Source organism: Hyperolius riggenbachi, chromosome 2 (genome assembly GCF_040937935.1).
Source record: "Hyperolius riggenbachi isolate aHypRig1 chromosome 2, aHypRig1.pri, whole genome shotgun sequence".
Taxonomy (NCBI): domain Eukaryota; kingdom Metazoa; phylum Chordata; class Amphibia; order Anura; family Hyperoliidae; genus Hyperolius; species Hyperolius riggenbachi.
In genome coordinates this window covers 249877697-249949785 of record NC_090647.1, presented here as the reverse complement: position 1 = coordinate 249949785, position 72089 = coordinate 249877697, and the positions used below count along the sequence as shown (strand labels likewise).

Genomic DNA, 72089 nt, shown 5'->3' with positions numbered 1-72089 from the left:
GCACTGTGTGTGGCGGACCTCTGCGGGGCACCACTGTGTGTGGCGGACCTCTGCGGGGCACCACTGTGTGTGGCGGACCTCTGCGGGGCAGCACTGTGTGTGGCGGACCTCTGCGGGGCAGCACTGTGTGTGGCAAACCTCTGCGGGGCAGCACTGTGTGTGGCAAACCTCTGCGGGGCAGCACTGTGTGTGGCAAACCTCTGCGGGGCAGCACTGTGTGTGGCAAACCTCTGCGGGGCAGCACTGTGTGTGGCAAACCTCTGCAGGGCAGCATTGTGTGTGACAGACCTCTGCGGGGCAGCACTGTGTGTGGCACTGGCAGGCTTCTGCAGGACAGCATTGTGTGCCAGTTCAGTAGGACTGTTTCAGATGAGCCTTATGCAGAAATCACCAGCTTTAGCTATGTTTCTCTGCTCCCAAAGTTCAGTACGTGTGAGGTATCCATGCTGGTGATGTCACTGGCTGCCTGACTCCAGACCAGGAGTCAGAGACAGTGGGCAGGCAGATTCATCCTGCACTATCGACACCCCCAACTTTATCCCCCTGCTACTGCTGGCCATAAGCTGTACAGCCACAGGTGAGAAATGGTCTTTATGTGCCCCCTGCACCTTGTGATCTCTAGTCTATGGGAGAGTGAGTGGTGGTGGGAGGGGGATGTGTGCGTCTCAGTTTACCCCCATGTGCACTATGGGGGGGGGGGGGGGGCAGCGTGATCTCTATGTGCCCCTGGCAGCCCTCTGTACTATATAGAGGGTCAGTGTGATCTCAGTGTGTCACTGCAGGAACATCATAGGGTGTAAGTGATGTGTCTCCCACTGTAGAGAAATGATGATGCTGCTGAGCTCTGCAGAGAGGAAATGACTTCTGATTAGTAAATAGAACACTGTATCCATATTGCTTGTGCAACAAGCAGCATTGTGTGTGGCAGACCTCTGCGGGGCAGCACTGTGTGTGGCGGACCTCTGCGGGGCAGCACTGTGTGTGGCGGACCTCTGCGGGGCAGCACTGTGTGGCGGACCTCTGCGGGGCAGCACTGTGTGTGGCGGACCTCTGCGGGGCAGCACTGTGTGTGGCGGACCTCTGCGGGGCAGCACTGTGTGTGGCGGACCTCTGCGGGGCAGCACTGTGTGTGGCGGACCTCTGCGGGGCAGCACTGTGTGTGGCGGACCTCTGAGGGGCAGCATTGTGTGTGGCGGACCTCTGCGGGGCAGCACTGTGTGTGGCGGACCTCTGCGGGGCAGCACTGTGTGTGGCGGACCTCTGCGGGGCAGCACTGTGTGAGGCGGACCTCTGCGGGGCAGCACTGTGTGTGGCGGACCTCTGCGGGGCAGCACTGTGTGTGGCGGACCTCTGCGGGGCAGCACTGTGTGTGGCGGACCTCTGCGGGGCAGCACTGTGTGTGGCGGACCTCTGCGGGGCAGCACTGTGTGTGGCGGACCTCTGCGGGGCAGCACTGTGTGTGGCGGACCTCTGCGGGGCAGCACTGTGTGTGGCGGACCTCTGCGGGGCACCACTGTGTGTGGCGGACCTCTGCGGGGCACCACTGTGTGTGGCGGACCTCTGCGGGGCAGCACTGTGTGTGGCGGACCTCTGCGGGGCAGCACTGTGTGTGGCAAACCTCTGCGGGGCAGCACTGTGTGTGGCAAACCTCTGCGGGGCAGCACTGTGTGTGGCAAACCTCTGCGGGGCAGCACTGTGTGTGGCAAACCTCTGCGGGGCAGCACTGTGTGTGGCAAACCTCTGCGGGGCAGCATTGTGTGTGACAGACCTCTGCGGGGCAGCACTGTGTGTGGCACTGGCAGGCTTCTGCAGGACAGCATTGTGTGCCAGTTCAGTAGGACTGTTTCAGATGAGCCTTATGCAGAAATCACCAGCTTTAGCTATGTTTCTCTGCTCCCAAAATTCACAAGAAGTTTCCTAAAAAGCCCGCTAATGACCCCGCCCCCTGACTCCACCCCCTGTCCGTCCAAACCTAGGGGTGTCCAGATTTTTTTACCATTTTGTCCAGGAAAAATAAGAAATTGGGTTGGCAACCCTGTGCGCAGGCCCAGTATGGTCTGTGTCTGCGCAGTACGCTCCTGGTGACATCAGCCAGATCGAGGACATGGCAACGCAGGCGCAGTGGTTTTCAGACTTTAAAGTCTGAAATTCTAGAAGTGAACTGGAGGCGGGGCCGGAGCATCAGTGAGGGGCTGCGTGGGCACAGGATGTCTGCGGGGGACCATTAGAAGCCCTGGGTAAGTTCAACTCATTTCCCCCCGACCCCCCTACAGTATCCCTTTAAATTAGATTATGAATAAGTCTAAAAGCAAAAACAAAGAGAAAAAAAAAGAAAGAAAAAGAAAACAAACAAACCCTAAAACCAAAACTAAACTGCACCCCAAGTACACCCCTAAATCCCTGGTCGTCCCACTTCCCCTCAATCCTCAGCTCACCTCTCCTAGCTAATTCACCTCAATATCAAATCTCTAATTTGCCTAAATATCCCCCAATTTTGCCTTTCAAGTACCATGTAGTGTTTTCAAAGAAACTCATCAAGCGAGTAATCTGATCTCTGTTGTATGTTTTTTCTATGAAGGATTGCCAAGTTATAAAAAATTTTTCCACCGGTTTAGATTTTTGCCTCTCCAAATTCAAACACTCCAAGGGCTTGATTCACAAAGCCGTGCTAACTGTTTAGCACGGGTGTGCTAAACAGTTAGCACGTGAAGTGCCATCCGCTGACTTTTGCGCGCGCAAAAGTCCGCGATCGCGCAAATCCCGGCTCTTTGCGCACGCAAAAGTCAGCGAACTGCACTTCACGTGCTAACTGTTTAGCACACCCGTTTTGTGAATCAAGCTCCAATTGTAGGAGGAGTTTCAGTAAATCTTTTAGATCGCTAACTGTGGGTGAGGAATTATCTAGCCATCTTTTCATCAATGCTTTATTAGCTGCTAACAGTACCATGTGTTCAAACTTACTTAAATGTAATTTCATTTCCCCCTTTTCCCAAGCTGTGAAATAGGCAATATACCAGATCAATTTGTCTGTTATGACCAGTTATGAAATCAGAGAAAGATAATAACTCTGCCCAAAATTTTTCAAAATCCACAACATATGGTTTAGATTAGGAGTATGATCTTGGCATTTTGGGCATAGATACCACCATATACTGTATTTATCATCTACATGTTTATAAGGTCCTGTGATGGGGATATATGCCCTATGAACAGTTTTCAGATTTTCAGATACATCTCTCTCCAGTCTCTCCAGTCAAATATCGTTTATCTTACCTTTGCCCATCCCTCTTTAATATTATCAATTATTTCCACTTTAGAGACCTTTGCCAGTTCTGTCAATTTCCGATAATGATGGGAAAGCCCCCAGTTGGTTTTCGGGTTTCTCTCAGGAATGAATAAAGCCATGATAGAGATTGCTTTTCCTTGGGATTGCCCAAAAGTTCAGTAAAGCGTGAATTTGATGCCAATTTACCATCCTTCCCTAAAGTCTCTGTGACATAACTTTGTACCTGCTTATAATAGAAAACATGGGAAGGAGGAATATTATATTTTGTCATGGCCATCTCAAAAGAAAACAACCTGCCTTACGAGTCTAGTAGATCACCCAATTGTCCTATGCCCCTCGCCACCCAATTAGAGTAGGCACCATGCACGTCTCCTGGGATGAACCCTAGGTTTCCCACCAATGGCGTCATGTGTGATAAATGACTCAATAGTGCATATTTCTTTCTGACTTCCCTCCACGTTATTAAAGTATCTCTTGATAAAAAAAATGTTTTTAATGTGGTGGGGTAATTTCCTAAATGGGGTATGTAAGATTCCCTTAAACAAAAAGGGGGCAACCAATGTTTTATCAGCAGAAATCATTATATAGTAGCTAGTTAAGCCCACCCAGTCCCTGAGATGACAAAAAATTGCTGCTAGGTTATAAATTCTTATATCTGGGAAGTTAAGGCCTACCTGGGGGATAGCGACTTTTAGTTTGGCAAGTGCTATTCTTGGCCTTTTTGATTTCCACAAAAATCGTATGAAAGCTGACTCTAATAGTTGTATGTCTTTGTGTTTGAGTAAAGCAGGCAAAGTTTGCAGAGGATGAAGTATCCTACCAAAACTAAACATTTTAATTAATTGAATTCTCCCCATTAACGATATTGGGAGAGATTCCCATGATTGCAATTATTTTATATTTTTTTGTACTATGGATGAGAAATTGAGCCCATCTATCTGCTTGCCTAGGGATTTTAATCCCCAGGTACATAAGGTATGAACCTTGTTATCTAAGCTCTAAAGATTCTAGTATGGGATGGGGATCATGCGCTAGCGCGGCTCACAAAAACAACAATTCACTTTTAGGCTAATTTCACACCAGGACGTTGCGTTAGAGGGGGCGTTAAGGTCGCATAACGTCCCCCTAACTCAACGCCTGGTGGTGCTGGATCTGGACGTCAGAGTGAGCCGCGTTGTGCAGCTCACTCTGGCGTCAGTGATGCCGTGATGCGCACTCTTGTGCGCATGTGGCATCACGTGGTCCTGCCGGCCAATCGCCGCACAGAGCGGCTGCTCCAGGAAGTAAACACTGCACGTCATAACGTGCAGTGCATATTAATTAGCCATGTGCCTGGCCGCTCTCCGCTCCTCCCCAACATTATTGAGCATGTGCAAGCAGTCTAACGCGGCTCAGCCGCGTCCAAAGTACCGCATGCAGTACGTTGTCTTGTGACGCAGCGTTACAATGTAACGCAACGTCCGCACTGTGAACAGCCCCATTGATTTTTCATTACTGTGCGGTGGGCTGCGTTACAGGCTGCTCTAACGTGCGCCTGTAACGTCCCACTGTGAAACCAGCCTTAGTCTAATTGATCTTATACCCTGAGGAAACCCTAAAATGATCTATATGGTTCATAAGAGTAGTTATATCCTTGTCAGGATCTGCCATAAAAATTAACACATCACCTGCAAATAATGTTGCAAATATTTTTCTCATATGGTATTATTTTTGATCAGTTAGGTCAGGTCAATGTCTTATGGCTTCTTAAAGCAGTATTGTCACCATAAAAATCAAATTTCAACAGCAACTGGTCTGAGTGTATTAAGTGATAAAGATGCTAATCCTGCATTCAAAAATTGCAAAAAGTTTTCTGCTGTTATGGTTTGGAGTTATCACATGCTTTATGAGCACTAGCCCTAGTGCCAAACAGTGCCAAAGAGTTGAATGCTGGGAGTTCTTTTTATCTATAATATATTCCTCCTCTTCCATTTATTTCCCTGCCTAGCTTTCTTATCTGAAACACCTCTGCTCACTTGTGTTTACAAGCAAGGCTGAGGCGACTCAGCAATTGGAGGATAAGACAGTGTAGTTCCTAGTATACACCTCAGTGGGAGTGTCTGAAGACTCTGGGAGGAGGGCAGCTAATGAATACACAATGAGCAAGAGAAGGGAGGGGGAAAAAAGAGTCAGGGAGGATATGATGTCAGCATTAAGATGCGTACACACGCATGACAGCAGCCAACGACGAGTCCATCGCCACCTCCCACTGGGCGGGTTTTCAGCAGACTGTAGTGCGTGTGTACGCACTGTCGGCGGACTGATAAGGCTGTTCCTGAATCCTGAACGATCCGCCGGGCGAATCGTTCAGGAACAGCCTTATCAGTCTGCCGACAGTGCGTACACACCCACTACAGTCTGCTGAAAACCCACCCAGTGGGAGTTGTCTACAGACCCGTCGTTGGCTGCTGTCGTGCGTGTGTACATCATCTTTAGCTTTGCAAGATGGCCACTGCCTAGAATAGGATTTTCTGCTTTTCCTTTATAAAATTCGCAGAAATCATTACGTGGATAGCACAATACATCTGTTAAGCAAGTAGAAGTAGTATTTATCTACTTATATATGTGTTTTTTATTTCTAGGTTAGCATGGGTGTCGCTTGTTCTTTAAAGGGGAGCATACATCTTGGATTAAGTTTCAATTAATTACTTTAGAACCTTATAATACCCATCCCTAATGCATCCTTTAAATATTATACTTACGTTTTCAATATAAATGTAACAGTGGCTTGATCCAAGCAAATTAAAATGCTACAATTATAGCCATCACAAGACCCTGAAATCTCTTGGCTTGATAACCAAGATTCCTTGCCAGATTTAAGAAACAGGAAGCTTATCATTGGACAAACAGTGATAAAACTAACGCTGATAAACTGTACACTTATAAATTGTAAACAAAATGGTTTCTTTTAACATATTGGGATCACAATTCCCAATAACAAGTTGTGTATGGTGCGTACACACGCACTATTGTAACAAACGACGGGTCTGTCAGGCGCGCTCGTTCTGCCGACAGTAGTACGTGAGTACAGGCTGTTGGCAGACTGATAAGACTGTTTTTGACTGATCCGCCCGGCGGATCAGCAGCTGAAAGTATTACATATAGAGGATCAGCAGGAAGGCCTGGCAATATGCATTGTTTGAAAAGAAATAAATATGGCTGGCAGCTCCATATCCCTCCCACTGCAGGGTTACTTTAGTAAGCTTAGTGTAAGATACACATACTGTATAGTGTTCCGCTTCAGTGCTGTATACTCTGTAATTCTAACATACTGTTGTAATACTGTGTAATACAAAAGATGGAAAAGTCACTAGGTGTTCATAATGCCTCTGAGTACATTACTTGGAAGACAATGGAAGAGGGGTTGTTTATCCTTTTTACCATAACTGTAGTGGCCATTTACTACCATAAATAGACATACGGTACAACAATGCATTTCTCTTATGGGCTAAGGAAGATGAGTTATACCATTACCATCTAACAGGCTATGTATAGAGGCAGCTGGGATTAAACCAATGACTTTAGGCAGGACAGTTCATTAAAATGGGATACATAAAAATGCCCTTCTAGCTACATGGGAAATATGTAGGATTTAGTCTACTCTGCAGGAGGACTGTCGGCAAGTCATCTCTGACCTTGCACTTGTGATATGAAACAGTCCATCATGGAATGGAGCCAAAGCACATGATTGCCTATAAAGGAGTGAATTCACTGAATGTCTCTTCTACGGTCAGCAGGAAAAAAAAAATTATATATATATATATATATATATATATATATATATATATTTCACTGCCCACTTCTCTATGTTATTCTAACTACGTGAAAATATTCCTGTGTTTGCTTTGGGTGTAAAGAATGTGGTTGCTGCCTCAATATGCTGTTGATGAATTGTTCTGGCATTTGGAGAATGCATAACTGGTAAGACAGCACTTTTCCATCATGGTCTCACGACTGCGCAGTAGCAAGGAGCAGCTGGAGTCCCAGCGCTGAAACATCAAGTAGGACGGAGAAGACTCTGGATTATTCAGAGGTTTCCCTCTGCTTAGTTTTATCCATTTTGGGGGTATTTTTTTCCTTTTAGTACACTTTAATGAAATACTGGGAATGCTTTTTTCAAACACTTTTGTAATGAAAATACAATAATACAGTGGAGTTTGCCATGTGAAGAATAAAAACAGATTAAAAATTTTTTTTTTAAAAAAAAAAATACACATTTCAACTGCACAAATAGATTTACCATATATACTCGAGTATAAGTCTAGAAATTTAGGTCTGACTCACTAAATAAAAGTATAGGGGTCGACTTATACATGTGTCATGGGCAACGCTGAGTACACTGATTAACCACTTGCCGACCGCGCACTCATACCGCGCGTCGGCAAAGTGGCAGCTGCAGGACTAGCGACGCAGTTCTGCGTCGCCAGCTGCAGGCTAATTAATCAGGAAACAGCCGCTCGCGCGAGCGGCTGTTTCCTGTCATTTCACGGCGGGGGGCTCCGTGATTAGCCTGCGGGCTGCCGATCACGGCTCGCAGGCTAAATGTAAACACAAGCGGAAATAATCCGCTTTGTTTACATTTTTACAACGCTGCTACAGTAGCAGCGTTGTAGTAGATCAGCGATCCCCGGCCAATCAGCGGCCGGGGATCGCTGTCACATGACAGCGGGGAGCCTGTTATGGCCCATACTCATGGGCTACAATTGTCACCGCAACACGCGGCGCGCGCGTGTTGCGGCGACAGGTCGCCCATGAGTATGGGCCGTCGCACGGGCGCGCACCCCGAGCTGTCGCTGATGTCGCTAGGCAATTGAAAGTTTCAGTCGCCTGGCGAAAGTCGCCGCCGCACCTCCGCCGCAACTGTCGCTAGTCCGCGTGAGTACGTGGACTAGTGACAGCAACCTCCATTGAGGTATGCGGAGCTTCCGGTGGAGGGAGGAGGAACATCGGCGACAGCTTCCGTCGCGCCGCTGGTCCCTCTTCCGCGTGTGTACGCGGAGGGACCTGGCGAGGAGCTGTCGCCGGCCTGTCGCCCACACGCTCACGTGTGCTGGCGTCAGGCCACTTTTGCTGCCCGTGAGTATGGGCCATGAGAGGCTGCACAGGACAGATCCGCTCCTGTGCAGCCTCCGATCTCTCGGGGAAGGGAGGGAGGAGAGGGAGAGGGGGAATCCTGCGGTAGAGGGGGCTTTGAGGTGCCCCCCCCCCCCGCCACCCACAGCATGCAGGAGCGATCAGACCCCCCCAGCACATCATCCCCCTAGTGGGGAAAAAAGGGGGCGGTCTGGTTGCTCTGCCTGTCATTAGATCTGTGCTGGGGGCTGTAGAGCCAACCCAGCACAGATCTGAAAAAGCAGCGCTGGTCCTTAAGGGGGGGGGGGTAAAGGCTAGGTCCTCAAGTGGTTAATGTGTGTACTATTAGTGACATTCCCATTTGCAGAAATTAACCCAGTAGTAAGTGACACATTCTTGATGATGGAAATGCCAAGAAAGCACACGTCTAAAAGTCCTGGCTGTAACAATTAACAAGGAAAGGGGCAGGGGGAAGGAAGGGGATTGGCGGAATTATTGGCTGAACTTAAGGGACAGGAGGGGTTAATGACTGCAATAGTATGTGCAGTGAATAACCCCTCCTGGTCCCCAAGTGCAGCTGTTAATTCTTCCTTGGCCCCAAGTGCATTAACTTTTCTGGGTAGACTTATACTTGAGTCAATAAAAATTTCCAGCTTGAGAGGGTCAAATATTGGAGTTGACTTATGCACGAGGTCGACTTGTATTCGAGTATATACGTTAGTCTGTTTCAAAGGAATACGTCCTCTCTGCTCTAAAAGATACGCAACAGCATAATAACCTTTAAAGAAAAACATTTCTGTGTTACATCTGATACAAATCTTCAAATAAATCTGCACTGTTTATACTTCCTGATTCATGAAAGCAGACATATTGTTAATATCCTGTGCTTTCAAATGAGCTTATCTACCTTACCTGCCATGGCAGTCATGTGACACAGAGGAGAGATCAAATTACAACTTGTGATTCGACACAGATGAGGGGAAATTAGACAGGCTAAACTCTCGAAATACATGCAGGGTGCATTTCACTGAGTGTTTTCCTTCTGTCCTGTGCAAGAGTTCAGGTCCACTTTAATGTCCCTTGTGATTTTCTGTAAATGCGATGTAAGGCTGTTTCTACAAACCAAGGCTGCATGTAAGGTCTTTAGACTGCACTATGTTGTCTCTCACTGTATTCATTTATGAGCCACAAACTAAAGCACTTGAGGTCAACCAAAATATCAGCCAAATACTGAATTTAATTTTTAGGGTTAATTTTTTTTTCTTAGGAAAGTTCACATATTTCACGTGACCTGAATTTCCATTTTAATAAAAGATTTGATGAATGTTCAGTTATACCGCATTCACAAAATGAACAATTTTACTGGTATGTTCTTAAAGGGAACCTAAACTGAGAAGGATGTAGATTTTTCCTTTTAACCATTTACCGCCATCCTAACGTATTAAAACGTCATGCTTACCGCTATTAACAGCAACATGACGTTTTAATACGTCGCGCATTCCCGCCGCTGCTACCGCCGTGTGTCCGCCGCTACCGCCGCCATTACCGTCGGGATCCCGTGCTGGGCGATTGGGGAAGAGGACTGAACAGTCCTCTACCCAATCGCAGTGCCTGGAGTGAATGGACGTGACCGCGAACAGCGGCTACGTCCATTCACATAAACAGGAAATGTAACAGTTTAATAAAGTGTGTAAAAAAAAAAAAAAAAAAGTGAACACGTCCTATGAGTGTTCACCAGCGCCATCTTGTGGCCAAAAAGTATATTACACCTACAAAACACATACATTTTCAAGTATATACACATCATTAATAAAATTACACTTCCAACCCTCCCCCCCAAAAAAAACACTTGTAAAAAAAAAAAATCAGCTTAAAAAAAATAAATAAATAGTTGCCTTAGGGACTCAGCTTTTTTTATTCTATATTTTATGGGGGAAAATTAATTTTAATTTATTACATAGGGGCTTGTAATTATGGCCAGAACAAACAGAAAAATAACCACTTATATTTCAAATTAATATACTGTCGCCATACATTGTGGTAGGGACATAATCTAAACGGTTTAATTATCGGGACCACTGGGCAAATAAAACGTGTTTGTTTTATCCACAGGAGAATGTTTAATTTTAAAACTATAAAGGCTGAACACTGAGAAATAATGATTTTTTTTCTTTTTTTTTCTGTTTTTCTCATTAAAATGCATTTAGAATAAAAAAATTCTTAGCAAAATGTACTATCCACAGAAAGCCTAATTGGTGGCGAAAAAAACGAGGTATAGATCATTTTCTTGTGATAAGTAGTAATAAAGTTATTAGGGAATAAAAGGGAGGAGCGCTGACAACTGAAAATTGCTCTGGTCCGTTAGGATAAAAACCCTTGGGGGTGAACTGGTTAAAATAATACCAGTTGCCTAACTCTCCTGCTGATCCTGTGTCTCTAATACTTTTAGCCACAGCCCCTCAACAAGCATGCAGATCAGGTGCTCTGACTGAAGTCAGACTGGATTAGCTGCATGCTTGTTTCAGGTGTGCGATTCAGCCACTACTGCAGCCAAAGAGATCAGCAGGACTGACAGGCAACTGGTATTGTTTAAAAGGAGGCATCCATATCCCGCTCAGCAAAGGCTCCCTTTAAAGAAAAACTGAAATTGTAATACTGTACATATTTCCAGTAACAACAAAATAAAATAGGTTTATGTAACGTTGGGTACAGGCATTTAATGATATTGGAATTCGCAGGAAATTATCCAGCTATTCCCATAGTCTGAGATGAAAGATGTGCACATAAACAGATTGTAAGTTTGTCTTCTAGACTGTAAGCTCACTAGGGCAGGGTTCTCTCGCCTGCTGTTTCTTGTGACCTTTGTAGGTTTTTTTAGACTGCCGTTTGTACTATATAGCCTAATTGCCTATTCTGTTAAAACGTCCTCATAATAACTTTATACTTTTAAAGTGTACCTGTAGGCAAAAAAAATCCAGAGGCTTTTCCCATCCTTCTCGCCCCCCCCCCCCCCCCCCCTAATCCAGTCCTGGGACCCTTCGAACATATTCGGCGAGAGCTTGTCAAATATATTTGCTCGCCCATGCCCCATCTGTGAATGAGCATGGCGGCATTGTGAAGGTGGAGGGATGAAGAAGAGAGTCCCACAAGCATTGGTTTACTGTGGGAGGATTGGGGAAGTCACTGGACCACCCAGAGGCTTCCTTCTACTAAGGTAAGTATCTAACTCTTGCTTTTTTTATTCTTTACATCAGTTTACTTTAACCTCCTTAGCGGTAATCCTGAGTCAGGCTCGGGATGGGAAGCCACAGAACAGGGTGGTAAACCCGTGCCTGAGTGAGTTTCATACAGGAGCTGCTGCAGATCCCTCTGAGGTATGTTTTTCTACTTGTTTTTAGGGTCTAAAAGTTTATGAAAAAATTGCATGGCTTTTAGACCCTAAATCTGGAAATAATCATAATGCCAGGGAGGTTAACTACTAGCCACTATATCTACGCCGCGCTGGAGTACTGTTCCCGTTCCAGGGGCGTGGATTCTTGTCTATAGCTTTTGATGCGTGCTGCATGCACGCGCACCCTTGCCCGCACTCATGACCGGCAGTTACAGGACAGATTGGAGAATGGGAATATGTTCCCAATTTAAGCGCCGGATTTATGAATAATCTGTGCTGCATTGAAAAACTGTAAAAAAAAACAACAACAAAGCAATAAAAAAGCAACACACTACTTTCACTTTTAAAGCACTACACTATTATTTTCATCCACTCCCCCCCCCCCCCAAAAAAAAACACATATCAATAAGAACCCCATTAACACCTTTCGGTCCCCACAGTTACTATAATAAAAAACCCAAAGTAACAGAATTTAAAAGCCAATTCATAAACTGTTGCGTTAGGGACTTTGTTTTTTAAGTAATGATGCCATGAGGCTATATTATTGTTTTGTTTTGTTTTTTTGCAAATAAGGGATAGTAATAAAAAATACAAAATGGAAAAAAAATACACCTTTATTTCCATATAAAATATTGTCACCATACATTGTACTAGGGACATACAAATAATAACCGGGACAAATGGGCAAATAAAATGTGTGTGGGTGTTAATTACAGTAACACTTATTATTTTAAAACTATATTGGCTGAAAACTGAGAAATAATGATCCCCCTCTTTTCCCCTGGTATAGATCATTTCAGTGTGATAAATAGTGATAACGTTATTGGCGAATGAATGGGAGGAGTGCAGAAATGTGAAACATTTTCTGGTCCATAAGGGGAAAAACCTCTTAGTGGTGAAGTGGTTAACCACTTCGCGTCCCTGGGGTTTTCCCCCTAAAAAACCAGAACCGTTTTCTACATTTCACACTCTTCCCATTTATTAGGCTATAACTTTATCACTACTTATCACACATACATGATCTATACCTTGTTTTTTTCGCCACCAATTAGGCTTTTTTTCGGTGGTACATTTTGCTTAGAAATAATTATTTAATTTTGAACAGATTTTAATGGTAATAATGGGGGAAAAAATGAAAAAAGGAATTATTTCTCAGTTTTCAGCAATTATAATTTGAAAATAATAATTGGTACTGTAGATTAAACCTACAAATTTGATTTGCCTGTTTGTCCTGGTTATTACAGGGTTTAAAGTATGATCCTAGTACAATGTATGGCGACAATATATTATTTGGAAATAAAGGTGCATTTTTTTTCCATTTTTTGCGGCTTTGTATTTTTCTTTAATTGTTGTGGCACTTTTTAATCCTCCCCGCTCCCTAGTTAGCAAGATGTGCTCATTTATACCCCCCACCCCCATACTTGGCCAGATGTGCCCCGCTACCCTTCCCCAGCCCCTGATGTGCCTCTGTAAACTCCCCCCCCCCACTTCAGTAAACCAGATGTGCCTGTTTAATTCCCCCCCCCCCCCCCCCCATAGTGAGCCAGATGTGTTTTTTATTACCCCCCTCCCCCCATTCATAGCCGGGTGCATGCCCTTTATGCCTCCCCCTCCCCCATTTACAGTCAGCTGTGCCCCTTTTAATTTGTTATCCCCCCCCCCCCATGGATAGCCAGGTGTTGGCCCTTTAAGATATTTATTTCCCCAAATGCCAGGTGTCCCCTCCACCCCCTCTGCAGAGCTAGGCGCAGGGAAGCATTAGGAGTAAGACTCTCTCACCTGACCTTGTTCCACCGGCGATCACGATCTCCTCCCTGCAGTACCGCTGGCCGCCTCACTATGCTGACCAGATCGGGTCCCGGCTTGATGACGTCATCAAGCCGGGACCCGGTTCACTCAGCATGGTGAGGCTGACAGCGGGACTACAGGGAGAGGATCGCGATCGGCGCTGGAACAAGGTCAGGTAAAGATTGATACATTGTAATCCTCCATGCTGCCCGATTGCAGCATTGAGGGGGAAGGGGGGTATTACAGAGGATCGGGCGGGGGTTGGGAGGATTGGAGACCCGGGAAGGGATGCCAGTGTAGTGTAGTTAGGGGGAGGGGGGGTTAATGAGCCCAGGAGCGTGCTAGCACGCCCGCTGTGCTCATTAAATGACAGCAACTTATAATCACGTCATGTGGCTTTCAGGAGCCACTTGCAATGACGTGATTATACTGTATGCGGGATGTAAACTGGTTAAAGGAGACCTGAACTCAGAACTTCCTCTCTGTTCTAAAAGATATGCAACAGCATGATATAAGTAAGAGATAAGCAAAAAGAGGAAAAACGTCCTCTTACCCTGTCAGTGTGGTATAGAAAAAGTGCATGGGAGGAATCACGTTTACAACTGGCACGTAGAGCTAGAGGGGTTTTTTTATTCCCTTAGTTGAAGAAGCTCCTTTTTTCCTTATACAAATACCCAAGTTTATCCAGATCACTTAGAACCCTGTTTCACACTGAAAATCACTGCACAATCCCTGCTATTTTGTTGGAACTTTGTTTGCAATTATCATTCAGGGAGCAATGCTCATTACCTCAACAACAATTGCAAACGCAATCATGGCAACATTTTGCCACAATTTTAAGTTTTCACACTTTTATTTTCTGCTATTTTGCTCTCTACTAGGCTGCTATGCCAGTGCTGTGTCTGATCCTGCACTACTGCTATTTCTCTGCTCTCCACTAGGCTACTATGCCGATGCTGTGTCTGGTCCTCCTGTGTCTACAGTATTATGTTATGCTACTGATATTGAAGGCTCTCGTGGTTCCTGAGATAGGGTATACTGACACTATCTTGTAAACCAGTGGGGTTGGGGGGCTGTAATTTGTGTAGAAGACATGAAATGAGTACTGCTTCTCTGCTCTAAAAAATACACAACAGCATAATAACCTTTAAAGAAAAACATGTTTGTTACAGCTGATACAAATTCTTCAATAAATCTGCACTGTTTATACTTTGTGCTTTTATGGAAGCAGACATATTGTTACCATACTGTTATTTCAAATGAGCTTGTCTGTGTTTTCCTTCTGTCCTGTGCAAGAGTTCAGGTCCACTTTAAACTTCAGTGAAATAGCTTAACACCTTTATGACTGGGGGTATTCTTCATTTGACAAGAACAGACTTTTCCATTTCTGCAGTGTTTAGATCACATGTGTCGAACTCCAGGCCTGGAGGGCCAGATCCATGCCAGTGTTTAGGATGGACTGAGAAAGAAAGGAATGTGTTCTACCTCATGGACCACACCTTTCCTGATTCAGACCCATCGATTCATTTGAGCTGTATCAAAAATGTGTGAGGATCTCGGCCCTCGTAGGACCGGTTTGACATACCTGGTTTAGATGAACATTTTAAGTGCTTTGCAAATTATCCCAAGTATTGCTTTGTGGATCATTCAACCTGCAAAATTAGGTTGTAATACTCTAATAGTGTCCAGTCACTCTTGTAATTAATATACCTTTACTACGCTACATTTTTTTTATAGTTAAAGGAAAAACACCATCTTTTACTAAAAAATTAGAGAATAAAATTAAATACACAAAATTACTTTGTAACTGAATATCATTAAAGAATACCGTATATACTCGGATACAAGTCGACCCCGTGTATAAGTCGACCCCCAAATTTAATCCCCAAAAGCTGGTATTTTTCAAAGTCTCAAGTATAAGTCGGCCTAGGAAAGTTGATGGCTGCAAGTGGGGACTAGGAGGGGTAACTGGTTTTGCACTTGGGGTCCAGGAGAAGTAATGTCTGCACTTAGGGAACAGGAGAAGTTAATGGCTGTAGTGCATAAAACTCTGCTGCCATTAACTCCTCCTTGTCCCCAGGTGCTGCTTCAGCTTTTCACATATGCAGAGCGGATAGATGCACATATCCAGGCATCAAGTACTATGGGCAGTTTTCCCTACAAACTCCCCCTCCCAGCAGCTGCGGTGCCTTCCGCTCTCTCCACCGGGGGGCCCCCTCGCCTCCCTCCCCCCCCACCCCCGTGTTCTGTGAAAACAGTGTAGCAGAGCTGTCATACATTACCTATTCCTTTTTAACTGCAAACCTCCCCTCCCAGCCGCTATGGTGCCTTCCGCTCTCTCCCCCGGGTGGCCGCCTCTCTCCCCCGTGTTCAGTGACAACAGTGTAGCAGAGCTAACATACGTTACCTAATCCACCGCTGTGCGCTGTGTCCTTTGATCTCCTCCTCGTTCATGCCGGCGAGCATACTATAGCGTCTCTCCCGCTTCAGTACCATGTGACTCCCGATGTCACATGGTACTGGAAGTGGGAGAGACGCTATAGTATGCTCGCCGGCATGAACGAGGAGGAGATCAAAGGACACAGCGTGCAGCGGTGGATTAGGTAACGTATGTCAGCTCTGCTACACTGTTGTCACTGAACACTGGGGAGAGAGGCGGCCACCAGGGGAGAGAGCGGAAGGCACCATAGCGGCTGGGAGGGGAGGTTTGTAGGTAAAACTGGCAACAGTTATGATTAGGAGGAGACAGGAGGGAGGGAGAGCTAGAGAGGGGGCAGTGCAGTGTAGCCTAATGAGGAGAAAGTGGCACCCCGACCCCGGCTATAAGTTTGGAAATGTAGGTCTGACGCGACTATAAGTCGACCCCCCCACTTTTACATTGTGAGTCAGTCCTAAATTTCTCGACTTGTAGTCGAGTATATACGGTAAACTTTTTTTTTTAGGCTGTGGACAACACTTATTGCTGTTTTGTTTTTCTGTGGTTAATGGAAAATATAGATATGAAAGGAGGAGATATCCTCAGTAAAATAGGGTGTGCCACTTACACACTATACACATTGCGTTAAGATCACAACGCAACAGTAGCGAAAAGTCGCATTGTGCATTAGGAGTGTGTCACAGTGAATCATTTTTACAATGAAAGTATACTTCACTGCCTCCATAGGGCATGAGCATAGTATAATATTGTACTGTGATAAGTGGGAAAAGGTACTTGGAGAGAAACTAGATGAACTTGCATGGGATAAGTGTATTTCATACATCTGGTAAACACTTGGACTCAGTTACTACAATTTAAGATTGTCACCATATGGTACCTCACTCCAGAAAAAAATATATCAGATGAATTTAAAAGATAATAACCATTGTTGGAAATGTAGAGCTGAGGTGGGGAATTTATCACATATGTTATGGTACTGCCTAATAATACAATTTTTCTGGACAGAAATAGAGCTATTCATCAAAAAACACATAGCTCCAGATGGGGATATAAATGCCACGGCAGCGATCTTCAGGCTCAGCCTAAAAGGGTAAAATAAGATTGTGGCACTTTTGATATACATTCTCTCCCTAGCAGCAAAAACTATCATAGTGAGGTATTGGAAATCCACAAACAAGCCCTCTATAAAAGGATGGATGAAACAATCATCACACTTGCTGTTGATGGAATCGGGTGAGGAGGAAGGGGAACCAGAAGGTGTGACAAGTAAAAACTTTCGGATGGCTAGAGAGTTATGGGAAGGAGCAAGGGAAAAACATGACGGTGGAAGAGAGAGATCGGAAAATATGTGATATTAGGTTAGGATGAGTGAGGTGTTGATATGTATGGTTAGATGAATGGCTGGATGATATGGTACAAGAACCAACTTGTTTGGGTGGAGATTGGGAAACAGAATGTGTTGAAAGGAAAGTTGTGATCTTAAACAATGAATGGGTAGTGATTAAAGTATAGGAGTCTGAATGAAAACTGGCGTACATAATGTTACATTTATATTATGGATTCAGAGGCTGCGGTCTTTTGACCTTTTTATTTTTTTTCTAATAATCAAAGAAATCAATTATTAAACAATGATGCAAAATGTACCCAACATAAGAGTGCCTCAATGAAGTACATTTGATATAGTTGGGTACAGTACAAAATGCACACTGAGTTTGAAAAAAAAAGAAAGGGGGGGGGGGGGAGAAGAAAAAAAAGAAAGTAGGGGACTCTCGCAGCTTAGGCGGAACTAGTCGGACGGCGTTGGTAGCGCCCCTGCAGCCAGTCCTGAGACCCTTCCATCCATCATACTAGGTGAGCCCTGCGCTGATGCTCTCTCTTTCTCGTTGCTACTGATTCTCAACTTATTATTCACTGTGTGCACCTTATGGGAATATTCCCTCCTATATACTCAGCTGCTAATTTCTTTACTTGTCTACCTCATCCTCCTACCACTCCTTCCCATATTTCACCCTATATGTTTTTTTATTATTATCCGTTACCTCATTATATATGAAATATTCATGTTTGTATGTATTATATCGCACTTGCACCTTATTTTTATTAGTGGCAACTATTAATTGAGAATATATTTATATATAGTTGTATGTGACCCTCTAGGAATAATTCTCTGCGATACAGTGCCTTTTTCACTACACAATTTATTATGTATTTTTGAATATAAATCTTTTTGTGGCACTGCTTCATATTTCTCTACATATATATATATTACATATATATATATTACTATTATCTAATACGCAGGGTTTGCGTTCTATATTGTTATATTAGGGGCCTAAGGCCCAGGTCTGGCTGCCTTGTTCTTAATTGTTTTTAAACTATGGTTGGCTTATAAATAAAGACTTTTTGTACTTTCCCTACATCTTGTATTTACATTTTTTGCTCATTTGTTTAGTTTTTATTTTCACTATAAGGGGGATCTCTAGTTTCTTCTATATTTGCTATAGTTCATTGGTTTAGGTCGGCGACCTACTTCCCCTAGCCTATTATGGCAACTTTTGTAACATTAGTTACTTAGTGATGCTTGCTCGCTTGTTTTGGTGTGAACTAGTCAGTATCTAAGCATAGCCCATATAGAAAGGGAAGATCTAGTTAAATATAAATCTATCATATACAGTATACTAAAAGGAAAGATGGAAGCAAATTGTTTTTTTTTTCAAATCTACTTGCACAGGGCTTCCTTCAGCCCCTGGCAGCCCTCCTGTGCCCTAGCCGCAGATCTACTATACATCCAGCCGGTGGCCCGAGGTCCCCTCTGTTGCAGATGCTGCCAGGCATCTACTGCGCCTGCGCGAGAGCCGCTCGCAGTAGTGCTGAGTTGATCTGAAGTGTTCTGCGCAGGCACAGAACTACTGTGCCTGCGCTGTACACTTCAGACCATGTCAGTGTGACCATGAGCGGCTTTCAAGCAGGCGCAGTAGATACCTGGCAAGGTCGACATCTGCAACGGAGGGGACCCCGGGCCACCGATTGCAAGTGGAGCTGCGGAGAGGGCACAGGACGGCTCCCAGGGGCTGGAGGAAGCCCTGGATAAGTAGATTTAAAAAAAAAATCCTCAGACCTTCTCTTCAATATATTAAAAAGTATTGCAACTGTTCAGAAATAATAATAACAATATCAACATATAAAGTGAAGAACTTAAAGTGGATCCGAGAGAAACTTTTACCCATTGCATAATTGTTCTTTTCATGTAGTTTGAAGGGCATTCCTCAAGCCCAATACTTTTTTGTTTTGTTTTAATACTCTAATTCCCTATAAATGAAACAAGCCTCGCCCACAGCTTCTCCAGAGTGCCTTGGCACTCTCAGACTCATGTAGCATGGGCTTATGGGAGCTCAGTCTGGGCAGGAGGAGGAGAAGGTTAATAGCCAGATATTTTAGAGGCAGAGGGAAGGAGGGAGGAGGATAGGGGAGTGAAGTGTTTACAGGCTGAGGGCTGGAGATGCAGATCAGCTTGCCTGTGTGTAATGTTTACAAAACAGAACATGGCCGCTCTCATTGTATCACAGAAAGAAATAATATAATAATACAATATACAATAACATTTCTATAGCGCTTTTCTCCCATAGGACTCAAAGCGCTTAGGCTCTCTCAGATTCAGTAATTAGTAGGATGAAGTATTCAATCATATACTGTTGAAGCTGTTTGCAGCTAGATATTCTGTGTAAACTATCTAAACTTTAGATTCAATATATAGACAAGTTACTTTTTATAGTTAGTTTTTTATCTCGGCTCCACGGCAAAAAAAAATCTTGCTCTTAATATCTCAATCAGCCACTAGATGGCAGCGATACTCCAATATGAAATGCTATGACCTCTTTCTATTTTTTTCTGTAGAAGGCTACATCCACCCTACACTGTCAGCTGAAGAAGGTTTACTTCATTCCATTACAAGACAACAAAAAAAACAGCAAAACAACATGAAATCACAAGTTAAAACTGTATTCTCAGGATGTCACACTTGTTGTTTATAGCTTCCTTTACTACATATGTTAGTAACAAAATGATCACTTAACAGCAATTTACATTTAGGAACATATTTAAATAAGGTCAGAGATTATGTTTTGCACTACAGGATAAGTTTACATAGGAGCCGGATGCATAATGGGATCTTGTAGACTCATCATAGATTAGCATTGAGACTGCTTCACCTGGCTTGGTCGGTAATGTCACATTTGTACTACTTACTGGAAATTACAGCAACATATGAGAAAAGTAATTTATGACTCATTTTACCCTGGAAGAAACGTACTTCATTTTTGTATGTGTTTACAAATATTTTAAATTTTAAGAATTCCGTAAGTGTTCCTTAAAAAAAAACCTATCAGAGATAAATACTTGGAATATGGGCAACTGCAGCACAAACCACACCTGCCAAACACTTTTGAGCTTTACCTGCACTTCCTGTGCCCTTACAACCACACACAAGCAGTATCTAAAAACTGCAACCTCAGTTTTCAGTGTAAACTGCATATAAAATTATTTAAAAGGCATTTACAGTGTATCCACAAAAGGGGTGTGACAAACCCCTGCCACATCAGAAATAGTGACTACTATGGGGCCTAAATGGGCCTTAATGTATTTACTTCCACTTTAATTTTTCTGCATTCCTTCACCTTGTTACTGCCAGGCACATACACTTGCAGTGAAGAGATTGAGGAAATCAGTGGATTCTCACATATGCTGGACCTTCCAGGTGGGGGGAGGGTGGTAAGTATTCACATGTGTGTCTATCCACCATAAGCATTGCACTTTGTTAGTGTTCATAGGGTGCCATATCTACACCCTTTCCCCTCCCCCTTCTTTCCATTCTACCACCTTTCCCAATCTTCCTCCCTCTGCCTCTTCCTTTTCCCTCCCCATCCATCTCATGTTCCCTCCCCCCAAAACCTACTTTATCCCCCCCAACCCAACCCACCTCCATCCCCACCCAAATTTCCTGTAATCCCCAACCCACACAATTAACATGAAGCAACCCCCACAATTAACATGAAGCAACCCCCACAATTAACATGAAGCAAGCAACCCCCACAATTAACATGTAGCTGAACTCCATGCACCACTGCTGCTATCTGGAGTTGGGTTCATCTACATAGTAGCTGAACTCCATGTACCGCTGCCTTCTACTGTTGGTATTAGCTGGATGTCAAGGTCCTGTTGATCTCGGTACCGGTTATTGGTGCAGGCTTTCCCAGGGTGTGGAGTCTAAGTGAGCACAGGTCTTCACCAGCACACCCCGGATTACTTTGCTGCACAGTGCCCACCAGGTTACTACCCCCACCAGAGATAAAAAGAACAGGAGGGGTCAACCTTGCCATGGCGGAAGGAGGATGAGAACTGATGAAACAGGACTGAGGTAAAAGGACTGGGGTAACTGGACTGGCGTGGTGAAACTGACTTACATGACTGGCATGATGGAACTGACTTACAGGGCTGGCATGATGGAACTGACTTACAGGGCTGGCATGATGGAACTGACTTACAGGGCTGGCATGGTGAAACTGACTTACATGACTGGCATGATGGAACTGACTTACAGGGCTAGCATGATGGGACTGATTGACAGGATTGACGTGACAGAATTGACTGACAGTATTGATGACTTTATTATTAATTTATAAAACGCCAACATATTCTAAGGCACTGTACAAAGTAAGAAAAACAATCATGGGGTACATAATAATACAGACAATGGTATACATCAAATATGGACACCGGCACAAAATACAGAATTGATTATTACAACCGCAAATGTAACATGATGAATAAAATGTATAACATAGTACAAGCTACAAAATGAATGACAAATTCCAAGACACAAAAAGGTGAGAGAGCCACGCCCCCCACTGAGCCCTATAGGGAACCTCAGGTTGCCCGCTGCTGGAGGTAGCCGCCTATGTTTGTGCCACTTCTGGAAGTCTTCCGGAACGGCGTTCATAGAGGGCAAGGAGCTCTCCGCTGGACCTCGTAAGCGTGACACCAGACTACAGCTATAAAGTACTTTTCAGATTATAAGACGCACCTAGGTTTAGAGATCAAAAACGAGGAATAAAAATATACTAAACTTGGTGCATCCTCAGTGCAGGGGCGTCTTATGGACCTTTTACCCCCCCCCCCCCCCCCCAAATATAATAAACTAAGTTATAAGTTACAAATAATATATCAGACCAAAAATACCCATCAATGTACTAGGCATGTGCTAATAATCAACATAAACAGAGAATACAGCATGAGAAGTATAAAACACTGATTGTAGAAATAAACCATTCATTCATTCAGCCCAGAGGGGTAAAGTGCATGTGTAAATAATACAGGTGCTATTGAAAGATCTGAATAAAGTGCAGAGGTGTTAAACAGTAAAAAAGTGTCCTTTGCTAAGGAAGCAGCAGTATGCAGGACTTAGAGCCTACAGCTGGTGCACTTGCTTGGGGGAACGACGACTCCTGGCCGCACATTCGGACTATGAGACTCACCAACTTTCTACCCCCAATTTTTAGGGGCATCTTATAGTCCAGAAAATACGATAATGACTGAACTTCGGAGCCTCTGATCCCAAATTATACATTGAGCACTGCTATTGCCGCAGCTAATATTGCAGTCCATGCGGTGCCCAAATTAACAGCCACAGGCAACCTATTTCCCTGCTTCATAGCTGAGATAAGACTGATGAACAGTATGCAGCTGCACCACCGGTATGCTGTTATGCAATCTGATTCTCAAGCACTGCTCTTTCTCTCCTCCTTCCCACAGCCCTGACTTTGGGACATCAGGAGCCAGAGCTGCGCTAATGCTTGCAAGCACAGTGAGGAACATGAAAAGATGTGCCACCCGATGCTGGACTGGTGAGTGCCTTGGCTTCTGCTGCAGTGCTCACTCTGCTTTTTACTTACAAATGGGGAGATATAGAGAGTCAGCCCCCTTTGTGTGAAGGGGGAGTCAAAGAACTTTGGCCTTTGTGGTGTTGGGGAGGAATGAAGGGGGCAGGGGGGTACACAAACTTGCCAGGCCAAAAGGAGGGAGCAGGGGGACAGGAAGGATCTGCTGGTGGAGTCGCAGCTATTTGCAAAGTTATTATTTTGTATATCCATAATCATTTTTCCAACCAAACAGAAATGAGCACATAGCAGCCACACTAAAAGGGAGAGCATACTGACGCAGACACTGGCCTCACTAATAGGGAGCAAGGGGGCAGAGTAGTGTGTTAATGGCTATGTGGGGGCCTGCAGGAGTAATTGGCTGTAGTTGGGAGCCTGTAAGGATTAATGGCTAAAATACTTTATGCAGTGCAGTTGTTAACTCCTCCTGGTCCCCAAGTACAGCCATCAGCAATACAGTGTGGTTAGAGTGTCTGACAGTGGTCACTTTGTAGTTAGTCATGTGTGGCTACACCATCAGTGGGCATTGCAAGCTCAGAAGGAAGCTAACACTAGTATGAGGTTCAGAATGGTCAAGTGGTTAAAGGTCAAAGGTTAATTTGGAGTTTCATGTTGGTTTCCTTTCATCTAAGGGCTAAGATCTGGGTTAGCAGCAGCATTTGGTGATATTTTCTTCAATGAGAAGGAGAGGTTCCTTACATCTCATTAACAGGATCTATTTCCAGCTGCTGTTAGTATTTACCAGCTGATACCCCCACCAGGGTGTATAAGTGTATGAGGGCGCATGGTATATGGCATACAGTATCTGCTAAATACACTTTACATACTGTAATAGATTATTGCTGGGTGTATTTGTTTTCCTGTCATGTGCCCACATATGCCCCAACAGCTAGCCCCCCGAAATCTGGAGCCTCCACTGCCATTAATCCCCCCTGGTTCCCAAGTGCAGCAATTAACTTTGCTGGATAGACCTGTACTTGAGTCATTAAAACATTCCAGCTAAAGAGGGTCAAATCTTGGGGTCGACTTGTACACAAGGTCGACTTATACACTTTTACAGTGAATAAATTATTACCTAGCATTCCCTGCTGCTTTGAATCATCTAAACTTTATATCCTGTTTATTTTTTTCTAAAACGCAACATTTGTTATATGTATTTAATTTTATCTAATCCACGTACCCCTTGTACCCATCAGAAATACCCCAGGGGTACCGCATCTTGAGAGCCAAGAGAGTCTAGTCTATAAGACTATTTAAATGTATTGTTTATGGAAACATTGATGAGGGATTGATTTACAAAGTTGGTCCTTAGGATTAATGCTAGAGGAAACAACTGTAGACAAGTGGGCTGTGACATTAAATCATAAAGAATGATGATTCTGGACACGTTCTGATTATTTAATACCAAAATGTTTTATATGATATCAATTTAGATACTCTGTAACCTTTTATTGCACTTTATTAAATAAATATGGATTTAAAAAGCATAACTCCAAGAAGCTGAACACAATTAAGTGATTAGTATAATTAGGACATCAGTGTTGCTCCAAATAACAGTTCATTCAAGTCTATGAGACACAACCCACAATCCTGCACAGTCATTCCAATTTCTCTTCTATGTTTCTGGGTTGGTAGCTTGGAACATTCACATATTTATTAGAGATGGGCCGAACCTCCGATTTTAGGTTCGCGAACCGGGTTCGCGAACTTTCGCGTAACGTTCGGTTCGCGTTAAAGTTCGCGAACCGCAATAGACTTCAATGGGGATGCGAACTTTGAAAAAAAAAATAATTATGCTGGCTAGAGTTGGGCCGAACCTCCGATTTTAGGTTCGCGAACCTGGTTCGCGAACTTCCGCGGAAGGTTCGGTTCGCGTTAAAGTTCGCGAACCGCAATAGACTTCAATGGGGATGCGAACTTTGAAAAAAAAAATAATTATGCTGGCCACAAAAGTGATGGAAAAGATGTTTCAAGGGGTCTAACACCTGGAGGGGGGCATGGCGGAGTGGGATACATGCCAAAAGTCCCGGGGAAAAATCTGGATTTGACGCAAAGCAGCGTTTTAAGGGCAGAAAGCACATTGAATGCTAAATGACAGGCCTAAAGTGCTTTCAAACATCTTGCATGTGTATACATCAATCAGGTAGTGTAATTAAGGTACTGCTTCACACTGACACACCAAACTCACCGTGTAACGCACCGCAAACAGCTGTTTGTGTAGTGACGGCCGTGCTGGACTGGTGCGCACCATGGCGAGAGTGCAGGTTTTGGTGGCTTTACAGCCCATATGGTCGCCTGGCTGATGTAGCTGAATGACAGAACAGTGACTGTCCAGCTGATCAAATTTGGTCTGACCACAATGAGGCAACGACCTTATTATCGTGGGTGTGCCCCCCGAGACACTCATCTAGGCGCAGGTCATTGCTTCATTGTGATACGCAAGCCCCTTCACCACAGCAAGGTAATGATCACGAAGGGGAATGGGCGCATGTACATGCCTTTTCTTTTGTTGTTGCAGCTGCCCACAGTGCAGCCAGAAAAATTAGGCAGTCATGTACACGCACCAGAAAAATTATTACAGCGGCCGCTGCTAGCAGCGGCCTAAAAAATTCAGCAATCCGCCTGGAGTCCCGGACCCTGTTGGTGGTGGCGGAGAAGGTAGTCAAGCGGCCTGCAGGCAGACATGCTGTGTGGAGGGACTGGGAGCGACTTAGTCTTCTTGGGGCAGGCCAGGCAGCCAGTCACACGGCGTGCAGGCAGAGATGCTGTGTGTGCGGGGACTGACTTAGTCTTGGGGCGGGCAGCAGCCCTCCGGGATTCATGCCTCATTCATTTTGATAAAGGTGAGGTACTTAACACTTTTGTGACTTAGGCGACTTCTCTTCTCTGTGACAATGCCTCCAGCTGCGCTGAAGGTCCTTTCTGACAGGACGCTTGCGGCAGGGCAGGAGAGAAGTTGGATGGCAAATTGGGACAGCTCTGGCCACAGGTCAAGCCTGCGCACCCAGTAGTTCAAGGGTTCCTCATCGCTGTTCACAGCAGTGTCTACATCCACACTTAAGGCCAGGTAGTCGGCTACCTGCCGTTCCAGGCATTGGTGGAGGGTGGATCCGGAAGGGCTACGGCGAGGCGTTGGACTAAAGAACGTCCGCATGTCCGACATCACCATGAGATCGCTGGAGCGTCCTGTCTTTGACTGCGTGGACACGGGAGGAGGATTAGTGGCAGTGGTACCTTGCTGGCGTTGTGCTGTCACATCACCCTTAAAGGCATTGTAAAGCATAGTTGACAGCTGGTTCTGCATGTGCTGCATCCTTTCCACCTTCCGGTGAGTTGGTAACAGGTCCGCCACTTTGTGCCTGTACCGAGCGTCTAGTAGTGTGGCCACCCAGTACAGCTCATTCCCCTTGAGGTTTTTTATACGGGGGTCCCTCAACAGGCAGGACAGCATAAAAGACGACATCTGCACAAAGTCGGATCCAGTACCTTCCATCTCCTCTTGCTCTTCCTCAGTGACGTCAGGTAAGTCAACCTCCTCCCCCCAGCCGCGAACAATACCACGGGAAGGTTGAGCAGCACAAGCCCCTTGCGATGCCTGCTGAGGTTGTTCTCCTGCCGCTGTCCCCTCCTCCTCCTCCTCCTCCCCCAAAGAAACACCTTGCTCATCATCCTCTGAGTCTGACTCGTCTTCTGCACACGACTTCTCTTCTTCCTCCTCCTCCCCCCTCTGTGCTGCCGCAGGTGTTGAGGAAACAGCTGGGTCTGATGAAAATTGGTCCCATGCCTGTTCCTGCCGTAACGGTTCCTGGTCACGCTCATTCACAGCTTCATCCGCCACTCTACGCACAGCACGCTCCAAGAAGTAAGCGTAGGGAATTAAGTCGCTGGTGGTGCCCTCACTGCGGCTCACCAGGTTGGTCACCTCCTCAAACGGCCGCATGAGCCTGCATGCATTTTCCATCAGTGTCCAGTTGTCGGGCCAGAACATCCCCATCTTCCCAGACTGTTTCATTCTACTGTAGTTGTAGAGGTAGTGGGTCACGGCTTTCTTCTGTTCTAGCAGGCGGGAGAACATGAGCAGGGTCGAGTTCCAGCGAGTCGGGCTATCGCAAATGAGGCGTCTCACCGGCATGTTGTTTTTGCGCTGAATTTCCGCAAAGCGTGCCATGGCTGTGTAAGACCGCCTCAAATGCCCACAGAACTTCCTGGCCTGCTTCAGGACATTCGCTAAGCCAGGGTACTTTGCCACAAATCTTTGAACCACTAGATTCATGACATATGCCATGCAGGGTATGTGTGTCAGCTTCCCCATATGCAAAGCGGCAAGCAGATTGCTGCCGTTGTCGCACACCACGTTGCCTATCTCCAGGTGGTGCGGGGTCAGCCACTCATCCACCTGTTTCTTAAGAGCAGCCAGGAGAGCTGCTCCAGTGTGACTCTCCGCTTTGAGACAAGACATGTCTAAGATGGCGTGACACCGTCTTACCTGGCATGCAGCATAGGCCCTGCGGAGCTGGGGCTGTGTAGCTGGAGAGGAGAACTGCCACTCAGCCAAGGAGGAGGAGGACAGCGAAGAGCATGTAGCAGGAGGAGAGGAGGTGGCAGGAGGCCTGCCTGCAAGCCGTGGAGGTGTCACAATTTGGTCCGCTGCGCCCTGCTTGCCATCGTTCACCACCAGGTTCACCCAATGGGCTGTGTAGGTAATGTAGCGGCCCTGCCCGTGCTTGGCAGACCAGGCATCCGTGGTCAGGTGTACCCTTGACCCAACGCTCTTCGCAAGAGATGACACCACTTGCCTCTCAACTTCACGGTGCAGTTGGGGTATGGCCTTTCTCGAAAAATAAGTGCGGCCTGGCATCTTCCACTGCGGTGTTCCGATGGCCACAAATTTACGGAAGGCCTCAGAGTCCACCAGCCGGTATGGTAACAGCTGCCGAGCTAACAGTTCCGCCACGCCAGCTGTCAGACGCCGGGCAAGGGGGTGACTGGCTGAAATTGGCTTCTTCCGCTCAAACATTTCCTTCACGGACACCTGACTGCTGCTGTGGGCAGAGGAGCAGGAACCGCTCAAGGGCAGAGGCGGAGTGGAGGAGGGTGCCTGTGAAGGTGGAAGGGAGAAAGCGGCAGAAGCAGATAATGCACCTGATGGAGGAGGAAGAGGAGAAGGAGGGTGGCTTTGCTTTTGTGTGCTGCTGCTGCTTTTGCTCAGGTGGCCATCCCATTGCTGTTTGTGCCTTTTCTCCAGGTGCCTTCGTAAGGCACTTGTCCCTACGTGAGTGTTGGCCTTTCCACGGCTCAATTTTTATTGGCAGAGCGAACAGATGGCTTTGGTCCGATCTGAGGCACACACATTAAAAAATTTCCACACCGCTGAGCCACCCTGGGATGTGGGCACTATGGGGACCGTCACCTCAGCAGCTGATGCTGAAGGGCAAGTTGGCTGGCTGTACATAGGTGGTGATACATGGTGCCGGACTCTGCCACCAGCTGTTTCTGACGAAGAGCTGCCCCAGCTTCTTTCAGCAACTTCTCTCCTCCTACTACTCTCTGACTCCCCCTCTGAACTGTCCCCCTCTTCATCTCCTCTATTGGGAACATACAGAGGATCCCTATCATCGTCATCATCGTAATCATCCTGCCCAGCTTCGCTTGCCTCAGACAAATCCAAACATGCACCATCAGTAGGTCCTTCATCCTCCTTACACGTTACATCCATAGTGTTGCCGGGTAACTCAAATATATGAGCTGGTGAAAATTCATCTGGCTGTAACAACAATGGCTGTGCATCAGTGATTTCAACACTAAATAATTCTTGCGAAGTGTCAAATGCAGCGGAAGTGGTGCTAGTAGTAGCGCTGGCGGCTGAGCAAGATGAAGTGTTCTGTGTCGCTAAATACTCAACCACGTCCTGACAATCTTGGGAGGTGATGGGACGTGCCTTCTTCCGAGCACTGTACTGTGGGCCAGGTCCACACGAAATTACATTTACACGACCTCGCGCAGATCTGCCGGGTGGCCTTCCTCTGGCTCTGGCACTACCTCTTCCTCTACCTGTTTTGTCCATATCGGGTATGCACGGAGTGGTATATCACACTGCGTGCACTCACGTAGGTAGGTGGGTTCACTTAACTGCACAGGTATGCGCACTGATGCGGTGGGTTCACTGAACAGAACAGGTATACAGTGGCGGGTTCACAGAACAGGTATGCAGTGGCAGGTGCACTGAACACAACAGGTATGCAGTGGCGGGTTCACTGAACAGGTATACAGTGGCGGGTCCACTGAACAGAACAGGTATGCAGTGGCGGGTTCACTAAACAGAACAGGTATACAGTGGCGGGTTCACTAAACAGAACAGGTATACAGTGGCGGGTTCACAGAACAAGTATGCAGTGGCAGGTTCACTGAACACAACAGGTATGCAGTGGCGGGTTCACTGAACAGGTATACAGTGGCGGGTCCACTGAACAGAACAGGTATGCAGTGGCGGGTTCACTGAACAGGTATACAGTGGCGGGTCCACTGAACAGAACAGGTATGCAGTGGCGGGTTCACTAAACAGAACAGGTATACAGTGGCGGGTTCACTAAACAGAACAGGTATACAGTGGCGGGTTCACAGAACAGGTATGCAGTGGCAGGTTCACTGAACACAACAGGTATGCAGTGGCGGGTTCACTGAACAGGTATACAGTGGCGGGTCCACTGAACAGAACAGGTATGCAGTGGCGGGTTCACTGAACAGGTATACAGTGGCGGGTCCACTGAACAGAACAGGTATGCAGTGGCGGGTTCACTAAACAGAACAGGTATACAGTGGCGGGTTCACTAAACAGAACAGGTATACAGTGGCGGGTTCACAGAACAGGTATGCAGTGGCAGGTTCACTGAACACAACAGGTATGCAGTGGCGGGTTCACTGAACAGGTATACAGTGGCGGGTCCACTGAACAGAACAGGTATGCAGTGGCGGGTTCACTGAACAGGTATACAGTGGTGGGTCCACTGAACAGAACAGGTATGCAGTGGCGGGTTCACTGAACAGGTATACAGTGGCGGGTCCACTGAACAGAACAGGTATGCAGTGGCGGGTTCACTAAACAGAACAGGTATACAGTGGCGGGTTCACTAAACAGAACAGGTATACAGTGGCGGGTTCACAGAACAGGTATGCAGTGGCAGGTTCACTGAACACAACAGGTATGCAGTGGCGGGTTCACTGAACAGGTATACAGTGGCGGGTCCACTGAACAGAACAGGTATGCAGTGGCGGGTTCACTGAACAGGTATACAGTGGCGGGTCCACTGAACAGAACAGGTATGCAGTGGCGGGTTCACTAAACAGAACAAGTATACAGTGGCGGGTTCACTAAACAGAACAGGTATACAGTGGCGGGTTCACAGAACAGGTATGCAGTGGCAGGTTCACTGAACACAACAGGTATGCAGTGGCGGGTTCACTGAACAGGTATACAGTGGCGGGTCCAATGAACAGAACAGGTATGCAGTGGCGGGTTCACTGAACAGGTATACAGTGGCGGGTCCACTGAACAGAACAGGTATGCAGTGGCGGGTTCACTGAACAGGTATACAGTGGCGGGTCCACTGAACAGAACAGGTATGCAGTGGCGGGTTCACTAAACAGAACAGGTATACAGTGGCGGGTTCACTAAACAGAACAGGTATACAGTGGCGGGTTCACAGAACAGGTATGCAGTGGCAGGTTCACTGAACACAACAGGTATGCAGTGGCAGGTTCACTGAACAGGTATACAGTGGCGGGTCCACTGAACAGAACAGGTATGCAGTGGCGGGTTCACTGAACAGGTATACAGTGGCGTGTCCACTGAACAGAACAGGTATGCAGTGGCGGGTTCACTAAACAGAACAGGCATACAGTGGCGGGTTCACTAAACAGAACAGGTATACAGTGGCGGGTTCACAGAACAGGTATGCAGTGGCAGGTTCACTTAACACAACAGGTATGCAGTGGCGGGTTCACTGAACAGGTATACAGTGGCGGGTCCACTGAACAGAACAGGTATGCAGTGGCGGGTTCACTGAACAGGTATACAGTGGTGGGTCTACTGAACAGAACAGGTATGCAGTGGCGGGTTCACTGAACAGGTATACAGTGGCGGGTCCACTGAACAGAACAGGTATGCAGTGGCGGGTTCACTAAACAGAACAGGTATGCAGTGGCGGGTTCACTGAACAGGTATACAGTGGCGGGTCCACTGAACAGAACAGGTATGCAGTGGTGGGTTCACTGAACAGGTATACAGTGGCGAGTCCACTGAACAGAACAGGTATGCAGTGGCGGGTTCACTAAACAGAACAGGTATACAGTGGCGGGTTCACTAAACAGAACAGGTATACAGTGGCGGGTTCACAGAACAGGTATGCAGTGGTGGGTTCACAGCACAGGTATGCAGTGGTGGGTTCAATGAACAGGTATACAGTGGCGGGTCCACTGAACAGAACAGGTATGCAGTGGTGGGTTCACAGCACAGGTATGCAGTGGTGGGTTCACAGAACAGGTATGCAGTGGTGGGTTCACAGCACAGGTATGTAGTGGTGGGTTCAATGAACAGGTATACAGTGGCGGGTCCACTGAACAGAACAGGTATGCAGTGGCAGGTTCACTGAACAGGTATGCAGTGGTGGGTTCACAGCACAGGTATGCAGTGGTGGGTTCACAGAACAGGTATGCAGTGGTGGGTTCACAGCACAGGTATGCAGTGGTGGGTTCAATGAACAGGTATACAGTGGCGGGTCCACTGAACAGAACAGGTATGCAGTGGCAGGTTCACTGAACAGGTATGCAGTGGTGGGTTCACAGCACAGGTATGCAGTGGTGGGTTCACTGAACAGGTATGCAGTGGTGGGTTCACAGCACAGGTATGCAGTGGTGGGTTCACAGCACAGGTATGCAGTGGTGGGTTCACAGCACAGGTATGCAGTGGTGGGTTCACAGAACAGGTATGCAGCCAGACAGGAACAAGTTAAGCCTAACTAATCTTTCCCTGAGAGACAGTCTGCAGCAGCTCGCCCTACTCTCACTAACGCAGGCAGCACACGAGTGACCGTAATGGCCGCCGCTGCCTGCCTTATATAAGGGGGGGTGGGGCTCCAGGGGCTAGTGTAGCCTAATTGGCTACACTGGGCCTGCTGACTGTGATGTAGAGGGTCAAAGTTGACCCTCCATGTGCATTATGGGGCGAACCGAACTTCCGCAAAGGTTCGCCTGCGGGACGCGAACGCGAACCACTGAAGTTCGCATGGAACCGTTCGCAGGCGAACCGTTCGGCCCAACTCTAATGCTGGCCACAAAACTGATGGAAAAGATGTTTCAAGGGGTCTAACACCTGGAGGGGGGCATGGCGGAGTGGGATACATGCCAAAAGTCCCGGGGAAAAATCTGTATTTGACGCAAAGCAGCGTTTTAAGGGCAGAAATCACATTGAATGCTAAATGACAGGCCTAAAGTGCTTTAAAACATCTTGCATGTGTATACATCAATCAGGTAGTGTAATTAAGGTACTGCTTCACACTGACACACCAAACTCACCGTGTAACGCACCGCAAACAGCTGTTTGTGTAGTGATGGCCGTTCTGGACTGGTGTGCACCATGGCGAGAGTGCAGGTTTTGGTGGCTTTAAAGCCCATATGGTCACCTGGCTGATGTAGCTGAATGACAGAACAGTGACTGTCCAGCTGATCAAATTTGGTCTGACCACAATGAAGCAACGACCTTATTATCTTTTGTGTGCCCCCCGAGACACTCATCTAGGCGCCGGTCATTGCTTCATTGTGATACGCAAGCCCCTTCACCACGGCAAGGTAATGATCACGAAGGGGAATGGGCGCATGTACATGCCTTTTCTTTTGTTGTTGCAGCTGCCCGCAGTGGAGCCAGAAAAATTAGGCAGTCATGTATACGCACCAGAAAAATTATTACAGCGGCCGCTGCTAGCAGCGGCCTAAAAAATTCAGCAATCCGCCTGGAGTCCCGGACCCTGTTGGTGGTGGCGGAGAAGGTAGTCAAGCGGCCTGCAGGCAGACATGCTGTGTGGAGGGACTGGGAGCGACTTAGTCTTCTTGGGGCAGGCCAGGCAGCCAGTCACACGGCGTGCAGGCAGAGATGCTGTGTGTGCGGGGACTGACTTAGTCTTGGAGCGGGCAGCAGCCCTCCGGGATTCATGCCTCATTCATTTTGATAAAGGTGAGGTACTTAACACTTTTGTGATTTAGGCGACTTCTCTTCTCTGTGACAATGCCTCCAGCTGCGCTGAAGGTCCTTTCTGACAGGACGCAGGAGAGAAGTTGGATGGCAAATTGGGACAGCTCTGGCCACAGGTCAAGCCTGCGCACCCAGTAGTTCAAGGGTTCCTCATCGCTGTTCACAGCAGTGTCTACATCCACACTTAAGGCCAGGTAGTCGGCTACCTGCCGTTCCAAGCGTTGGTGGAGGGTGGATCCGGAAGGGCTACGGCGAGGCGTTGGACTAAAGAACGTCCGCATGTCCGACATCACCATGAGATCTCTGGAGCGTCCTGTCTTTGACTGCGTGGACACGGGAGGAGGATTAGTGGCAGTGGTACCTTGCTGGCGTTGTGCTGTCACATCACCCTTAAAGGCATTGTAAAGCATAGTTGACAGCTGGTTCTGCATGTGCTGCATCCTTTCCACCTTCCGGTGAGTTGGTAACAGGTCCGCCACTTTGTGCCTGTACCGAGGGTCTAGTAGTGTGGCCACCCAGTACAGCTCATTCCCCTTGAGGTTTTTTATACGGGGGTCCCTCAACAGGCAGGACAGCATAAAAGACGACATCTGCACAAAGTCGGATCCAGTACCCTCCATCTCCTCTTGCTCTTCCTCAGTGACGTCACGTAAGTCAACCTCCTCCCCCCAGCCGCGAACAATACCACGGGAAGGTTGAGCAGCACAAGCCCCCTGCGACGCCTGCTGCGGGTGTTCTCCTGCCGCCATCCCCTCCTCCTCCTCCTCCTCCTCCCCCAAAGAAACACCTTGCTCATCATCCTCTGAGTCTGACTCGTCTTCTGCACACGACTTCTCTTCTTCCTCCTCCTCCCCCCTCTGTGCTGCCGCAGGTGTTGAGGAAACAGCTGGGTCTGATGAAAATTGGTCCCATGCCTGTTCCTGCTGTAACGGTTCCTGGTCATGCTCATTCACAGCTTAATCCGCCACTCTACGCACAGCACGCTCCAAGAAGTAAGCGTAGGGAATTAAGTCGCTGATGGTGCCCTCACTGCGGCTCACCAGGTTGGTCACCTCCTCAAACGGCCGCATGAGCCTGCATGCATTTTTCATCAGTGTCCAGTTGTCGGGCCAGAACATCCCCATCTTCCCAGACTGTTTCATTCTACTGTAGTTGTAGAGGTAGTGGGTGACGGCTTTCTTCTGTTCTAGCAGGCGGGAGAACATGAGCAGGGTCGAATTCCAGCGAGTCGGGCTATCGCAAATGAGGCGTCTCACCGGCATGTTGTTTTTGCGCTGAATTTCTGCAAATCGTGCCATGGCTGTGTAAGACCGCCTCAAATGCCCACAGAACTTCTTGGCCTGCTTCAGGACATCCGCTAAGCCAGGGTACTTTGCCACAAATCTTTGAACAACTAGATTCATGACATGTGCCATGCAGGGTATGTGTGTCAGCTTCCCCATATGCAAAGCGGCAAGCAGATTGCTGCCGTTGTCGCACACCACGTTGCCTATCTCCAGGTGGTGCGGGGTCAGCCACTCATCCACCTGTTTCTTAAGAGCAGCCAGGAGAGCTGCTCCAGTGTGACTCTCCGCTTTGAGACTAGACATGTCTAAGATGGCGTGACAGCGTCGTACCTGGCATGCAGCATAGGCCCTGCGGAGCTGGGGCTGTGTAGCTGGAGAGGAGAACTGCCACTCAGCCAAGGAGGAGGAGGACAGCGAAGAGCATGTAGCAGGAGGAGAGGAGGTGGCAGGAGGCCTGCCTGCAAGCCGTGGAGGTGTCACAATTTGGTCCGCTGCGCCCTGCTTGCCATCGTTCACCACCAGGTTCACCCAATGGGCTGTGTACGTAATGTAGCGGCCCTGCCCGTGCTTGGCAGACCAAGCATCCGTGGTCAGGTGTACCCTTGACCCAACGCTCTTCGCAAGAGATGACACCACTTGCCTCTCAACTTCACGGTGCAGTTGGGGTATGGCCTTTCTCGAAAAATAAGTGCGGCCTGGCATCTTCCACTGCGGTGTTCCGATGGCCACAAATTTACGGAAGGCCTCAGAGTCCACCAGCTGGCATGGTAACAGCTGCCGAGCTAACAGTTCCGCCACGCCAGCTGTCAGACGCCAGGCAAGGGGGTGACTGGCTGAAATTGGCTTCTTCCGCTCAAACATTTCCTTCACGGACACCTGACTGCTGCTGTGGGCAGAGGAGCAGGAACCGCTCAAGGGCAGAGGCGGAGTGGAGGAGGGTGCCTGTGAAGGTGCAAGGGAGAAAGCGGCAGAAGCAGATGATGCACCTGAAGGAGGAAGAGGAGAAGGAGGGTGACTTTTCTTTTGTGTGCTGCTGCTGCTTTTGCTCAGGTGGCCATCCCATTGCTGTTTGTGCCTTTTCTCCAGGTGCCTTCGTAAGGCACTTGTCCCTACGTGAGTGTTGGCCTTTCCACGGCTCAATTTTTATTGGCAGAGCGAACAGATGGCTTTGGTCCGATCTGAGGCACACACATTAAAAAATTTCCACACCGCTGAGCCACCCTGGGATGTGGGCACTATGGGGACCTCAGCAGCTGATGCTGAAGGGCAAGTTGGCTGGCTGTACATAGGTGGCGATACATGGTGCCGGACACTGCCACCAGCTGTTTCTGATGAAGAGCTGCCCCAGCTTCTTTCAGCAACTTCTCTCCTCCTACTACTCTCTGCCCCCCCCCCCTCTGAACTGTCCCCCTCTTCATCTCCTCTATTGGGAACATACAGAGGATCCCTATCATCGTCATCATCGTAATCATCCTGCCCAGCTTCGCTTGCCTCAGACAAATCCAAACATGCACCATCAGTAGGTCCTTCATCCTCCTTACACGTTACATCCATAGTGTTGCCGGGTAACTCAAATATATGAGCTGGTGAAAATTCATCTGGCTGTAACAACAATGGCTGTGCATCAGTGATTTCAACACTAAATAATTCTTGCGAAGTGTCAAATGCAGCGGAAGTGGTGCTAGTAGTAGCGCTGGCGGCTGAGCAAGATGAGGTGTTCTGTGTCGCTAAATACTCAACCACGTCCTGACAATCTTGGGAGGTGATGGGACGTGCCTTCTTCCGAGCACTGTACTGTGGGCCAGGTCCACACGAAATTACATTTCCACGACCTCGCGCAGACCTGCCGGGTGGCCTTCCTCTGGCTCTGGCACTACCTCTTCCTCTACCTGTTTTGTCCATATCGGGTATGCACGGAGTGGTATATCACACTGCGTGCACTCACGTAGGTAGGTGGGTTCACTTAACTGCACAGGTATGCGCACTGATGCGGTGGGTTCACTGAACACAACAGGTATGCAGTGGCGGGTTCACTGGACACAACAGGTATGCAGTGGCGGGTTCACTGAACACAACAGGTATGCAGTGGCGGGTTCACTGAACACAACAGGTATGCAGTGGCGGGTTCACTGAACAGGTATGCAGTGGCGGGTTCACTGAACAGTACAGGTATACAGTGGCAGGTTCACTGAACACAATAGGTATGCAGTGGCGGGTTCACTGAACACAACAGGTATGCAGTGGCGGGTTCACTGAACACAACAGGTATGCAGTGGCAGGTTCACTGAACAGGTATGCAGTGGCGGGTTCACTGAACAGTACAGGTATACAGTGGCGGGTTCACTGAACACAACAGGTATGCAGTGGCGGGTTCACTGAACAGGTATACAGTGGCGGGTTCACTGAACAGAACAGGTATACAGTGGCGGGTTCACTGAACACAACAGGTATGCAGTGGCGGGTTCACTGAACAGGTATGCAGTGGCGGGTTCACTGAACAGTACAGGTATACAGTGGCGGGTTCACTGAACACAACAGGTATGCAGTGGCGGGTTCACTGAACAGGTATACAGTGGCGGGTTCACTGAACAGAACAGGTATACAGTGGTGGTTTCACTGAACACAACAGGTATGCAGTGGCGGGTTCACTGAACAGGTATGCAGTGGCGGGTTCACTGAACAGTACAGGTATACAGTGGCGGGTTCACTGAACACAACAGGTATGCAGTAGCGGGTTCACTGAACAGGTATACAGTGGCGGGTTCACTGAACAGAACAGGTATGCAGTGGCGGGTTCACAGAACAGGTATGCAGTGGCAGGTTCACTGAACACAACAGGTATGCAGTGGCGGGTTCACTAAACAGGTATACAGTGGCAGGTCCACTGAACAGAACAGGTATGCAGTGGCGGGTTCACTGAACACAACAGGTATGCAGTGGCAGGTTCACTGAACACAACAGGTATGCAGTGGCGGGTTCACTGAACAGGTATGCAGTGGCGGGTTCACTGAACAGTACAGGTATACAGTGGCGGGTTCACTGAACACAACAGGTATGCAGTGGCGGGTTCACTGAACAGGTATGCAGTGGCGGGTTCACTGAACAGTACAGGTATACAGTGGCGGGTTCACTGAACACAACAGGTATGCAGTGGCGGGTTCACTGAACAGGTATACAGTGGCGGGTTCACTGAACAGAACAGGTATACAGTGGCGGGTTCACAGAACAGGTATGCAGTGGTGGGTTCACAGCACAGGTATGCAGTGGCAGGTTCACTGAACAGGTATGCAGTGATGGGTTCACAGCACAGGTATGCAGTGGCAGGTTCACTGAACAGGTATGCAGTGATGGGTTCACAGAACAGGTATGCAGTGGTGGGTTCACAGCACAGGTATGCAGTGGCAGGTTCACTGAACAGGTATGCAGTGATGGGTTCACAGCACAGGTATGCAGTGGCAGGTTCACTGAACAGGTATGCAGTGATGGGTTCACAGAACAGGTATGCAGTGGTGGGTTCACAGCACAGGTATGCAGTGGCAGGTTCACTGAACAGGTATGCAGTGATGGGTTCACAGAACAGGTATGCAGTGGCAGGTTCACTGAACAGGTATGCAGTGGTGGGTTCACAGTACAGGTATGCAGTGGTGGGTTCACAGAACAGGTATGCAGCCAGCCAGGAACAAGTTAAGCCTAACTAATCTTTCCCTGAGAGACAGTCTGCAGCAGCTCGCCCTACTCTCACTAACGCAGGCAGCACACGAGTGACCGTAATGGCCGCCGCTGCCTGCCTTATATAAGGGGGGGTGGGGCTCCAGGGGCTAGTGTAGCCTAATTGGCTACACTGGGCCTGCTGACTGTGATGTAGAGGGTCAAGGTTGACCCTCAAGGTGCATTATGGGGCGAACCGAACTTCCGCAAAGGTTCACCAGCGGGACGCGAACGCGAACCACCGAAGTTCGCGTGGAACCGTTTGCCGGCGAACCGTTCGGCCCATCTCTAATATTCATGTCAGTTGACAGTCAGGTTTACATTTGTTTGCCAGAAAAAATTTTTTTCACAATGTGTCAACCTTGTTAGCCTTGAATTTAAAGTAAATCTGTATTCTACAACAAAAACAATGATACTTAACCTAGGTAGATGGGTAGACAATGTTTCTGTGTCTTTTTCTCGCTTTTCCAAGGTTTTCCTATTGTATTAAAGCAACCTTGTAGTGAGGTTAAACTTACTAAAACTAAACACAGTCCCATAACACTGTGATTGTTCTACATTCCTTGCTGTTGCTGTTCTTATCTATGTTAGTATAGTGGAGTATTCCCTGGTGTCAAGTGCTATGCAAACATGACTATCAGGGCAGTCACCTGAGCTTGACCTGGATATAGTGTCTGCCTCCCCCTTGCCTACGTTGTAATGTCACTCCCCACCCACCTTCCCCTCAGCAGTCCATCCATTTGCTCAGAAAAGGGAGTGTAGGTAGGGTGGAGTTGTGTCATCACAATAAGGGCAGACGGGCTAAAGGTAACCACTGTATCCAGGTCAATAGGCTGATAGTTGCCTTTGTACAAAGCTTGACACTAGATAATTCTCTCTAAAGTGGATTAGAAAATGGACTGCACACATTATATGACTAGGCATAATTCTGCAGGGAGCGATGCTTACTTAACAAGTTTACTTAGTAAGTTTAAATTGGCTAACCATATTAACTTTGCATTTGATTAAATATATTTATTCAAATAAATATTTAATCTATTAACAATCTTGCATAGAGTATGCCTAGCTTGAAGTGATACTTTTCTGTAAAATCTCACAAGATATTGCAGTTGATAGAGAGCTGGATGGCCTGGAAGCATACATCTTTTTCCTTGAAGAGGAACTTTAACCCAGGATTGAACTTCATCCCAATCAGTAGCTGATACCCCCTTTTCCTCAAATAAATCCCCAGGGAAGGCTGTATGGCTGATATTGTTATGAAACCCCTCCCACGGTGTGATGTCATGACCATGGTCCTGACAGTTTGCTGTCAGTGAACCTTGTTGCATTGTGGGAAATGTTTTTTTTTCCAGCTGCCAAGCAAGCAATATGTCCCTCTGGGCATAGAACTACGAACTGTACGTACAGATCATCTAGCAGAACTAAAGATGTCACCAGCAGTGATACATTTTAGAATGTAAATCAGGGAGGAGAAAGATTGTGTAATGGGCAAACTTTGATTACATACAGTAATCTAGAAATGAAAATTGTAAAAGATAAGCAATTTTATTCATTATGTTATTTTCACTACAGTTCCATGTAGTGACAATAACAAGGACATGTGATTCTGTGGCATGAGGGACAGTTATGCTTGCTTGTGATTGAGTAATATACTGTATGATGCATATTGTATTGTTATGGAACGTGTGTCACATGGAAAAAGTGTCTCATCTGCTGTTCCTACTGTATCACTACAGAAACAGTTTGACTGCAGAAGATCTGGCATGACACAGCTGAGAGTTGCAAGATCTTGCCACTTGAAGTGGACCTACACTCTTGCACAGGAGTCAAGGAAAACATATTAAAATGCACCATGTATGTACAGTATTTAGAGAGTTTAGCCTATCTAATTCCCCCTCATCTGTGACAAAGCACAAGTTGTAATTTTATCCCGCAGCTTTATCAGCTGCCTGTCACTGCAGAAAACTAATTGGTAAACGCAGGATGTTAACAATATGTCTGCTTCCATGAAAGCAGGAAGTAGAGAAACTGCATATTTATTGGAGGATTTGTATGAGCTGTAACGAGCAGTTCAGAGCGTTGGGGAAAACCACTTGGCTAATATTAGTCAATGGGCTGGTGCACACCAGAGCGGCTCGTTTTTCCCCTAAACGCAAAATCGGGTCCTGCAGCATTTTTGAGATTTCTGAGGCGTTTCTGCCTAAATGTAAAGTATAGGAAAGTGGAAATCCGCTCTGAAAAACGATAGATCACAGCAGTTTTCCAAGCGTTTTGTTACAGTAGCTGTTCAGTTACAGCTGTACTGTAACAAAATATAAAAAACGGTACACAAAAACGCTCCAAAAAATACTAGGCGTGTTTAGAAAATCTCTCTAAATATGCCTAGAATCGCTCTGAAAAACCTCTTCCAAAACCGCTAGCTATCGGGTTTCGGTGTGCACCTGCCCAAATAAATTTTCTTTAAAGGTTATTATGCTGTTGGATATCTTTTAGAGCAGAGAGGAAGCTCTGAGTTCAGGTGTGCTTTAACAGTTGAGTATATATAATAAATCCATGCCAGATTTACTGGATCCCCATATGTTTTCTGGCCTGAAGAACCTTAGTAAGCAGATGCACACAGGCTGAGTGGTCAGTCACCATTCTCACCTTATGGCCCATACTCACGAGGGACTTTTGTCGCCTCAACACGCGGCGCGCGCGTGTTGCGGCGACAGGTCGCCCGTGAGTATGGGCCGTCGCACGCGCGCGCACCCCGAACTGTCGCCCGCCGCTCTTGTCGCCATGCGATTGAAAGTTTCAATCGCATGGCAACAGTCGCCGCCGCACCTCCGCCGCAACTGTCGCTAGTCCGCGTGAGTACGCGGACTAGCGACAGCAACCTCCATAGAGGTGAATGAAGCTTCCGGCGGGGGGAGGAGGAACGTCGGCGACAGCTTCCGTCTCGCCGCTGGTCCCTCTTCCGCGTGTGTACGCGGAGGGACCTGGAGAGAAGCTGTCGCCGGCCTGTCGCCAGCACGCTCACGTGTGCTGGCGACAGGCCACTTCTGCAGCCCGTGAGTACGGGCCATAACACAGCAACCTAGGCACACGGCTAGCAAAGAAGACATTAGCCACATACAGTGTGCATGTTCTTTTTGCCTATGCTTGTGTGGCCACACTCTGGTTGCTCTAATCTCTACGCTCATCCTGAAGGCACGCTGATAGGGTAACTGCTACCCCGACCCCTTTTCACCAGTTGTCTCTGGACTGTGGTAGACTATGAAATAGAGCTCTGCAAAGGGACAGCTAGTGATGTGAATTATTCAGTGTTCTCTGTAAAGTGCTGAGGTAAAAGTGTATAAAAATAATAATAATAATAATAATAATAATAATAATAATAGTGAGATTGCTAGAAGGTTATTGAATAACAGTTTAAAATGGCAGTAATATGTATGTACTTGACTGCAATTGCGCAGCCACTATTTCATTAACTATTGCATTTTCATAGCCATCCTTACAATAGCCCTATATGCCACTTAGTAGTTGACATTTTCTTTTAAAAAGCCAAATCCAGGTTTTTTAGATCGCTTAGACCCATTGGGATTGATTTCCAAATATTTTTTATAAGTTATCTTTCCTTCTCTGATTTTCAACCGGGGCGGCGTGGGGGTTTTGGGGGCCGGGTACGGTGGTGCAGGTGACATCTCAATAGCATACTGCCCCTTTATTATGCACTACTCTACCAGCTGACCCCACCTCCTCTCCATGTGCTGCTGCTCTGGTTGTTCATGTGGAGGTGAGCTGCTTTTATGAGAAATGCATGCTGTGCTGTGTATTAGGCCTCATTCACATTAGCTGCGGTGAGAATCGTAAACGCATGGTCAAAAACGCATGCGTTTGTGCATGCTTTAGTGCATGTTTAAATGCATTGCAGTCAGGGCCGGCCCGCTCATGAGGCGGGGTGAAACTTTTGCCTCAGGCGGCAAATTTCTAGGGGCGGCATCCGCCCATCGGTGGGTGTGGGGAGCTGGCCGCCCAGCTGGAGGGGTAGCGGGCAGGACGGGGGTATTGGGCCTAGCGGCGGGGAGGGGGGGTCGGACCCCCCCTCCCTCGCCTGGGTCCCCCGTCCTCCGCTCCCCTCCAGCCTTAAATAGATAAGAAGCGCAACTCGTAAGAGGCAGTGGGCGGGAAGGACTCATCTCTTCCTCGCTCGATCCAGCGTGCGCTCCACTGACGTCACTTCCTGCAATGCCGCCCACTGTATTGTACGTGGACGGCGCTGCAGGAAGGGACGTCAGTGGAGCACACGCTGGATCGAGCGAGGAAGAGGTGAGTCCTCCCCGCCCACTGCCTCTTACGAGTTGCGCTTCTTATCTATTTAAGGCTGGAGGGGAGCGGAGGACGGGGGACCCAGGCGAGGGAGGGGGGGTCCGACCCCCCTCCCCGCCGCTAGGCCCAATACCCCCGCCCTGCCCGCTACCCCTCCAGCTCGGCGGCGGTGGTCCCCCCCCACGGGAAGGCGGCGGTGGCAGCAATCATTTTTTCCTCAGGCGGCAAAAAGTCTAGGACCGGCCCTGATTGCAGTGCACTTTTTTTAAGCATGTTTTTCTTATTGTAGCAGTTGTCAATAAAGCTTTGTTTTCATATGAATTTTTTTTTTTTTAATTGGGGTAAAAAACACATGCGCTTCTACACGCTTGTATGCGATTCTATGCGCTAAAAAAGCGCACCCATTCATTTGTATTGATGTGCGCTTTACAGCTCAACGCACAGAAATGCATGCAACACTCTGTTTTTGTAACATGCGCAGCGCATAGATGTGAACTAGGCACATTTAATTACATGGGAAAATCAATGCCTTGCAGAACGCACAGGGCAATGCGCTGTGAAAAGCGCAAAGAAATGGCCCTGATGTGAACGAGGCCTTACTGAGTGTGTCTGTGCAGTGTGTGTTTCTTTGTGTGAGTAAGAGTGTCTGTCTGTGCAGTGTGTATCTCTGTGCCAGTGTATATTGCTGTATGTGAATGTGAGAGAGAGAGAGAGAGAGGGAGTGTGTGTGTGTGTGTGTGTGTGTGTGTGTGTGTGTGTGTGTGTGTGTGTGTGTGTGTGTGTGTGTGTGTGTGTGTGTGTTAGAGGACAAACAACACATCCCTTTGTGTTGTACTCTTTAACTCTCAAGGACATTAACATTGCTCAAAACCAACAGCTGTTTTTCATGAATGCCAGTTATGCCTAAAACAGGGGTCGGGAACCTATGGCTCACGAGCCATAAATGGCTCTTTTCATGCCCGCATATGGCTCTCTGGCTCGCTAAAAGACGTGTGACAGAGCGGCCAGAGAGCCTGTGTTTACTTTTAAAATCTGCGCCGCCGCCCCCTCCTCCATGCCGGGTCTTTATATTTACGTGTGCCTCCTTCATCGGCACCTCCTCCCGCGCCAGAATTTCGCCTTTTCTGCCCGATGGATGCGCTGATGCTGGCGCTGCCTGTAAAATAGTGATGTCACACGTTACGTGTGACACGCCGCTAGCAGGAACAGAGGCAGCTTGGCGGGGGGAGGAGCCGACCCGACGACGTGCGACCCAGAGGCAGCCGCACCCATAGCTACACAGCCAGCAATGACTACTGCCTCCGGAGCGCACTAGTGCCAGCAGCAGCAGCAGCAGCGAGTGAGAGCCTGCCAGACTGCCGCCGTCGTGGTCACTTCAGAAAGTCACTCCAGGTCCAGGAGGGGCACTCCAGTCCACTCGTCTGGTCAGTTCATTTGTGGGGAAATCTGCCGTTGAGATTCAATTTGTGGGGAAATCTGCCAATGAGTTTGCATTTGTGGGGAAATCTGCCAATGAGATTGCATTTGTGGGGAAATATTCTGCCAATGAGATTGCATTTGTGGGGAAATCTGCCGTTGAGATTGCATTTGTGGGGAAATCTGCCAATGAGATTGCATTTGTGGGGAAATATTCTGCCAATGAGATTGCATTTGTGGGGAAATCTGCCAATGAGATTGCATTTGTGGGGAAATCTGCCAATGAGATTGCATTTGTGGGGAAATCTGCCAATGAGATTGCATTTGTGGGGCAATCTGCCGTTGAGATTGCATTTGTGGGGAAATCTGCCGTTGAGATTGCATTTGTGGGGAAATCTGCCATTGAGATTGCATTTGTGGGGAAATCAGCCGTTGTGATTGCATTTGTGGGGAAATCTGCCAATAAGATTGCATTTGTGGGGAAATCTGCCAATGAGATTGCATTTGTGGGGAAATATTCTGCCAATGAGATTGCATTTGTGGGGAAATATTCTGCCAATGAGATTGCATTTGTGGGGACATCTGCCAATGAGATTGCATTTGTGGGGAAATCTGCCAATGAGATTGCATTTGTTGGGAAATCTGCCAATGAGATTGCATTTGTTGGGAAATCTGCCAATGAGATTGCATTTGTGAGGAAATCTGCCAATGAGATTGCATTTGTGGTGAAATCTGCCAATGAGATTGCATTTGTTGGGAAATCTGCCAATGAGATTGCATTTGTGAGGAAATCTGCCAATGAGATTGCAATTGTTGGGAAATCTGCCAATGAGATTGCATTTGTTGGGAAATCTGCCAATGAGATTGCATTTGTGAGGAAATCTGTCAATGAGATTGCATTTGTGGGGAAATCTGCCAATGAGATTGCATTTGTGGGGAAATCTGCCAATGAGATTGCATTTGTGGGGAAATCTGCCAATGAGATTGCATTTGTGAGGAAATCTTCTGCCGTTGAGATTGCATTTGTGGGGAAATCTGCCAATGAGATTGCATTTGTGAGGAAATCTTCTGCCGTTGAGATTGCATTTGTGGGGAAATCTGCCAATGAGATTGCATTTGTGAGGAAATCTTCTGCCGTTGAGATTGCATTTGTGGAGAAATCTGCCAATGAGATTGCATTTGTGGGGAAATCTTCTGCCGTTGAGATTGCATTTGTGGGGAAATCTGCCAATGAGATTGCATTTGTGAGGAAATCTTCTGCCAATGAGATTGCATTTGTGAGGAAATCTTCTGCCGTTGAGATTGCATTTGTGGGGAAATCTGCCAATGAGATTGCTTTTGTGGGGAAATCTGCCAATGAGATTGCATTTGTGGGGAAATCTGCCAATGAGATTGCATTTGTGGGGAAATCTGCCAATGAGATTGCATTTGTGGGGAAATCTGCCAATGAGATTGCATTTGTGGGGAAATCTGCCAATGAGATTGCATTTGTGGGGAAATATTCTGCCAATGAGATTGCATTTGTGGGGAAATATTCTGCCAATGAGCTTGCATTTGTGGGGACATCTGCCAATGAGATTGCATTTGTGGGGAAATCTGCCAATGAGATTGCATTTGTTGGGAAATCTGCCAATGAGATTGCATTTGTTGGGAAATCTGCCAATGAGATTGCATTTGTGAGGAAATCTGCCAATGAGATTGCATTTGTGGGGAAATCTGCCAATGAGATTGCTTTTGTGGGGATGTCTGCCAATGAGATTGCATTTGTGGGGACATCTGCCAATGAGATTGCATTTGTGGGGAAATCTGCCAATGAGATTGCATTTGTGGGGAAATCTGCCAATGAGATTGCATTTGTGAGGAAATCTGCCAATGAGATTGCATTTGTGAGGAAATCTGCCAATGAGATTGCATTTGTGGGGAAATCTGCCAATGAGATTGCATTTGTTGGGAAATCTGACAATGAGATTGCATTTGTGGGGAAATCTGCCAATGAGATTGCATTTGTGGGGAAATCTTCTGCCGTTGAGATTGCATTTGTGGGGAAATCTGACAATGAGATTGCATTTGTGAGGAAATCTTCTGCCGTTGAGATTGCATTTGTGGAGAAATCTGCCAATGAGATTGCATTTGTGGGGAAATCTTCTGCCGTTGAGATTGCATTTGTGGGGAAATCTTCTGCCAATGAGATTGCATTTGTGAGGAAATCTTTTGCCAATGAGTTTGCATTTGTGGGAAAATCTTCTGCCGTTGAGATTGCATTTGTGGGGAAATCTGCCAATGAGATTGCTTTTGTGGGAAAATCTGCCAATGAGATTGCATTTGTGGGGAAATCTGCCAATGAGATTGCATTTGTGGGGAAATCTGCCAATGAGATTGCATTTGTGGGGAAATCTGCCAATGAGATTGCATTTGTGGGGAAATCTGCCAATGAGATTGCATTTGTGGGGAAATCTGCCAATGAGATTGCATTTGTGAGGAAATCTGCCAATGAGATTGCATTTGTGGTGAAATCTGCCAATGAGATTGCATTTGTTGGGAAATCTGCCAATGAGATTGCATTTGTGAGGAAATCTGCCAATGAGATTGCATTTGTTGGGAAATCTGCCAATGAGATTGCATTTGTTGGGAAATCTGCCAATGAGATTGCATTTGTGAGGAAATCTGTCAATGAGATTGCATTTGTGGGGAAATCTGCCAATGAGATTGCATTTGTGGGGAAATCTGCCAATGAGATTGCATTTGTGGGGAAATCTGCCAATGAGATTGCATTTGTGAGGAAATCTTCTGCCGTTGAGATTGCATTTGTGGGGAAATCTGCCAATGAGATTGCATTTGTGAGGAAATCTTCTGCCGTTGAGATTGCATTTGTGGGGAAATCTGCCAATGAGATTGCATTTGTGAGGAAATCTTCTGCCGTTGAGATTGCATTTGTGGAGAAATCTGCCAATGAGATTGCATTTGTGGGGAAATCTTCTGCCGTTGAGATTGCATTTGTGGGGAAATCTGCCAATGAGATTGCATTTGTGAGGAAATCTTCTGCCAATGAGATTGCATTTGTGAGGAAATCTTCTGCCGTTGAGATTGCATTTGTGGGGAAATCTGCCAATGAGATTGCTTTTGTGGGGAAATCTGCCAATGAGATTGCATTTGTGGGGAAATCTGCCAATGAGATTGCATTTGTGGGGAAATCTGCCAATGAGATTGCATTTGTGGGGAAATCTGCCAATGAGATTGCATTTGTGGGGAAATCTGCCAATGAGATTGCATTTGTGGGGAAATATTCTGCCAATGAGATTGCATTTGTGGGGAAATATTCTGCCAATGAGCTTGCATTTGTGGGGACATCTGCCAATGAGATTGCATTTGTGGGGAAATCTGCCAATGAGATTGCATTTGTTGGGAAATCTGCCAATGAGATTGCATTTGTTGGGAAATCTGCCAATGAGATTGCATTTGTGAGGAAATCTGCCAATGAGATTGCATTTGTGTGGAAATCTGCCAATGAGATTGCTTTTGTGGGGAAGTCTGCCAATGAGATTGCATTTGTGGGGACATCTGCCAATGAGATTGCATTTGTGGGGAAATCTGCCAATGAGATTGCATTTGTGGGGAAATCTGCCAATGAGATTGCATTTGTTGGGAAATCTGCCAATGAGATTGCATTTGTGAGGAAATCTGCCAATGAGATTGCATTTGTGGGGAAATCTGCCAATGAGATTGCTTTTGTGGGGAAGTCTGCCAATGAGATTGCATTTGTGGGGACATCTGCCAATGAGATTGCATTTGTGGGGAAATCTGCCAATGAGATTGCATTTGTGGGGAAATCTGCCAATGAGATTGCATTTGTGAGGAAATCTGCCAATGAGATTGCATTTGTGGGGAAATCTGCCAATGAGATTGCATTTGTGGGGAAATCTGCCAATGAGATTGCATTTGTGAGGAAATCTGCCAATGAGATTGCATTTGTGGGGAAATCTGCCAATGAGATTGCATTTGTTGGGAAATCTGCCAATGAGATTGCATTTGTGAGGAAATCTGCCAATGAGATTGCATTTGTGGGGAAATCTGCCAATGAGATTGCATTTGTGGGGAAATCTGCCAATGAGATTGCATTTGTGGGGAAATCTGCCAATGAGATTGCATTTGTGAGGAAATCTTCTGCCGTTGAGATTGCATTTGTGGGGAAATCTGCCAATGAGATTGCATTTGTGAGGAAATCTTCTGCCGTTGAGATTGCATTTGTGGAGAAATCTGCCAATGAGATTGCATTTGTGGGGAAATCTTCTGCCGTTGAGATTGCATTTGTGGGGAAATCTTCTGCCAATGAGATTGCATTTGTGAGGAAATCTTTTGCCAATGAGTTTGCATTTGTGGGGAAATCTTCTGCCGTTGAGATTGCATTTGTGGGGAAATCTGCCAATGAGATTGCTTTTGTGGGAAAATCTGCCAATGAGATTGCATTTGTGGGGAAATCTGCCAATGAGATTGCATTTGTGGGGAAATCTGCCAATGAGATTGCATTTGTGGGGAAATCTGCCAATGAGATTGCATTTGTGGGGAAATCTGCCAATGAGATTGCATTTGTGGGGAAATCTGCCAATGAGATTGCATTTGTGAGGAAATCTGCCAATGAGATTGCATTTGTGGTGAAATCTGCCAATGAGATTGCATTTGTTGGGAAATCTGCCAATGAGATTGCATTTGTGAGGAAATCTGCCAATGAGATTGCATTTGTTGGGAAATCTGCCAATGAGATTGCATTTGTTGGGAAATCTGCCAATGAGATTGCATTTGTGAGGAGATCTGTCAATGAGATTGCATTTGTGGGGAAATCTGCCAATGAGATTGCATTTGTGGGGAAATCTGCCAATGAGATTGCATTTGTGGGGAAATCTGCCAATGAGATTGCATTTGTGAGGAAATCTTCTGCCGTTGAGATTGCATTTGTGGGGAAATCTGCCAATGAGATTGCATTTGTGAGGAAATCTTCTGCTGTTGAGATTGCATTTGTGGGGAAATCTGCCAATGAGATTGCATTTGTGAGGAAATCTTCTGCCGTTGAGATTGCATTTGTGGAGAAATCTGCCAATGAGATTGCATTTGTGGGGAAATCTTCTGCCGTTGAGATTGCATTTGTGGGGAAATCTGCCAATGAGATTGCATTTGTGAGGAAATCTTCTGCCAATGAGATTGCATTTGTGAGGAAATCTTCTGCCGTTGAGATTGCATTTGTGGGGAAATCTGCCAATGAGATTGCTTTTGTGGGGAAATCTGCCAATGAGATTGCATTTGTGGGGAAATCTGCCAATGAGATTGCATTTGTGGGGAAATCTGCCAATGAGATTGCATTTGTGGGGAAATCTGCCAATGAGATTGCATTTGTGGGGAAATCTGCCAATGAGATTGCATTTGTGGGGAAATATTCTGCCAATGAGATTGCATTTGTGGGGAAATATTCTGCCAATGAGCTTGCATTTGTGGGGACATCTGCCAATGAGATTGCATTTGTGGGGAAATCTGCCAATGAGATTGCATTTGTTGGGAAATCTGCCAATGAGATTGCATTTGTTGGGAAATCTGCCAATGAGATTGCATTTGTGAGGAAATCTGCCAATGAGATTGCATTTGTGGGGAAATCTGCCAATGAGATTGCTTTTGTGGGGAAGTCTGCCAATGAGATTGCATTTGTGGGGACATCTGCCAATGAGATTGCATTTGTGGGGAAATCTGCCAATGAGATTGCATTTGTGGGGAAATCTGCCAATGAGATTGCATTTGTGAGGAAATCTGCCAATGAGATTGCATTTGTGGGGAAATCTGCCAATGAGATTGCATTTGTGGGGAAATCTGCCAATGAGATTGCATTTGTGAGGAAATCTGCCAATGAGATTGCATTTGTGGGGAAATCTGCCAATGAGATTGCATTTGTGATGAAATCTGCCAATGAGATTGCATTTGTGGGGAAATCTGCCAATGAGATTGCATTTGTGGGGAAATCTGCCAATGAGATTGCATTTGTGGGGAAATCTGCCAATGAGATTGCATTTGTGAGGAAATCTTCTGCCGTTGAGATTGCATTTGTGGGGAAATCTGCCAATGAGATTGAATTTGTGAGGAAATCTTCTGCCGTTGAGATTGCATTTGTGGAGAAATCTGCCAATGAGATTGCATTTGTGGGGAAATCTTCTGCCGTTGAGATTGCATTTGTGGGGAAATCTTCTGCCAATGAGATTGCATTTGTGAGGAAATCTTTTGCCAATGAGTTTGCATTTGTGGGGAAATCTTCTGCCGTTGAGATTGCATTTGTGGGGAAATCTGCCAATGAGATTGCTTTTGTGGGAAAATCTGCCAATGAGATTGCATTTGTGGGGAAATCTGCCAATGAGATTGCATTTGTGGGGAAATCTGCCAAGCAAATGGAAAGCTCTACAACTGTAGGACACCTGAGGAAGCAGCTGCAGCACTAAAAGAAGCAGACATTCCCTTCACACTCCCTCCTCCACTCCATGAAGAACCCAAGGAGCAGCGATCTCAAAAATTGAGGAAAACTTGGAATATCGCCAGGGGTCAGAGATTCCGCCCGCGAGCCTTGGCCTTAGGGGAAGGTCCTCCTTAACACTCCCAACATATAGAACAGGCACCCCCTGCCTTGAGGTACCTCTCACCAGGGGTGCACCTTCTCCTTCCTTCCCGAAGGAACGCCCTATGAAGATAACCCCTTGCTCAGACTTGTTCACATCTTGCACCTAGAGAGCCCCTTTATGATGTTGGGCTCTCGGACTATGCTGGAACACTTTGTGGCCTTATCAAAGGCTGAGAACTTCTCGTTATTGTTAAATTTTGCTCTGTGAGGGCTCCTTTATGATGCTGAGCCCCCACAGTAAAGTGGAATGCCGGATGGTCTTCTCCAGACTTGCAAACGCTTTACTATAGCCAAAACTCTGCAACTAGAGGACCCCCTTACGATAGGTCCTCGTTGCTAATAAGACCATCTGTTGGCCTTCCTCTGAGCTGCAAACTTCATACTATGGCTTAATCTTTGCAACCTGAGGGCCCCTTTATGATGCTGGGCCCTCACAACAAGCCTGCCCTTTAATTGCTATTATTAAAGCTGAAAATCTCTACCATTACTTACTCTTCTCTCCTTTTAGGTTATATAATTGACATTATTATAAGTATAACATAGTGGCTATCTGCTATCTGTTTAACCTGGTCAAAACTTTATGATCGGTTGCTTATCATATTTGGACTGTTTATGGCCAACATCTACAGGACTGAGATTACCCGGTTGGTTAAATATATGTTTCTTTATATGCTGTGATTTTGGCTTTGGAAAGTTCCTGTTGCCCCCCTTCCTGGATGCCAGTCGGAGCCCTTGGAATTTTCTGGGTGCTCCTCCTCGCTCCACATCTGCACCATTGTGCAGCTTACCCTTTCAGTATATACAATAGTATTTCTAACTGCTGTCGGGACCCATTAGGTGAGAATGGTCCCTTCCTCAAACAAGCTCTGCCACTCTATTGCCCCCAGAAATTTTCATATATTGCATGCTTAATACCCAATCCTCCTACTAGCCACATTAATAGTTCCCAATATCCTGCCCAATGTCTGTCAGACCATGTAACATAGTGTCGCACAATGTCAGGGGATTTAATTCTCCTCACAAGAGAAAAAAAGCTTTTAATCTGTACACCCAATCACATCCAGACATATTATGTCTGCAGGAAACCCACTTTACCAATAAATCTGTCCCGAAATACTTCCATAAACACTACACACGTGCATATATGTCCAGCTACCATAAGAAAACCAGAGGAGTTGCCACATTCTTATCTAACTCATTTCCTTTCGAACTGACATCTCATACTGTAGATGATCAGGGAACATACAGTATAATTATAGGAAATTATCAAAATGGTGTTTTATGTATCGCAAATGTATATGCCCCCCCAAATGCTACTTATGAAACAATTGATAAGGTACTTGATATTTTACTCACTTTACGCTATGACACTATAGTTTGGGCGGGGGACTTTAATCTGACGCCCAATGATGCATTAGACAGAACAATCCCAGCTAGATCGTCTGACTCTAAAAGATCAAAGCTCTACTTTGAAAACATTTTTAAATCGCATACACTGATAGATGCGTGGAGGGAGCACAGTGGGGGGACAAGGGGGTACTCATTTTACTCTGCACCTCATAACTCTTATTCAAGAATTGACCTGGTGCTCCTGTCCTCACACTGTGCTTCAGTATTGGCCTATTCTAGACATTTGCTATGTACGTGGTCAGACCACGATCCCGTCCTGGTATCACTCACCTCCTTACTTCCAAAAACCCAAAGGCCACTGTGGCGCCTAAATGAAACCATGCTTCATAACCCAGCAATATGTAGCGAAATAGACCAAACTCTGGACAATTATTTTCAGGACAATGCAACTCCTGAGGTTTCCCCGGCCATATGTTGGCTTGCACATAAAGTGGTAGTTAGAGGGCACCTAATTAAGATTGCGGCTAAGCAAAAACGTGATAAAGGCATAACAATCAATAACCTTGAACATAAAATAGCCACCCTTCATACTTTAAATCAAACAAACCCCTCTCGTTATTTACATAAGCAAATCCAGGGACTAGAAGTGCAATTGGAAGCCATAATAAATGCTGATTGTGTTAAAGCCTTGAGCTGGACAAGCGCAAAGGCTTATGATCAGATTAATAAGCCTAATCGATGGCTTGCCCATAGGCTTAGGGCCCAGCAGACCATTAATAGAATCACCAAAATCAGAGGTATAGATGGACGGGTCACATCAAATCCTGACAAAATACATGATACATTTCTAAAATACTATTCCCAACTATATAAGGATGACTCCTCAAAAGAAAAATTGAAGACGTTGGATCCCTTTCTGAAAAATAATATCCACAAAATGTTAGCCCCACTCACGGTTTCCCAACTTAACAGCCCTATTACATTAGAAGAACTAAGGGAAGTTATTAAAAAAGCTAAAAATGCAAAATCTCCGGGCCCGGATGGCCTAACGGCCCTCTATTATAAAAAAATTTGAAGATACCCTATCTCCCCACCTAATAAAATTTTTCAATACTATCCTCAAAGGTCAGATCCCTCCTCCTGAGTTTCTATCATCGTCCATTGCGGTTATTCCAAAGCCCCAGCGAGATCCACTCCTCCCGAAGAGCTATCGTCCCATAGCCCTGTTGGGAGTTGATTACAAATTATTTACTGCTATACTAGCCAACAGGCTAAATAGGATCCTGCCAGCCCTTATTCACAAAGATCAGGTTGGCTTTATACCAACAAGACAGGCCTCTGATAATCTACGCAAGATATTAGACATCCAGCACTTTGCAAGCAGCTCTTCTTCATGTCTAGCTATATTAGCTCTAGACATGGAGAAGGCTTTTGACCTCATAACATGGCCCTATATGATTTCTGTCCTCCAGAAGTATGGATTCAGTGGGGACTTCCTGAATGCTATCAGAGCGCTATATTCTAATCCAACAGCTACCCTGAAACTACCAACTACTAAGAGAGTGCCATTTGTGATCGAAAGGGGGACTAGGCAGGGCTGCCCCCTATCACCAGCGCTTTTTGCCCTTATGATAGAACCCCTGGCAGAGATGATACGCAGAACCACTGATATTGAAGGTGTCACTATAGGTCCTAGAGAACATAAGCTTTCTCTGTTTGCAGATGACATTCTGTTAACATTAACATCCCCGTCAACCTCTATTCCGGCCCTTTTAAGAGTAATCCAGGACTTTTCGGTCTTTTCCGGGTTCAAATTGAACCTGGACAAGTCAGAACTCATGTTATCCAATGCTCCCAAAGAGGTTGGCCAAAGAATGGCCCAAAAATACGGATTGCAGTTCCAACCCCGTTATATAAAATACTTAGGAATAAATTTAACAAATGACCCCAATAAACTATATGATCAGAATTATCCTCCCATGCTCACGAAATTAGCAGCTGATCTAGAAACTTGGAACTCTTACCCAATATCATTATTAGGCCGGATAACTGCGGTAAGAATGACCCTCCTGCCAAGGATCCTCTACCTCTTTAGAGTTCTCCCAATCTCCATTAAGAAGGGAACCTTAGGGCGTTTACAGAGGCAGATACAACAATTTATTTGGAGGAAACGCAAAGCCCGTATAAAATACTCTACCCTAGCAAGACCAAGGGACATGGGAGGCTTGAATGCCCCCATACTAATACATTATTATTATGCGGCACAGGTAGCTCAATTGGCAGCTGTCAATGCTAAGACAAATGCACCTATTTGGGTGGACATCGAATCTAATCTGCTGAGTCCCTGGTCCTTGGAGGGAATCATGTGGTCCAAAAAGATACATCCCACTAATCTTCGCAAAAAGGCCCCTGTGGCTGCACATTCTTTAGGACTATGGGCTAGATTACGAGGCCCTTATTCATTACAGTCACCGACATCGTGCATGACGAATATCTTTAAAAATCCGGATTTCCCCCCAGGAGGTCAGACTTATAACTTTAAATGGTGGACACAAAAAGGGTTTCTCACATTAGGCAAGTTTCTCTCTCACTTTAAGGTGCCTTCCCCGATCCAATTTGGTAGGGAGCAAAATGTTCCTTTTGAGGAGAGAGAAAGGCTTACATCAATTTTTACTTTTCTACAGAAACTTGATACGAGGGGTGAGGTACTAATGTATACATCTTTTGAGTCTAAATGCAAAAACGACCCCATGGCTAAGGGTCTTCTCTCGGATTTATACATGTCTTTTTCCCAAGCAAACATCCCCCAGAGACTTAAGATTCATTCTGACTGGGAGAAGGACTGTGATTCCATTCTATCGGACGCTAGGTGGGCTCACTGTAGTTCCATTCTAACTAGAGGGTCTCTTTTTTATTCCTCAATAGAAACCTCTTTGAAATTGTTTCATAGGACTTACTTTACCCCGGCCAAAATGCATTTATTCTACCCTGACACTCCTGATAAGTGCTTTAGATTTTGCAGCCAAAAGGGAGATCTTTGGCATATGTGGTGGGAGTGTCCAGTAGCTCAAAGATACTGGAAAACTATATGGAACAAGATTTGCTTGATGTTAGAAAAACAGATCCCCCTAGATCCATCTGTAGTCCTCCTGGGGAACAGGCCCCAATCTATAACCCACCCTACTCATAAACTGATACAGTTCATGATGGCCCAGGCCAAACGACATCTTGCTTCACAATGGAAGCAACCAAGTCTTGTGGTGGATGATGTCCTTCGAGACTTAAATAAAACTATGCTCTCCGAGCACATAAGGGCAAAGGTATTCGATAGACTGGAGATTTTCTTTAAAATATGGGACCCATGGATCCAGTTCCAAGACAATACAGGCCTCAGATACACTCTCCATTCATTCTAATCTCCTGACACCTACTTCTACTACCTACGGTATGGCAGATATGTTTGGGTATGGCATGCAATCTTTCTTTTTCAACAATGGAAGTGGCTTGTCAAGTTCTTAGTTGGACACCTCACCGTCCTTTACCTCCTCTCCCCCACCTTCCTCTTTTCTCCTTACTCTAACCGCTGGGCGGCACCATAGGCATGATGTGGTTTAACCACCCATGGTCCCTCCCTTCTACCTTCATCTCCCATTTCCCCTTTCCTATTTTCCCTTTCCCCCTTTTCCCCTATTTTTCCCCCTACCACTCCCCTTCCCTTCTTTTGTTTTTTAGACATTTTAAGCAAATTGAACTTTGGCATGCCAGTCATCTTTAAACTACTTTTTCTGTTTTGTTAATGTATGACTACGGCTATTGACCCAATGCTGATTATCTATAAGATTGTTACCCCATGTGTGGGGTCATTTATTGCTTACTGTCTGTTTGTTCATTTAAGATTCTTTAATAAAAACCCTTGAAACGAGATTGCATTTGTGGGGAAATCTGCCAATGAGATTGCATTTGTGGGGAAATCTGCCAATGAGATTGCATTTGTGGGGAAATAGTCTGCCAATGAGATTGCATTTGTGGGGAAATATTCTGCCAATGAGATTGCATTTGTGGGGACATCTGCCAATGAGATTGCATTTGTGGGGAAATCTGCCAATGAGATTGCATTTGTTGGGAAATCTGCCAATGAGATTGCATTTGTTGGGAAATCTGCCAATGAGATTGCATTTGTGAGGAAATCTGCCAATGAGATTGCATTTGTGTGGAAATCTGCCAATGAGATTGCATTTGTTGGGAAATCTGCCAATGAGATTGCATTTGTGAGGAAATCTGCCAATGAGATTGCATTTGTTGGGAAATCTGCCAATGAGATTGCATTTGTTGGGAAATCTGCCAATGAGATTGCATTTGTTGGGAAATCTGCCAATGAGATTGCATTTGTGAGGAAATCTGCCAAAGAGATTGCATTTGTGGGGAAATCTGCCAATGAGATTGCATTTGTGGGGAAATCTGCCAATGAGATTGCATTTGTGGGGAAATCTGCCAATGAGATTGCATTTGTGAGGAAATCTTCTGCCGTTGAGATTGCATTTGTGGGGAAATCTGCCAATGAGATTGCATTTGTGAGGAAATCTTCTGCCGTTGAGATTGCATTTGTGGGGAAATCTGCCAATGAGATTGCATTTGTGAGGAAATCTTCTGCCGTTGAGATTGCATTTGTGGGGAAATCTGCCAATGAGATTGCATTTGTGAGGAAATCTTCTGCCGTTGAGATTGCATTTGTGGAGAAATCTGCCAAAGAGATTGCATTTGTGGGGAAATCTTCTGCCGTTGAGATTGCATTTGTGGGGAAATCTTCTGCCAATGAGATTGCATTTGTGAGGAAATCTTCTGCCAATGAGATTGCATTTGTGAGGAAATCTTCTGCCGTTGAGATTGCATTTGTGGGGAAATCTGCCAATGAGATTGCTTTTGTGGGGAAGTCTGCCAATGAGATTGCATTTGTGGGGAAATCTGCCAATGAGATTGCATTTGTGGGGAAATCTGCCAATGAGATTGCATTTGTGAGGAAATCTTCTGCCGTTGAGATTGCATTTGTGGGGAAATCTGCCAATGAGATTGCATTTGTGAGGAAATCTTCTGCCGTTGAGATTGCATTTGTAGGGAAATCTTCTGCCAATGAGATTGCATTTGTGGGGAAATCTTCTGCCAATAAGATTGCATTTGTGGGGAAATCTTCTGCCGTTGAGATTGCATTTGTGGGGAAATCTTCTGCCAATGAGATTGCATTTGTGAGGAAATCTTCTGCCGTTGGGATTGCATTTGTGGGGAAATCTGCCATTGAGATTGCATTTGTGGGGAAATCTGCCAATGAGATTGCATTTGTGGGGAAATATTGTATTGCTCTCACAGAATTTCATTTTAAAATATGTCGTGTTTATGGCTCTCTTGGCCAAAAAGGTTCCCTACCCCTGGCCTAAAATGTACTAATTGGTAATAAAATATAGTGTTCATAGAAATGGCATATGAACATTTCTGAACAGCATCTCATTTGGAATAATCCATGTACAAAAGAGCATTTTAGGGTGTTAGTCTTGTAAATTTGCAGAACTAATTCCAGTAGAAGAAGCATGTGCTAGGAGAGGATTAGAAAGGAAGGTCATGGAATTATCTGTGTCTTCACAGGAATTCTGAGAATACAAATGACTCAAGGTCATGCAAAACACAACAACAAACAGACAAGGCTCATTTTCAGAAAAATGTTAGATGTTCCTCTTTTTACAGTTGTCCTTTAAGTCCGTGACAGGCATGTTAATCAAACTTAAAAAATTGTTTGTGAAAATCTTGGACAGCAGTCTGGCCAGCAGGTGGGGACAGTTCTGGTTTGCTGAGCTATACTGTAGATGGAGAACAGAGGGACTAACCATTCCCTCACTAACAAACACTGACCACCCCAACCCCCTTCAACACTCTGATACCTTCAACTTAGAGGAGACATGTCCTCACCTTCTGGCCAAAGGACTACAATCCTCAAAGCCTCTCTGGCTCTGTTTTCTGTTAACAGTGTCCTGATTCCATACCCTTCCAGTACACCCCCCCAATCCATAAACACCCACACTGATACCATATTGCTGTCCCCTTCCTCCCCATGCATCCCACATAGAGGCTTTGCAATCGCCAACTTTTACTATGGGCAGACATGAATGGCTCTAAAAGCCAAACCTCTGCTTTGGTTGGTAGCAAAGGGAGGACATGAATGGTGTGTTCACTACACCACTTCCCAAAAGTAGCTACGGATGCCAGGTTAATGCAATGGTGCGGGTGCTCACCTTTATACACTGAGAGAGACCTAGGATACAGTCCAGCCCAGTGTGATGTTATTTCTGGAACATTGGGGGTGCCAGATCTGTATAACGGTGCAGAGGAGGAGGGTTTGGGGAGGGAGAAGCGAGATAGAAAAAAATGATTACTGAAATTTGACAAGACAGGTAACAGAACATTTATATTGCGCTCTACTTCTGGCTGACTCAAAGTGCCAGAGCTGCAGCCACTAGGAAGCGCTCTATAGGCAGTGTTAGGAAGTCTTTCCCAAGGTCTCCTTACTGAATAGGTGCTGGCTTACTGAACAGGAAGAGCCGAGATTCGAACCCTGAACTCCTGTGTCAGAGGCAGAGCCTTTAACTAGTATACTATCCAGCCACTAGTATACTATTCAGCTACTGGTACAATAGCCAGCCAATTTAGCTTTCATTTCTTTAAGTGTTTATAATTTACATACAAAAAAACAGGGGAAAAATATATACTAAACCTAATGCATCTATGGTCCAGGGGCATCTTGTAAATGCTCTCCCCCCTCCCCCCCCAATTATTGTGTCCTCCTCCTTTCTCCCTTGTGTCCTCTTCCTGTCCTCCTTGTGTCGTCCTCCTGTCTCTCTTGGTGTCCTCCTCCTGCCCACCCCTTGGTGTCCTCCTCCTGTCCCCTTGGTGTCCTCCTCCTGTCCCCCTTAGTGTCCTCCTCCTGTCCCCCTTAGTGTCCTCCTCCTGTTCCCCTTAGTGTCCTCCTCCTGTCCACCTTTAAGTACTACTCCTGCCCCCCTTGGTGTCCTACTCCTGTCCCCCTTGGTATCCTCCTCCTGTTCCTCTTAGTGTCTCCTCCTATTCCTCTTAGTGTCCTCCTCCTGTCCCCCTTGGTGCTCTACTCCTGCCCCCCTTGGCGTCCTATTCCTGTCCCCCTTGGTGTCCTCCTCCTGTTCCTCTTAGTGTCCTCCTCCTGTCCCCCTTGGTACCCTACTCCTGTCCCCCTTGGTATCCTCCTCCTGTTCCTCTTTGTGTCCTCCTCCTGTTTTTGTTTAAGTCCTACTCCTGCCTTCCTTGGTGTTCTCCTCCTGTCCCCTTCTGTATCCCCAGTGTCTTGCTCTGCTCCCCCTCTGTAAATATAATTAGCAGCAGCAGGTATCACTCCCCTCATCCAGGGAGCCCACGGAAATCAGATGCTTCTCTCGCTCACTCCTTCCCAGTAGTGGCAGTCATGTGTGTAATGACGTGACCAGGAAATGCCAGCACTAGGGGTAAGGAGTGAGCGAGAGAAGCAGCTGATTGCTGTGGGCTCCCAGGATGAGGTGAGTGATGCCCGCCATTGCCACCAGTCAGAGCCAGGACAAGGTCCTCCAGCACCCGAGGCTGAGACACCAAATTGCGCCCCTCCATCCCTGCCACCCGAGCCATCAAACACTGATTGCTATTAGACTAAGAGGCGCCACAGGGCCCACAACCTCCCCAACACCTTAATATCTAGTTATCTGGCTTGCAGTCACTGCCATGTATCCCCTTTTCTTATTTCTTTCTGCTTCAAACACAATTAGGAATGACAGCTGAATGAATTATGCGCCCCCTCCTACACTGCGCCCTGAGGCTGGAGCCTCTCCAGCCTATGCCTCGGCCCGGCCCTGCCACCAGTAATTACATTTACAGAGTTACAGAGGGGGAGCTGAGCAGGAAACCGGGAACACAGAGCAGGACACTGGGGACACTGAGCAGCACACTGGGGACACTGAGCAGGTCACCGGGGACACTGAAAACACAGAGACATGGAGGGGGACAGCATCTGATCCCCACGGGCTGCCAGGATGAGGTGAGTGATACCCGCAGCTGGCACCAGTAATTACATTTACAGAGTTACGGAGGGGAAGCAGAGCAGGAAGCAGGGGACACTGAGCAGGACACCGGGTACACTGAGAACACCAGAGACATGGAGGGGGACAGCATCTGATCCCCATGGGCTGCCAGGATGAGGTAAGTGATACATGTGGCTGCCAGCCATTACTTACATTACACAGGCAGTGCAGGAAGACACCGGTAACACTGAGCAGGACACCTGGGACACCAGAGACATGGAGGGGGACAGCATCTGATCACCACGGGCTCCCAGGATGAGGTAAGTGATACATGTGGCTGCTGCCACTAACATTACACAGGTGCAGTGCAGGAAACACCGGGGACAAAACAGAGAGTCCCCGACATCGCACATGATTTCACATTTTTATTCTTGAAGTCTGCAACTGGAATGGCCCTCTTTTTGGATATCTCAGTTTCATACCTCCCAACATTTAACTTTTAGAAAACGAGACACTTAGGCCATACCCAAGGCCACCCCCCCAACCCCCTAGACACGCCCACCAAAACGTTTTTCAAATATTTTTAATTAATAATTATATTAATTACTCCCGAAAGGGGAGGCGGAGGAGGGTGAGAGTGGGTGGGCAGAGAGGGGGAAAAAATGATCGAGGCACCAGCCTGGGATGCGTATGCGGCATCGATGGCCGCCGCCATTAAACTTCTCCCTCCCTCCCTCCTAATATGCCACCCAGTGTCCCCTTCCCCCTCCACAGAGTAAACAAATGTGCAGCGGAGCGGGCTGTAACTCCTACCAGTGCCTCTCCGCACCGTCCGGATCTCATGTTGTCTTCTCGGCTTCCGGCTTCCTGTGACGTCACAGGAAGCTGGAAGCCGAGAAGACAACATGAGATCCCGGTACGGAGAGGCATTGGTAAGAGTAACAGCCCGCTCCGCTGCACATTTGTTTACTCTGCGGGGGGAAGGGGACACTGGGGGGCATATTGGGAGGGAGGGAGAAGTTTAATGGCGGCGGCCATCAATGCTGCATACGCATCCCGGGCTGGTGCCTCGATCGTTTTTTTCCCCCTCTCTCCCCAGCGGCCGGGACTAAGGGGGGGGGGCAGCGCGGGACAGCGGGACGGTCCCGATTTTCGGACGAAAACAGGGTGGTTGGGGGCCCTGTAGTTTAGCTGCAAGTACACGACCCAACTGAGGAGTATCTGAAAATGTAATCTGTGTACAGAGCAAACAACTCTAAGACAGTCTGGTCCAGGAAAAACATTGCTCTTGTCTGGCTGCCAAATTCCATGTCAGCAAAGACATTTTATGCATTATCCAGTGTCCTTATTCTTAACTCTGAGTGGATAATTCAGGCCAAACTGAGATTCACAATTGAGCTGAAAGAAAGTTGTCTTGAATGCTTTGCTTGTTGAATGATCCATTTAATGTGCTGGTAAGATTGTCATGTGGCTTCCTCATCAGTTCATTTCATCCTTGCAACCTGGAAAAAGAAACCAACACTTTTGCATGATGGCTTTCTCTCCTTTTTCAATCACCAGAGGTGTTGCTAGGATGCTGGCAGATCTGGGGCACCCCTGGGCACTAGAAGAAGGGCATCAGGAAGGAGGGAGAAGAAAATCAGGAAAAGCCAAATGAAAGCTATGTCACAAAGCCCATAGTGGAAAATCAGTTATCACAACTTACGCATATCCAAAGTATTAGCCATAACCTGTAAAGTATTAGCCACCTTTACCTGTATGCACCCCTGAGGGCAGTAAGTTTATAGTGGCATCTAGGGGTAGAAAATTAGAGAATCCGAAGATGTCAACCTCCTCCCAGGTAAATAGGGGGATTTTTAACCTCTTTCAATTTAGAACAGAGTTGAAAAGTAAACCTTTAACCACTTGCCGACCGCCCACTGTAGATTGGCGGCGGCAAAGTGGCAGCCCCAGGTCCATGTAACGCAGATTGGCGTCGGGTCCTGGGTCTCTTCCGGGCTGGGGATCGCACGCATCCACCGGCAATAGGCTCCACCCACCTGCGACGACAACCCGCCGGCTGTTCGGAAGCGCCGGCGGGTTGTTAACCCCACAATCACCGCATACAAAATGTATAATACACTTTGTAATGTATACAAAGTGTATTATACAGGCTGCCTCCTGCCCTGGTGGTCCCAGTGTCCAAGGGACCACCAGGGCAGGCTGCAGCCAATCTAGTTTGCACCAAACACACTGATCCTGCCCCCCCCTTTACTCTGATCGCCCACAGCACCCCTCAGACCCCCCCCCCTGCCCACCCCCCAGACCACTGTTTGCACCCAATCACTCCCCTAATCACCAATCAATCACTCCCTGTCACTATCTGTCAACGCTATTTTTTTTATTAGGTCCCTAACTGCACCCTGGGGGCTCCTGATCACCCCCCCCCCACCCTTCAGATTCTCCCCAGACCCCCCCCCCCCTGTACTGTTTGCATCTATCCCCCTGTAATAACCCACTGATCACCTGTCAATAACCTGTCAATCACCCATCAATCACCCCCTGTCACTGCCACCCATCAATCAGCCCTTAACCTGCCCCTTGCGGGCAATCTGATCACTCACCCACACCATCAGATCGCCCGCAAACCTGCCGTCAGATCACCTCTCAAGTGCATTGTTTACATCTGTTCTCTCCTCTAAACACCCACTAATTACCCATCAATCACCCCCTATCACCACCTGTCATTGTTACCCATCAGATTAGACCCTACTCTGCCCCTTGCAGACACCCAATCAAGCGCCCACACGCTCAGATTGCCCTCAGACCCCCCCTTATCAATTAGCCAGTGCATTATTTACATCTGTTCTTCCCTGTAATAACCCACTGATCACCTGTCAATCACCCATCAATCACCCCGTCACCCCCTGTCACTGCCACCCATCAATCAGCCCCTAACCTGCCCCTTGCGGGCAATCTGATCACCGACCCACACCATCAGATCGTCCACAAACCTGCCGTCAGATCACCTCCCAAGTGTATTGTTTACATCTGTTCTCTCCTCTAAACACCCACTAATTACCCATCAATCACCCCCTATCACCACCTGTCACTGTTACCCATCAGATTAGACCCTACTCTGCCCCTTGCGGGCACCTAATCAACCCCCCACACCCTCAGATTGCCCTCAGACCCCCCCCCCCCCCCCCCTTATCAATTCGCCAGTGCATTATTTACATCTGTTCTTCCCTGTAATAACCCACTGATCACCTGTCAATCACCCATCAATCACTCCCTGTCACCCCCTGTCACTGCCACCCATCAATCAGCCCCTAACCTGCCCCTTGCGGGCAATCTGATCACCCACCCACACCATCAGATCGCCCGCAAACCCGCCGTCAGATCACCTCCCAAGTGCATTGTTTACATCTGTTCTCTCCTCTAAACACCCACTAATTACCCATCAATCACCCCTCAATCACCCCCTGTCACCACCTGTCACTGGTACCCATCAGATCAGACCCCTATCTGCCCCTTGCGGGCACCCAATCACCCGCCCACACCCTCAGAACGCTCTCAGACCTCAGCCCTGATCACCTCGCCAGTGCATTGCTTGCATCTATTCCATCCTCTAATCACACCTTGAGACACCCATCAATCACCTCCTGTCACCACCTGTCACCCCCTAGCACACCTACCCATCAGATCAGGCCCTAATTTGCCCCGTGTGGGCTCCTGATCACTCGGCCAAACCTTCAGATCCCCCTCAGACCCCCTTACGATCACCTCCCCAGTGCATTGATTGCATCTATTTTCCCCTCTAATCACCCCCTGAGACACTCATTAATCACCTCCTGTCACCCTCCTAGCACTCCTATCCATCAGATCAGGCCCAATACAACCTGTCATCTAAGAGGCCACCCTGCTTATGATCGGTTCCACAAAATTCACCCCCTCATAGACCACCTGTCATCAAAATTTGCAGATGCTTATACTCCTGAACAGTCATTTTGAGGCATTTGGTTTCCAGACTACTCCTCACGGATTTGGGCCCCTAAAATGCCAGGGCAGTATAGGAACCCCACAAGTGACCCCATTTTAGAAAAAAAAGACACCCCAAGGTATTCCGTTAGGTGTATGACGAATTCATAGAAGATTTTATTTTTTGTCAAAAGTTAGACGAAATTAATTTTTATTGTTTTTTTCACAAAGTGTGATTTTCCACTAACTTAAGACAAAAAATAAAATCTTCTATGAACTCACCATTCACCTAACGGAATACCTTGGGGTGTCTTCTTTCTAAAATGGGGTCACTTGTGGAGTTCCTATACTGCCCTGGCATTTTAGGGGCCCTAAATCGTGAGTAGTCTAGAAACCAAATGCCTCAAAATGACCCGTGAATAGGACATTGGGCCCCTTAGCGCACCTAGGCTACAAAAAAGTGTCACACATAATGTGTTTTGGGGTGTATTTTTACACATACCCATGCTGGGTGGGAGAAATATCTCTGTAAATGACAATTTTTTGATTTTTTTACACACAATTGTCCATTTACAGAGATATTTCTCCCACCTAGCATGGGTATGTGTAAAAATACACCCCAAAACACATTATACTACTTCTCCTGAATACCGCGATACCACATGTGTGACACTTTTTTGCAGTCTAGGTGCGCTAAGGGGCCCAACGTCCTATTCACAGGTCATTTTGAGGCATTTGCATTCCAGACTACTCCTCGCGTTTAGGGCCCCTAAAATGCCAGGGCAGTGTAGGAACCCCACAAGTGACCCCATTTTAGAAATAAGACATCCCAAGGTATTCCGTTAGTAGTATGGTGAGTTCATAGAAGTTTTTATTTTTTTGTCACAAGTTAGTGGAAAATGACACTGTGAAAAAAAAACAAAAAATCAATTTCCGCTAACTTGTGACAAAAAATAAAATCTTCTATAAACTCACCACACTACTAATGGAATACCTTGGGGTGTCTTCTTTCTAAAATGGGGTCACTTGTGGGGTTCCTATACTGCCCTGGCATTTTAGGGGCCCTAAACCGTGAGGAGTAGTCTAGAAACCAAATGCCTCAAAATGACCTGTGAAATCCTAAAGGTACTCATAGGATGTTGGGCCCCTTAGCGCAGTTAGGGTGCAAAAAAGTGCCACACATGTGGTACCGCTGTACTCAGGAGAAGTAGTTTAATGTGTTTTGTGGTGTATTTTTACACATACCCATGCTGGGTGGGAGAAATGTCTCTGTAAATAGACAATTGTGTGTAAAAAAATCTAAAAATTGTCATTTACAGAGATATTTCTCTCACCCAGCATGGGTATATGTAAAAATACACCACAAAACACATTATACTACTTCTCCTGAGTACGGCGGTACCACATGTGTGGCACTTTTTTGCACCCTAACTGCGCTAAGGGGCCCAAAGACCAATGAGTACCTTTAGGATTTCACAGGTCATTTTGAGAAATTTGGTTTCAAGACTACTCCTCACGGTTTAGGGCCCCTAAAATGCCAGGGCAGTATAGGAACCCCACAAGTGAACCCATTTTAGAAAGAAGACACCCCAAGGTATTCCGTTAGGGGTATGGTGAGTTCATAGAAGATTTTATTACTTGTCACTAGTTAGCGGAAATTGATTTTTATTGGGGGTTTTTCACAAAGTGTCAATTTCCGCTAACTTGTGACAAAAAAAATCTTCTATGAACTCACCATACTCCTAACAGAATACCTTGTGGTGTTGTCTTTCTAAAATGGGGTCACTTGTGGAGTTCCTAAACTGCCCTGGCATTTTAGGAGCCCTAAACCGTGAGGCGTAGTCTTGAAACCAAATGTCTCAAAACGACCTGTGAAATCCTAAAGGTACTCATTGGACTTTGGGCCCCTTAGCGCAGTTAGGGTGCAAAAAAGTGCCACACATGTGGTATTGCTGTACTCAGGAGAAGTAGTATAATGTGTTTTGGGGTGTACTTTTACACATAACCATGCTGGGTGGGAGAAATCTCTCTGTAAATGGACAATTGTGTGTAAAAAAAATCAAAACATTGTCATCGATGAGCAATAGCAAGGTCAGAGTATAGCCAGAATCATACACAGTTAATCAGAAATACAATATAACAATAGTCCTAGTCTTGTGTGAAATCCCTGGTTTCCTCCCAGATCAAAGCACACCGGATACTAGTCTAAGGTCTGAGCGCTAAAACGAGTGTATTCGCAACAGCAGACAAGTTGCAAATGACCAGTGAAGGCTTAAGAAGCCGAGGAGAGCTCACAGCCGCGCCCCTTACCAATCAGCCAATCCGAGCAGCTTGAGTCACCTCTGACGTCAGCCAACCGGCAGGTCAGCTGATGCGCCTTGTTCCAGCATAAAGGTCCTGTCTCTGATACAGTGACCCTATGAGCACGAGACAGTACCGTTCCCGGCGTGCTAGACGCCGACAAAACAGCTGAGGCCTGAGAACAGGGAACAAAGGCGGCTGCGGGTATACCCTGCGTGTCCGCAGCCGCCATAGTTGCAGATGTTACACAAACCAATAAATATACACTGAATGTTTTTTTTTTTTTATCAAAGACATGTAGCACAATAAATTTGGACAAAAATGTATACAGAAATTTTACTTTATTTGACAAATTTTATCACAGAAAGTTAAAAAAATCATTTTTTTTGACAAAATTCATGTCTTTTTTGATGAATATAATAAAAACTAAAAATCGCAGCAGCAATCAAATAGCACCAAAATAAAGTTGTATTAGTGACAAGAAAAGGAGGTACAATTCATTTAGGTGGTAGGTTGTATGACCGAGCAATAAACCGTTAAAGCTGCAGTGGTCTGAATGGAAAAAAAGGCTCTGGCCCTTAAAGGGGTACTTCAGCCTAAACAAACATACTGTCATCAAGTTACATTAGTTATGTTAATTAGAATAGATACGTAATATAATCTCTTACTCGCCCTGTTTTAAAAGAACAGGCAAATGTTTGTGATTCATGGGGGCTGCCATCTTTGTCATGGGGGCAGTCATCTTTTTGGTTGAAAGGAGGTGACAAGGAGCAGGAGACACAGTTCCAACTATCCTGTGTCCTGATAACCCCTCCCAGCTGCACACGCTAGGCTTCAAATGTCAAATTCAAAATGTCAAAAAAAAAATTGCACCAAAACAGCAGAATGAGAACAACAAAATCAGAAATCCCATCATGCTTTGCACAGCATCAGGGGGGAAAAGCCCGGGCAGTTTTCTTCTGTGCAGCTAAAAATGAGGCTTGTAAAAGAGAAACAAAGTTCTGATGCTGTGAAACTGTTAAAGAAACACAAAGCCTTTTCAGTGCTGCTGAGTCGATTTTTAGTCCGGAGGTTCACTTTAAGGGGTTTTATGACTGCAGTCCTTAAATGGTTAACTGAAGTAAAAAATAAATAAACAAATGATGAAATACTTGATCAAAACAAATATTTTTTTCTTTAATCTGTATTTTATAACTGTATCCTTATTTTATCACATATATAGTATTGTTTCACAACTGTAAACTTCTGTACACTGTAATCTTCTTCAAGCGCTTTCATCAGGAACCTTCTTTCTTCTTCTTCTATACTGTATGTCCCCACCCTCTGCTCTGCCACCAATATGAATTTGGTTATTCCCAGGATTCACTTAAAAACATTTGGAGCCGAGATTGGAAGGGCCAATTCCAGTCTATTTACCAAGATTTGCGTGCTCATCCAGATAAATTCTTTGCTTGCACTAGGATGAATACAGCCAGGTAAGTTTAACTTATTTTCTGCATTTGTCTGTGTAGTACCATGTTTAAGTTATATTTTGCCCCTTCTAAATCATTTTATCTTGAGATTAACTCCAATTTGAACATATGTGACCCCAATGCCCTTAGCAACAGCAATAGGCAAACAGTTTGCGCCCACTATACCCAAAGTTGAAAGTCTATATAACTCAATTTTTTCAAGTGTTTCAACAATGCATCAACCTGTAATTATTAACCTTCTTTTTTAACAAAGGGAAATATATATATATTTTTTAAAAATCTGTCAGTAACTGACTCCATAATTTTTTGATGGCAAAAATATCACTTTTTATTAAAAAAAAAAAGTCAACTGTAAACACAGAAAAATGTGTATCTTGAACATGTCAGACTTAAAGTTTACAACATTTAATATAATGTTTTTTTCCCCACAGTTTTGACTATCTCCTGGAAAGATTATGGCCCAGACTTTTAAGGACAACTGCAGTTTTCCGGCTGCCTACAGTATACGTCCCACACAACGACTTTTAATTACACTAAGGTAATTTTTGTTAAAAATGATGATCACTGTGTGCTCAATTATATAAATTAACATGTATATGCAAAACAAAATGAACTGTAACTATTTAAAGAAAACCTTCACCTGCTTTTTGTTTATGAATGGAGGCCACATTAAATGTCATTCAAAAACAATAACTGTGACATGCTGTTTGCCTCACTGACAGGTGAATTTTCCTGTGGTCTGTTGTGTACAATACATTAGGTTGACCACTTAAAGAGACACTGAAGCGAAAAAAAAATTATGATATTACGATTTGTATGTGTAGTACAGCTAAGAAATAAAACATTAAGATCAGATACATCAGTCTAATTCGTTCCAGTACAGGAAGAGTTAAGAAACTCCAGTTGTTATCTCTATGCAAACAAGCCATTAAGCTCTCCAACTAAGTTAGTCGTGGAGAGGGCTGTTATCTGACTTTTATTATCTCAACTGTAAGTGAACTGTTCACTTTTTCTCTGCTAGAGGAGAGGTCATTACTTCACGGACTGCTCTGAAAGAATCATTTTGAATGCTGAGTGTTCTGTAATCTGCACATATTATAGAATAATGCAATGTTAGAAAAAACACTATATACCTGAAAATAAAAGTATGAGAATATTTTCTTTGCTGCTAATCTTCTTGTAATTATTCATAGTACACAACCAATTCATTATATCATTTTTTTTTTCGCTTCAGTGTCTCTTTAAGTCTGTAAAGACTGGTGTGTCAGACTCAGGAGAGGTGTCTTGTGAACTTGATGGTCTTTGACGCATAGGTGGTGGTATGTTAGGATAGTAGGGGGTTGCAGGCCTCTGAGCATTATGTTGCATAGTTGGATATGAATAATTGTGATGTTCATATATATGTTGACCACAGTATGGTTCCTGTACTGGGGGTCTATATGAAGCAGGAGGTTAAGCCATATGAGTGTGGCCATAATAGGATGGCTCTTGTGGTTCCTTAGCTGGTGCTGGTGTGAGAAATTTCTCTATAGCGTCAATTACAGCGTGTTTGGCTGACAATACTTTCTCTGGTGGTATTTTTTTAAAAGATGGTACTAAACTAAGTAGATGGGTCATTATATTTTGATCTGTCTCGATCTCTTTTTTCCATATGTGTTTCTGCCTTCTCAATCAAAGCTATCACTTTCTGTTCATATTCAGCCCCTGACATTCCTCTACCTGCTCTTCTTACATTAAAACTTTGTCTGTATCTATAATAAACATTACATGTACATGGTGGTTTAAAATAAGTGGTTGGGCTCTCTGGTGAGTGCATAGGGATGCTATCCTCAGATTCTTGTATAGATGTTGCACTTGTATCCACAGGGTTAGTAATTTCCACATCTGTAGTTTGTGTTTCTGTGGTTTCTTCATTAGGTAGATTGTCTTCAGTACAGTTAAGAAACAATAATAAAATAAAGCTTACCTTATTCTGAATAAGTATCATGGCTTTGTTATTCATCAGTGTCAATGCCCAGTATCCGTATGGGGCTTAAGGAAATCCAGAAATGGTGTAAACTTGTACTTTTGACAGTTTGCGGCCCCGGCACCACTTCTTTCCTCTTTTTATTGCTTCTCCAATTCCATTTTGTAATTGTCACAAACAGATTTCCATCTTTTTCTCAATTGCTCAAATGCAAAAGAACAATACCTAAATGTTGTTTTTTGTTTACACTTTCAGATTCCTTGCAACAGGACACAGTTATGCAGCCCTACAATTCGAATATAGGTTGGGGAAGTTCACTATCTAGAACATTGTTTTGGATACCTGCAGAAACATCTGGCTCGAACTGCAACAGGACTTCATGACTCCCCCAGATCATGCAAAATGGGGAAAAAAACATAACATAAGTTGTTCTGGAAGAAACACCATATCCCAAATTGCCTGGAGGCGGTCGATGGCAAGCATGTCAAGATGGTAATGCCTGCATTATCTGGCAGCCAATAGTTTAACTATTGTAGATTCTTCTTGATAGTGCTAATGGCTGTGGTTGATGCAGAATATAAATTTGATTATATTGATGTGGGTGCCTATGGGAGCAGTAGTGACTCTGCAGTCTTTCGCCACAGTTAGTTTGGTATGAAACGTCAACTAGGCCAACTTTACATTCCTGGACCACGCCCTTGGCCTAACACCCATTCACCTGCCTATCCCTGCACCTTTATTGGTGATGAGGCCTTCGCCCTTCCAGAGACTGTGAAGAGGCCTTTTCCCAAAGAACCATGGCAGCAGAAAAAAGGGATTTTTAATTTGCGACTAAGCAAAGCTAGGAAAGTGGTGGAATGCACCTTTGGCATCCTAGCGAACAAGTGGTGCATCATTTACCACACTGCCATGAAAATGATACCAACAAATACAGTGACTGTTGTGAAGGCTATTTGTCTCCTACATAACTACGTGCGAACTATGGAGGGAAACATAGTTGAAGAGGATGTCATCCCTGCCACACTTACAAACTTTGGTGGTGATGTGTTAAGAGGAACCCACAGCGCCCTAAATATTAGAGAGCAGATGGCTCAATATTTCCTCGCTACGGGTGGTGCAATACAACTTTAAAAGGCATTCCTAGCATTAGCTTGTGTTTAAAAAAAACTAAAAAAAACATGATATTGTTATTTAATGATTGGAGAAGTATCCACAATTTAATTAGATTAAATATATCCTTAAAAACACAGATTTATCATTTTGGACTATTAGTCATAAAAAACACTCCATACATTTGTGGTTGTTTGCTAAAAATGGCATTAGAATAAGCATTGTTGAAAGAAACACACAGCATTGGAAGGCACACATGTCTGTGTTTGTATGAGGCCTAGTTTGCTAGTTATGCATATTAGATGAGGAAGAGAATTGCCTTCTTCATTAAGACCTTAGCATTACAGAGGTAAAATACTAAAATAACACAATGATGCAAGTAAAAATAAGATTAATGTCAGCATAAGAGTCAACTTACTTTTATCTGCTTTTGTTCTATCAGATAATTTGTCTCATAGGTCCTCAGAAAACTCTGCAGCTATATCAGCCCACACCAAATTGGTCTTAGGGGTATCTTTATAGTCAGGATGCTTCTTGTTAAAAATTTCTGGGTGGCACTGAATTTTTGGGATTAGGTCCTCAGTGGTGAACCAGCTCCTGTGACTTATTGTGGATTTTTTAGCGTCGGGTTTGCTCTCTCTCCAAACAGGAAGTGCAGGCTTACCTGGAAACACTTCACATTTAAATAGTCACGGAACAAAAAGCGCTTACAAAATCCCTGCATAAAGCGATTTTGTGAGCGCTTTGCACTTTTCCTATACCTTCCATTATAGCCAAATCGCCCTGAAAATGGTACATGCAGCGCTTTGGTGAGCGGAAAGCACAAGCGCTTTTAGCTTAAAAAAAGCTAGCTTTAAAAGCTTAAAAAAAACACGAAAGCACCCTTAGTGTGAACAAGCCCTTATAGTCTTCTTTTCTATATGTCTGTTCTTTTGTTATCTTGATTTGTCTTCACCATCATCCAAGCACAATACTAGACAAGACAAGAAAAATAACATTTATATCGCTCTTTTCTCCTGGCGGACTCAAAGCGCCAGAGCTGCAGCCACTAAGACGCTCTCTAAAAGCAGTAGCAGCATGGGAGAGTTGCCTAAGGTCTCCTACTGAATAGGTGCTGGCTTACTGAACAGGCAGAGCCGAGATTCGAACCCTGGTCTCCTGTGTTAGAGGCAGCGCCCTTAACCATTACACCATCCAGCATCTGATCAGGAAAAATTGTCAAGAAAATTCATATTAGCCCCCTGGCAGGAAATTCAGTATTCACATTTGCTGCTGAGAATTCTATTGCTCCATTCATATACTTACTGCACCCCT

The 72089-nt window shown here is 45.8% G+C and overlaps 1 long non-coding RNA gene across 1 annotated transcript; it reads left to right on the top strand.

Annotated features, from left to right (window-relative positions):
- The first annotated feature begins 22836 nt into the window (after positions 1-22836).
- Positions 22837-70960, top strand: LOC137544274 (uncharacterized). The gene is made up of 4 exons (XR_011025805.1): positions 22837-22913; positions 67587-67702; positions 68131-68237; positions 69921-70960. It is a non-coding gene; the product is annotated as an uncharacterized lncRNA (long non-coding RNA).
- The last annotated feature ends 1129 nt before the right edge of the window (positions 70961-72089 follow it).